This window comes from Erythrolamprus reginae, chromosome 6 (assembly GCF_031021105.1).
Source record: "Erythrolamprus reginae isolate rEryReg1 chromosome 6, rEryReg1.hap1, whole genome shotgun sequence".
NCBI lineage: Eukaryota > Metazoa > Chordata > Lepidosauria > Squamata > Dipsadidae > Erythrolamprus > Erythrolamprus reginae.
The window spans coordinates 48,054,594-48,126,682 of record NC_091955.1 but is presented as its reverse complement, the minus strand read 5'-3'; positions in this window follow the sequence as shown (position 1 = coordinate 48,126,682).

The following is a 72,089-nucleotide window of genomic DNA, read 5'->3' as shown; positions in this document are numbered from 1 at the left end:
TGCTGGAGGGACCGGGAGACACGGTCCCTCATGGCGGCCGCCATTTTGGATCCCGGGCGAAGTCTCGCGATGCGAGACTTCGCTCGGGAGAGCAGGGCCTGATTGGCTAAGGCCCTGATTGGTCCGGGCGGGGCCTGCTTGCCCTATATAAGGGCGAGCAGGCCCGAGGCTCTTCCTTTTCGCCCGGACCGATCTACAGAGCAGACACCCGCCCGCCCTCCACTATTTTGCAGTGTGCTTCGGGGTCGCCCTTAGGGGGCCGAATGGGAATTTTTTGCAGTTCTGCCTCTTAGCTGGGCTGTTTTTTCGCCCATTCCACACTGGGGTGATGGCTGTGCGGTTAGGGGGTGCTTGCATTAATTAGGTTAATTGGCTTACCTTTGGTCATTTGGGTAGGCAGGTTAGGGGCAGAAAATTGGGTGGTTTAGCAACCGCGCGTTCTCCCTTGGGCATCTTTGGGGATGATTGACAGGTTCTCCGCAAGCTCATGGAGGGAGTTTCTGCCTGAGCAGCTGGGGGGAACCTGTCTTTGGGTCCTACACCTTTAATTCCCCGATTCGGGTTAGCCGGTGGGACCCCCCTCATGCACAGCATGGCAGAAAAGGTCACAGGTGACGGCCTGGCCCTCACCTGGACCTTGCATCGAGATACGCCCATGAGTTGCCCAGGAATGTTTGCTGACATACGTCATTTCCGCCCCGGAAGTATTTGTTTGACCCTGCAGGTCCAGTTCCGGGTCATAGTTGTTTATGCTAATTTATGCAATAATATTTGAATAAATTATGCAAATTTATGTTAATAAAAATGACCCAATTTTAAATCCAGCTCTGGTGTCCGTGTCGTTACTCCGTCTCTCCAGCAAGGATCCTGCCTAACTTTTCAGAATGCATAGGCAATGGTGGGAGATTTTCCCTTTCAGACTTGCAAGATTGATGTCAACCTTCCCAGGTAGAACAGACCTGAAACATGGCCAGATGAGCTAATTTTACTCAATTGTAGGGCTACATTGCAAATCTGAAACTAGATATCTTCCACCATCTCCTTTGCAACCTGAGAAGTTAGGGAACTGGAAGCTATGTTTTCTGTTATTTAACTATTTCCTAGGCAGCATTTCTTTTCTTCTATCGCAAGGACTTTCTCACATATTGCTACATGTACTGAGTTAGAATCTAGGAGATCAAAAATCCCAATTCTACCTTAGGCTCTGTTTTCCCACACATACTCTCTTTCAAAGCCAACTTTAATAAATAAATTAAAATTTCCCCTTTTTTTCAGTCTAGTTGTCATTTTCAATTTTCAAGCAATATACGATAGCAATAATTTTGTAATATAAAGTCATCCAGTTAATAATATAAAACTATTGTATATACAAATTCTTCTCAGAAGAATAATCAAATTGTCCGTGCATGATTTGGGCATTTGTTTCTGTAACTTTTACTGCCTGGAAAGCAACCAACAATTAAACAAATGTAAGGCTATTTCCATCAGGCTTCAATTCTTTTTTTTTTCAATATTTTTTTATTAATTTTCTTAAAATAACACACAGACTTACAAACATTTAACATAGAATGTGGGGATGTATCATCCCCGCTTTTCTCAAAAGTATAAATGCAGATACAGAAAAAGGAATACATGATTAAATGCGTAATTCAATACTACTAATACAAAAATATCTAGTAAGGAAAAAGTGATATTGTAAAAAAGAGAAATAGTTATAACTACTATAAAGTCAAACAATCTTGTCAATTCTATGTATATAAACTAAATCTAATATTAATCTCAATAAAAAGAAAAGAAAGATTTAAACCAAAGTATCTATACTTATTATTAATCTTCTATTATTATTATTTTTTCTTATCTATCCATTCATAAACATTGTTCTATGTTTCATAAAATTTCGTTTCTTCTTGATCATTCAAGCGTCTTGTCATCATATCCATCTCCGCGCAGTCTAATATTTTTGTAATAACTCCCTCTTCTTTAGGGATATTTTCCCCTTTCCAATTTTGCGCGTAAATAATCCTTGCCGCTGTAAAAATATGTATGATTAAGTACAAGATTTCTTTTTTGTAATTTTGGTTAGTAATTCCTAGTAAACAGAACTCCGGGGTAATTTCTATTTTTTGCTTTGTAATCTCTTTTGTCATTTTCTCTATCATTTTCCAATACATTTTAGCTTTATTACATGTCCACCATTGATGGTAGTAGGATCCTATTTCTTTCTTACATTTCCAACACAAAGGTGATGTCTTAGGGAACATTTTTGCTATTCTACTTGGTGGGAGATGCCATCTATAGAACATCCAAATTTCTCCCATGTGTCTAAATCTATTTCTTTGCCTATATTTCTGCACCACAGTATCATACTATCTTTTAATGTTAAATCAATATTCTTGTGAGCAATCAGATATTTGTATATTTTCCCAATTACCCTGTTTTGATTTTTAGTAGTTAAATCACTTAACAAATTTTTATTTTTATTGAATATATAAAGTATATTGTCTTTCTGGTATCTAGATCTAATCTGTGCATAGTGCCACCAATCGATTTGTATCCTTTCGTCTTGTAATTTAATTCTAGTTTTTAATTTCATTTGATCATCTAACAAATCTTTATATCTTATTTTTCTTGTATCCTTGATGGAATTTGGATGTATTATTGCGTCTAATGGGGCAACCCAATCCGGAATTGTTAGGAAGTGGTTTTTCTTTATATCTTTCCATACATCAAATAAGTATTTTCTTAATGTATGTCTTTTAAAATAAGAATGATTTTTATCTTTATCGTACCAAACGAAGGCATGCCAGCCAAGCATAAGATCATGTCCTTTTAATTTTAATGTTCTCGTGTCCTCTAGGATTATCCAATTTTTAATCCATGTTAAGGCGGCTGCTTGGTAATATAATTTCCAATTTGGGAGGGCAACCCCCCCCCTCTCTTTTATATCTTCTAACATATTTATCTTAATTCTTGCCTTTTTTCCTTGCCATAAAAATTTTCTAACCACATTTGTTAGATTTTTGAAAAAATTTGCCCCTGGATTTATTGGGATCACTTGAAATAAAAATAATACCTTAGGTAAGATATTCATCTTAATTGTAGCAATTCTTCCCAGAAAGGATATTTTTAAGTTATTCCATATTTCTAAATCCTTTTTAATTTCATTAATTAATTTTATATAGTTATCATTCTTTAATGTTATTGTTTTGGCTGTTAGCCATATTCCCAGATACTTTACTTTTTTAACTATTTGTATTCCAGTAATACATTCTAAATTACTTTCTTGTGATTTATTCATGTTTTTGGTTATAAATTTTGTTTTATTTTTATTTATTTTCAAACCTGCTACCTTACCATATTGTTCTATTGTCTGGATTAATATTGGTGCTGTGACTATCGGATCTTCCATTATAAAGGTCAGATCATCTGCAAAAGCCTGGACTTTATATATCTCTTTTCCAACTGTTAACCCTTTTATCTTTGAATCTGCTCTTATTTTTATTAATAGTGTTTCTAAAGTCATAATGAACAGGAGGGGTGAAATAGGACATCCTTGCCGAACTCCTTTATTTATTTTAAAGACTTCCAATTGCTCGTTATTTAATATAATTTTTGTTGTTTGTTCTGAATAAATAGCGTCTATTAAATTAACAAATTTAGGGCCGAATCTCATTCTATTTAGTTGCATCTTTATAAATGTCCAATTAACGTTATCAAAAGCTTTTTGAGCATCTAAGAACATTAATGATAATGTTTTATCTGAATGTTGCTCATAATATTCTAATACATTAATAATTGTTCTAAGATTATTCTTATTTTGTCTACCTGGCAGGAAACCATTTTGGTCTGAGTGGATTTTACTATTTATTACCGTTTTCAACCTGTCTGCATATATTGCAATAAATATTTTATAATCTACATTTAATAATGATATTGGTCTATAATTTTTAATTTTTTCCTTTGCTGTATCTGATTTGTGAATTAAAGTTATCAAAGATTCAGACCATGATTTGGGAATTTTACCATCTAACCTGCATTCATTAAAGATTTGCAGCATATTATTTCTTAATGTTTCATTTTCTATTTTATACCACTCTGCTGGGATAGCATCTGGCCCTGTGGCTTTGTTGTTTTTTTGTTTCTTAATAGTTATAAGGAGTTCTTCCATTGTTATGGGACTCTCCATCCTCTCCTGTTGTTCTTCTGTTAATTGTGGTAACTCTGAACTTTCTAAGTATTTAAATACTTCATCTTCCTCGATATTATCATCTTTGTACAATTCTTTAAAAAAAAATTGTACTATGTTTGCTTTTCCCTCTGTGTCATATTTTATTGTTCCGTCTTTGTCTTCTAAATATTTAATTAATTTAGATTGTCTCTGTTTTCTCAGTTTATATGCTAACCATCTACCCGGTTTGTTGGCATGTTCAAAATATTGTTGCTTAGCTCTTTTTATTTTTTCCAGTGTCTGATTTTGTTCTTCCAGTCTAATTTTATGTTTGATTAAATTTATTTTTTTTCCAAATCCTTATTTTTCATATTTTGTTGTGATATAAATTCTAATTGTTTTAATTCATTCGTTAGTTGTTCATATTTTCTTTTCTTTTCTTTATTATATTTTGCTGTGTAGGATATTGTTAATCCTCTTATGTATGCTTTAGTTGCGTCCCATAAATTTTGGGGAGTAGTATCTGTATTTTTATTAATTTCGAAAAATATTTTTAATTCCTTTTCAATCCATTCTTTATATTCTTTCTCTTTCAAAATATTTCTATTCATTTGCCAGTTATAATGCTTTTTACTATTTCTCATATAGACTATAACTGGATTACGGTCCGCCCAAGTATTAACATCTATTTCCACCTCTTGTATATACTCTGCTCTTGTTTTAGGAGCCCACACCATATCTATTCTAGTCCAAATTTTGTGGGGGTTTGAGTAGAAAGTATATTGCCTTCTTTGAGGATGTCTTTCCCTCCAGATATCATTCAATAACAGTTCTGCTTTCATTTTTTGAAAAGTGGAGGGTAGTAAATTCTTTTTTTTCTTTTTACTATTTTTCTTCTCCCCCAAGTGGTCTAATTGCCTGTTTGTTATGGCATTAAAATCTCCAATAATTAACATATTTTCCAAATTTAACTCTATAATTTTTTGGTGTAGTTTTTTATAAAATGCAATTTGATCATCATTTGGGGCATATATAGAAACAATAGCAAGAGGTCTAGGTTCAATATTAACTTGGACAATCAAAATTCTACCTTCGTTGTCACTAAATAATTGTTTGGAATTTATAGAACTCTCAACATACATTGCTACTCCTCTTTTCCTTTGATCTGCTAATGCAGCATACATATTTCCAATTTTATTATTTAGCAATAAGTTCCGATTACTTTTTTTTATATGTACTTCTTGAAGTATAACAATTTGAGCCTTTTGGTTCTTAATTTTAGAAAATATTTGTTTTCTTTTTTTTGGTTCATTTAGTCCATTAACATTTACAGAGAAAATTTTTAAGTCTCTCAATGTGGTCATTTATTGTACTTCTTGATTTCCTGCTGGGGTTGCTTTCTTCTGGCCCCGTGGTCCTGCTCCTCCACTTGTGCAGATGCCCCCATGGCTTCTGCCTGCATTGCTTCCAGTTCTCTTGTTAACTGTTCCATTTCGCTTATTCCGCTATTTTCATAAAAGTCTCTTGCTTGGTACAGATTCTCCAACTTATATCTTGTTGATTTCCATGTCAATGACAGTCCTTGTGGAATAAGCCAGCGAAAAGTTATGTTCTCTTTGATCAAGAGTTTGGTCAAAAAGTGGTAGTCTCTTCTAGTCTCTCGAACACGTCTTGGAATTTGTTTTAATATTTTTATTTCTTTACCTTTGTGTTGTAATTGACCAGTTCTTGACCAGTGCAATATGTCATCTCTCAAGGTTTTTCTTACAAATTTGATGTGAATCTCTCGTGGAAGGTTGAAACGGCGTATGTAGCTGTTCGAAGTTCTGAAAGCTTCATTGATTTCTTTTATTATTTCAAGTGGGTCCATCTTGAGGATTTTCCCAATAATGTCAGCCATAATGGCCTTTAAATCTTCATCCTTTTCTTCTATTATATTTTGAAATCGTAGCCCATATGACGCACGTTGCATTTCCAGATGTGTGATTGATTCATCATATCTTCTGTAACGTGAATCCGCTCTGTCCTCAAGGTGATCAATTCTTTTCTCCATTTTCTCCGCCTTTTCTTCAGCTACTTTCATTCGGTCTTCACTGTCTTTCAAGGCTTGTTTGATCTCCTTCATCTGGTCTTTCATCTCTCCTGTGTCTACTTTCATATCAGCCATCTCTGCTTTTATTTCGTCTCTCTGTTGGATTGCATCACGTTGAGATTGAAGCATAAAATCATTTAATGCAGTTAGTGTCTCTTGGATTGAGGCCAGCGAAGGTTGTTGTGGTTTCTCTTTGTCCTTCTCCTTGGTAAACATAGTTGCTGATAAGACCAGCTGTGCGGGGGATGGATGAGGCGATCCTTGGGGGGACGATGCAACAGATGTCTGCTTCTTAATTGTTTTGGTGTAGGTAGAAGTACTTGACATTTTAAAATTTGAAATTAATATTATTTTATGTTAGCAATATGTAGAAAATTACTATAAATTCCAAACCTACACAATTAATTACCCTAGGCAAACCACAACAAAAACTGAAATTTGGAATACAGTTCAAGTACAAATGCGATTAGAATTCAATGTTCAGGATATAACTCATAAATTCTTATTACTCTAAGTCCAAAATTTATATTAAAAAAAAGAAATTGGTTTGGCACAGCAGGGGAAGAAAAAATAGAAGGAAAACCAAAGGAGAAGGAGGAAGAAAGGAAATAAAGAAAAAAAGAAGAAGAGAGTAAAAAGAAGAGGGCAATCTAGAAGAAAAGAAAGAATATTATTCAATTAAGGAGGAGCAGGATACCAAGGGTTTTTAACAGTGCATATACAAAACCAAGATAATTATGATGTAATATGCGTTTAAAATTCAAAACTTAAAATTGTAAGAAGGAAAAAGCAAAAAACCAATTATTAATATTCCAGTCGTAATAGAATAATTTTGTTGATTGAAGATCTAATCTGTTTTAGAAAACACTTTAGCGTAGGTTAAAAGAAGGTCCCGTTGATTTAAAAAATAGAAACAGTAAAGTTTAATCTTCTCAAAATTTATAAAATCTCAGTTTTCCAAACGATTGCAATTTAATTATCCAATGTTAAAATGAAGTCGATCCGTCTCTCGCAGCTTAAGGGAAATTGTAAAGCCTCTCCGCTACAAATCCGACAAAACCGCCGTTAATCCAAATGAGATGATCCAACGAAGTAATCCAAATAGGGTCAATCAGATAATCCAAATACAAAAAATCCCAAATAGGAGGAAAATATTTTTTTATATATTTATTCAAGTTTTGTGACTAGATAGTAAACAGTCTTAATCCTTCCGCTAAAAAAATCCGAGCCCGGACTTCATTTTCTAATATTTTTGTAACCAATTGCTTCAAGAGGGGAAAAAATATTCAGCCAAATAGTGTCATTTTATATCTATTAAACCTTTTAATGTCTCATTTTGAAATCCTTTAAATTCCCCTTGTTTTCAAGCGTTTGACAGTTCAAGTCCAAATTCAAAAAAAATAAGTGAAAGTAGTAAAAATAAGTTCCGGCTGTTGATTTGCACCTGGATACAATGTTTTTCAACAACTTTCTCTTTCGTCTTCTTTTAAAACTTTTTATTCTCCGCTTTCTTTTACTTCAATCTTCTTATTTAACATGAAACATAGAAGAAAAAAATCTTTTTACCTTGATTGTAGCTTCTTTAGTGTATTCCTTTTTCACTGAGGATCGCTTTAATCTCTGCTTTCACTTTTCAGATGTTTCTTGCTTCCCGCTGGTTTGGTGGGATCGCAATGGCCGCGTCCTCTTACGAGAGGACCGGTGCTCCCTGCTCCAGAGCTGCAGGACAGACCCCCTGCCCCCGGAGCCTCGGCGATGGCTCCTTGGACAGAGGGAAATCCCCTGTTCTAGGATCGAGCCATCCGGACTCGATCCGATCGCGTTGGGGCGACCTCTGGGAGGGTGAAAGGAGTCTCAAGGCAGAGCCCTGCCAAGAGACTCCGCTGCGGTCCTCAACGAAACCGGAAGTCCCATCAGGCTTCAATTCTTACACAACTTAATCATTATTTGGCCGTAATGTTTAAAACATATTTTTTCAGCATATAAATAAACTAGTCTTAATTAAGAGCAATAACCCAAACAGAACAATGGAATTACCATATTCCCCAGTCTCACACACATTATCACAGGAACTCTCCTCTCAACATCTGTTTTTGTGGGAAATACGAGGTTAAAACTACCTTTTATCAATTACATATTTAATTTTATTTTTATATTTCTCAAAATAATCTTTTGGCATTAATATTGAAATGGCATGTCCTGCCCACAATACCAGTAATTCTTTAAACAGTCACAGAGCTGGTTACTTTGAATTGTATCTGTATATTTCTTATGACTTGCAGCATAGTTAGATAGTGGTAACTTCCTTACTGTTGTTTAATTTGATATGTCTCTGATGCAAGAAAGATCACACATATTTGCTGGAGGTCAATTTATTGTTGAAACTATTTTTTTATTCACTTCCAATGCATCCCTTTCTAATGAGACAGCCCATCAGAGCAGTCGTGTTGACAGTAAGAGTAATAGCTTTACAAAAGCAGTAACCTGTTGTCACATAATACTATATTGAAAAATGAACACATTGGTTTGGGGCACATCTTTTTATTGAGCGAATAGAGCCCATGATGGAAGATATGGATGAGAGAAATGCTTTCCTAATCGCTAATGCTTGGATAAAAGTGCCCAATTAATCTCTGTCTCTTGGAAACTACACAGCGGAATTAGCCTTCTGGAAACTGGAAAGCTGTCAAAGTTCACACAAAACTTAGTTATTAGTGTTATGCAGCTCTCTAGATCAGCTCAACAATTTTACTTATTTTCAGTTGCTACTGAGAAATTCTAAAGCATGGATTTTTATGCAGGGATGACTGAAACCAAAGCCAAATAAGGCTTGTAGATACATGTTTCTGTTGAGATTTTTAAAAATCAAAAGCAGCTTGCAATGAACAGGGAGGAACAAGAGACAGTAAAGTACTGATTAAAACACACATTTTTCTTTGTGAAAGAAAGGTCTTATGGTAATCGATTTAAAGCCAATATAGCTAAGGAAAAAAAACCCTGCTTCTTATTATTTTATTCTGAACTGCCATTTCCTATGGCTACTGTTTGTTTAAAAATAGACAGAAAAAAGATGCACTGAATTGAATGGAGCTGAGCTCCATCTGGATTGGCTTATCATTGATATGGAAGATGAGGTTAATCAGAATATTTTTAAAAGGAAAAATTGTACAAGTGATGCATCAAGAAAATTTAGCTGAAGCTACAGCTGTCCAGAGCAGACTGCAACTATTATTTCACAATTAGGATGCATGGATTGCTTTTAGCTCCTTTTTGGTAACCAAACCTAAATGACAACTAGCAGAGCTCAATATGTGTCTGTTCAGTTAGGAGTCAGAATTTATATTGTTTTGTCTGTTCAATTGTGTCCAGTTTGCAGAGACTGCCTGGACAATTCTCTGCAATTCTGGCAAGATTTTTGAGAAGTGGTTTAACATTGCCTCCTTCTTAGGGCTGAGAAAAAGTGGCCCACTAAGCTGGCTTTGTGCCTAAGGAACTGCTAGTCTCCCAGTTTCTGGACTGATGCTTTAACTGTTATATCAAAGTGTTTCCATTCTTCTAATGAGTTGTATGTAAAGTTATGAAACATTCATAGTTTACATTTGTTGAACTGATATACAATTAGAATGAAGTTAGCCTTTAATTTGCATATTTCTCCCATATAGCAGCATGCATCTGTTTCCAAATTTATATTAGGGAGAATGTATTTGCAAATTCATATTTTTTTAAAAAAATATGGAAGCTCATAAATTTCAAAAAGGAAAGATTAAACCTGAAATTAAATAGAAGAAGGTTAGAAGAAGGTGCAGGTTAAACCAAAAATTGAATAGAAGAATCACGTGAACCTGGAAAAAAAATCAAAAGAATATAAGAAGATGGGAGAAAAAAAATTACAGCCTTTTCCCCCCCAATCTGATATATGTACATTGCTGTCTGTGGACTTCCACAAACAAGAAAAATGACATGCATTTAATACACTCCCATCTCAATGCTGTTTGGCAAGCAGGGCTACTAATTAAATGCTGTAACTATTCAGTGTAACTAAAAGCAGAAGAGGATTAAAGGAAAGGGGAAAATCTCAGGCTTATGGTATATGCTTCTGCCAATTTGTTTTAATGATCAAGCTCACAAAATACTTATTTGAAAAATTTCTTTAATGAGCATCTTAGTGTTTTGTTTTCTATGTGTCTCTCTTTTATATCTCAAAATAGTATTAAGTTTTAAGTTCCCTTGGTGTTTCATACACAAAACACCAATTTACTGCTCTTGCTTCTTGTTTTGCTTTTGATTTCTTAGATGCAGAAAAGGCCTTTGACAATTTGAACTGGGCGTTCTTGTTCAAGTTTTGGAAAATATGAACTTTGGAGGGAACTTTATAAAATCAGTAAGATTGATTTACACTTCACAGTAAGCACAAATAATTTTTAATGGAGATCTAATAAGGCCTTGTGAGATACTGTGAGAAATAAAGCAAGACAGAATTTCCCACTGCGTCCTCGCTTGCTTATTTTGGATTTTGAAATACTAAATAGTGATGTCAGTCAAGATGACAGGATTGTGGGACTAAAGATTAAAAAAGAAACTTGTAGTTAAGGGCTTCCATTTGACTTGAAGTTGGTTTTGTAAGATCATTTGAAGGGAATAGGAATACTGTATTATGGTGCCAACAGATGGCAGTACTGACATACTAGAAGTTCTGATGCATTTTTCAGCAGCTGTTCTTTCACTTCCATTGGCAGAAAGCAGCTGTGAGAAAAGGTTGTAATGTTATTGTTTATGAAATAGAAGCTTGCAGTAAGTACTTGACAGTGTGTTTAAGCAAAAATGTGGGTCGCAGTATCGATGTCCTTTAATATCAGCAGGTTTGATGGAAGACAGGTTCCTTGCATGTTGATGGCAAGAGATGAAAGCTTCAAAAATTGAAATTTGCCAGCAATTGTCTTCACACTACAAGAATGAAAGTGTGGAATTTCTTCAGAGCATCATGACAGCTGACAAAAAATGGTTTATCATTATGACACAGAAATGAAACATCTAACTTCACCTGCAAAAAAAATAAAATTGAAAATTAGAGCTCATCAGATAAACTTGCAATTATAGGTTCATTTGTTGATTTAGAATGTAGATGATGTTATTCACATGGCTTTCCTTGATATGTATCGTTATTAATTTAAAACAAAATATTGCAATACTGAAAAGATTGAAAAAAATATGATTAAGCAGAGTTCAGAGGCATGAAAAGGAAGTTGTGTTGGTATAGGACAGTGCTACTCAAGAGACCATTGCAAAGTTGGATATTGCCATCTTATCAGACCTGCTGTATAATCCAGACCTGGTATCAGTTTCACTTTCATAAGCATCTGTTTGAGTTAAATGAAGTAGAAAGGACAATCAGAACCTGGCAGAAGGTACAAATTATGGAATTCTTTGCTGATGGCTTTCAGGAGCTTGTCCCTGATAGTAGAAGTGAGCAGTTAATGATGCTGATTCACTACATAAAATATAGGTAACTGAAGAGCTATTTTCAATGTTTATTTTCATATTTCATCCTATTTAAATCTAATTATGGAACTGGTGGCATTACTTTTCATTCAACCCTCATGTGTGCACCCTCTACCCCACCCCCACACCCTATTGCTTATATAAACACACAGCATTGCTGTATCATTGAAATGTAAATTCCTGGAGCAAGGAAGAAAGCAGTCCAATTCATAATATAATTCAATTTGAGAAAATATTTTGGAAAGAAAGCCACTTTCATATATAATAGAGAAGGGAGTATTACAATTTGAGTATATTCATTGCGTGAACCATTGCCTGCCATGTAAATTCAACCCATGTTTTCTTGGAAATAAACTTCATTAAAATTTATGTATCAGTAGGCTTTGAGCCTCAACCTTAAACAGATATTTAAAAGATAGTTTTCCACACTATTAATTAAATTTGCACATCACATGACTCCTATTGGTGGTTCCTAAATATTTCTGTAAAAATTCAGAAAAATAACAGTAAAATGATACAACCATATCATTGGGTGGCTGGGGGGGAGGGGGGGACGACAAAAGATGCTCAAACTGAGTATCAAGAAATCTACATGTAGTCCTCAACATACAACAGTTCATTTAGTAACCATTCAAAATTAGAACAGCACTGAAAAAATGACTTATGACCATTTTCACACTTATGACTATTGCAGCATCCTCATGATCATGTGATCAACATTCAGATGTTTGGCAACTGACTCATATTTATGACAGTTGCAGTGTCACGGGATCATGTGATAACTTTTTGTGACCTTCTGACAAGCAAAGTCAATGGGGAAGCCAGATTCACTTAACAACCTCAGTGAACTAACTGTGATGATTCACTTTACAAATATGGCCAGAAATATCACAAAATGGGACAAAACTCACTTAACATGTCTTACTTAGCAACAAATTATTGGGCTCATTTATGTCATATGTATCCATATAACTCAATAGGTCTTCAATGATCTTTGAAACACCAGTAAGATTGGAAGTTATGTTCATATATGTACTTCGAAGTAACACACTTGTATGGTATAAATCTGATGTGCTTTGCAAACATAAAGGATCAAGCCACATACTTCAATTTTGCTTGTATCTTTAAAAAATATAGAAAAAGAAAATATATAAATCAACCTTCATCAATGAACTGACAATCACTGTGGATTACAATTTTGTTTAAAAAGGGCTTAGCAATTGTCTATTTACAGAAACAAGTTTGGAATAGCAATGACTGACTATTGATTTTTAACTGCTTTATTATGTTTTAAGCACTATGCTCAAATTTACAGCCTTTGCACTCCCTTTCAGAATTATTTAGAATGAAGTTTTAACACAAGAGCTCAAAGGATTTGTTTTTGGCTAATTTTTCTTTAAGAAGAAAAGATGTTCAGTTGTTCTTGATTGAAGACAATAATGATAGCAGTTATTTTAAAACAGGACTTAGAAACTGTTTGTATAGCATTCTATCAATCAAGGCTTTTTTAAAACATACAATGAGAGATGGGAGGAAAGTCTGACGCCTGACTGATTGTTTATTTTTCTCGTTTACTTTGTTGGGGCCTGTTTTTCAGCCAAAACATCTTGATGAATCTAGCATGCATTCTTGTTTTCTTAACAATGTGAACATGTTGTCTAAACAAGTTTTGAAGCCACAGCACAAGAAAAGATTGAGTAGGGCATGGTGGGTAAAATATCACTTAAATTGATATATTGAGTACAAATAATTTGACTAACTCTATTTCTGCCACAATTCATTAATTGCAATGTTTGGGTTTGATGCCATTAATTAATTAATTTACTGAGTTTGTGAGTTATGTCAGTTGCTAATGATAATAAGTAGCATAGTATCCAACTTTTTAAAATTAGGTGGAAATATAAGCAAGCAAAAATAAAAGAAAAAATATCTCTGTATAACCATAGGAAAAAGCATTGCAACATCCCAAGTACCAAGGCCTACAGGAGTTGCAATAGCCTTCCTGAAGAAAAATTGCAATTCAATGGCTTAAGCATACTTAATTGTGATGGCACAGAGGTTGGAAAGCAGTATTGTAGACTCATGTAGATGTTCCCAAGCACTGATACTCTATTATGCAATTATATTGTAGATATATGAGTATTCATTACAATGGTAGCCAAAATTTTAACTGAATTATTAAATATATTCTCTTAATCTGTTAATATCATTAGAGATTTATTGAATCTTAAAAGTCTTATTTAAGAATTTTTGTGCACATATACAGATAGTATATTCTGTATATACAAATTCTACGAGTCATCAGTAATAAAGATCTGTATTTTTTGTTATTGAACAGATGATTTGAAAACATATCTACAGACCTGCATGAGAACCAATAATCAGCATAATTTACATACTTTTTCTGTTTTAGTGAAGGTAGTTAGGAAGCATGTTATCAGCAAATAAGACAATGTTATACTGCTTAATTTCCTGGATATTATCATTTAACAAAATTTTGTTTATCAAGGGTACAATTGTAACCCTAAAGATGATAATAACTTGGGAGTCCTTCTAGATCCACAGCTGAGGCTAGAGCAACATCTCTCAGCTGTAGTTAGGGGGGCTTTCACACAGGTTTGCCTGATGCACCAGTTGCAGCCCTATTTGGACAGGGAATCTTTCCTCATAGTCACTCATGCCCTCATCACCTTGAAGCTTGATTACTGCAATGCGCTCTACTTGGGGCTACCCTTGAAGAACGTTCAGAGAGTGCAACTTGTCTAGCATGCAGCCGTGATGGATTTGTGAACTGCACTGGCTTCTGATTGGTCTCCAAATGCAATTCAAGGCATTGGTTATTATCTACAAAGCCCTACATGGGTTATGACCAGATTATTTATGGGACCGTCTTCTGCCTCACATGTCCCAGTGACTGATTAGGTCATAGAGAATCTGTCTCCTCCAGATCCTGTCAGCCAAACAATGCCAGCTGGAGGGGCCATGGGGGAGAGCCTTCTCTGTTGCAGCCAGTCCTCGGGAATCAACTTCCCCATAGAGATTTGTACTGCCCTGCTCTCCTAGCCTTTTGAAAAGAGCTTAAAACATAGCTATGTCAGCAGGCCTGGGGGCATTAAGTGATAGTTCTCTACCCCAGCCATTAGTATCTACAAGTATTGGTTATCTGTTGTTTTATTGGGATAAACATTTTAGTGTGGTTATTATGTATTGGGGTAATTTTTAAAAATTTTGTATTACGCTTTTATTGCTGTAAGCCACCCTGAGTCTGCGAGTAGAAGGGTGGCCTATAAAGTTAATAAATAAAAATTATTCTTTTTTAAAAAATGAGATATCCAGCTTAATGGCTCTGTTTGCATTGGACCGCCTTTTTATATAGCCAAACATTTTAATTATGAATATATAATTAATGCAATATATAGATAAATGTTTTCCACATTTGCTGAGCTGTCACTAATTCTTTCAATACCTCCAGCACATCAAAGGATTTAGTATCATCTTTACCTTTCTGGCAAAATATATGCAACTAAATGCTTTCCCAATAAGATTTGCCATTTGCCAAGATTAATCTGAAGGTATGCAATATGAAGATATACATCTTATTTTCCTTGCAAGAATGCTAGTAAGATTCTTAATTACTATAAATAGCTTAAGGGGGAATATAGACAAAAGAAGAACTATTCAAGATTAGTAATTGGGGATAGTATTTTCTTTCAAGACATTTTAAAATAATGTTAGCATGTAAGGATAAGGAGGTATCCATAAAATAGTTATAAAATTTCACAGTGATTTCAATTCTTTTCCCAGAGATTTGTATTTATATGTTTTATTATATCTTCAATTGATGCCTCAGTAATAGGCTTGTTGAGCTATTCACTATGCCCTAAAGCGTGGATTTTAATACTGACATTTTATCATTGCTCTCCTATCTCTTCTATTTATTATTTAAAACCCTATTTGTTTATCACATAATATATGATTTGCCTCTGTGTGACACAACTTCTTCTGTCTTCATTCCTAGTTTATTCATTCCTTTTTATTTCTCTCCCCTATAATTCTTTGCATTCCAATCCTCCAACAAATTTAAAAAAAACATTGTTCTGTTTTCTGCTATTTGTCCATCTACAGGAAAGAAAAGCTTTCCATTGGGAAGATCATATCAATGATAAAGGAGAAGAGGATAATATAATGAAGTGATATCATAGCAAATTCTCTCCTGAGATTTGGCTGGATCCAACTCTATTAGTCATTTATAGGCCTGTCCTTTCTCCTGTGTATTGGCTCTGGTAGTATCCCATTCTCTCGTAATGTAGCCCATTCTGCTGTAGTTCATTATTATTATTTATTATTATTATTATTATTTATTCGATTTGTATGCCGCCCCTCTCCGAAGACTCGGGGCGGCTCACAACATGTAACAACAAATCATAAATAATCCAACAGTTTTTAAAATGTTTAAATATTTAAAAGACCCCATATACTAACAGACATACACACACGCATACCATATATAAATTAAACATGCCCAGGGGGAGATGTTTCAATTCCCCCATGCCTGACGACAAAGGTGGGTTTTAAGGAGTTTACGGAAGGCAGGAAGAGTAGGGGCAATCCTAATCTCCGGGGGGAGTTGGTTCCATAGGGCCGGGGCCGCCACAGAGAAGGCTCTTCCCCTGGGGCCCGCCAACCGACATTGTTTAGTTGACGGGACCCGGAGAAGGCCCACTCTGTGGGACTAATCGGTCGCTGGGATTCGTGCGGCAGTAGGCGGTCTCGGAGATATTCTGGTCCAGTGCCATGAAGGGCTTTAAAGGTCATAACCAACACTTTGAATTGTGACCGGAAATTGATCGGCAGCCAATGCAGACTGCGGAGTGATGGAGAAACATGGGCATACCTAGGTAAGCCCATGACTGCTCTCGCAGCTGCATTCTGCACGATCTGAAGTTTCCGAACACTTTTCAAAGGTAGCCCCATGTAGAGAGCATTACAGTAGTCGAACCTCGAGGTGATGAGGGCATGAGTGACTGTGAGCAGTGAGTCCCGGTCCAGATAGGGCCGCAACTGGTGCACCAGGCGAACCTGGGCAAACGCCCCCCTCGCCACAGCTGAGAGATGTTTTTCTAATGTGAGCTGTGGATCAAGGAGGACGCCCAAGTTGCGGACCCTCTCTGAGGGGGTCAATAATTCCCCCCCCAGGGTAATGGACGGACAGATGGAATTGTCCTTGGGAGGCAAAACCCACAACCACTCCGTCTTATCCGGGTTGAGCTTGAGTCTGTTGACACCCATCCAGGCCCCAACAGCCTCCAGGCACCGGCACATCACTTCCACCGCTTTGTTGACTGGGCATGGGGTGGAGATGTAGAGCTGGGTATCATCCGCATATTGATGATACCTCACCCCATGTCCTTGGATGATCTCGCCCAGCGGTTTCATGTAGATGTTGAATAGCAGGGGGGAGAGGACCGACCCCTGAGGCACCCCACAAGGGAGAAACCTAGGAGTCGACCTCTGGCCCCCCACTAACACCGACTGCGACCGGCCAGAGAGGTAGGAGGAGAACCACTGAAGCACAGTGCCTCCCACCCCCAACCCCTCCAACCGGTGCAGAAGGATATCATGGTCGATGGTATCGAAAGCCGCTGAGAGGTCAAGGAGCACCAGGACAGAGGATAAACCCCTGTCCCGGGCCCGCCAGAGATCATCCATCAACGCGACCAAAGCGGTTTCCGTGCTGTAACCGGGCCTGAAACCCGACTGCCGGGGACCTAGATAATCGGCTTCTTCCAAGGACCGCTGGAGCTGGAGCGCCGCCACCTTCTCGACAACCTTCCCCATAAAGGGAAGGTTGGAGACTGGACGATAGTTGTTAAGCACAGCTGGGTCCAGGGAGGGCTTCTTGAGGAGGGGGCGCACGAGCGCTTCTTTATAGAGAGATGGAAAAACTCCCCTCCCCAAGGAGGCGTTGGTAATCTCCTGGGCCCAGCTCCGTGTCACCTCCCTGCTGGCCGAAACCAACCAGGAGGGACACGGATCCAGTAAACAGGTGGCGGAACTCACAGCTCCAATGGCCTTGTCCACTTCATCAGGTGTCACCAGATCAAACTCTTCCCAGACAGGTGGACAAGTACGTGCCCCAGTCACCTCGACTGACTCATTGTCAGTCGACTCTGTTATACAATTGGAGTCGAGATCGGCCCGGATCCGAGCGACTTTATCAGCGAAAAACGTGTTAAAATCCTCGGCACTACTCTGTAAGGGCTCCCCAACTCCCCCCTGATTGAGAAGGGAGTGGGTCACCCTAAACAGAGCGGACGGGCGGGATTCCGCTGATGCAATCAAGGTGGCATGGTACGCGCATCTTGCCGCCTTGAGCGCCACTTTGTAAGTCTTAATAAAAGCTCTTACAAGTGTTCGATCGGATTCAGACCTACTCTTCCTCCATCGCTTCTCTAGACGTCTGTTTTGGCGTTTCAACTCCCGGAGCTCCTCGTTGAACCATGGGGCTCTACGGGGTCTAGCGCCACGGAGAGGTTGCAAAGGCGCAATCCGGTCAAGAGCCCCCGCTGCAGCCCTGTTCCAGGCCTCCGCGAGAGACTCCGCCGAACTGTGGACGAGTGCCTCTGGAATAACCCCAAGCGCCGTCTGAAAGCCCTCTGGGTCCATCAGGCGCCTGGGGCGGAACATCTTCATTGGTTCCGCCTCCCTGCGGGGGAGGATTGGAGCCAGGAAGTCAAGCCGTAGTAGAAAATGGTCTGACCATGACAAAGGCAACACTTCTAAGCCCCTTAGTCTCAGACCATTACTCAATTGCTCGGAAAGGAATACCATGTCAGGTGCGTGCCCTCCCTCGTGAGTCGGACCCTGAACTACTTGAGTCAGGTCCACGGCTGTCATGGTGGCCATGAACTCCTGTGCCAACCCAGAGGTTTCGCCGAGTGACGGCAGATTGAAGTCCCCCAAGACAATGAGTCTGGGGAACTCTACCGCCAACCCGGCTACCTCCTCGAGTAGCACAGGCAGGGCTTTTGACACGCAGCTGGGAGGCAGGTACGTGAGAAATAAGCCCACCTGAACTCCTAAGTCCAACTTCATCAAGAGAGACTCGCAACCCGCTATTTCCGGAGCAATGAGTCTACGCAGGCAAAGGCTCTCCCTGGCTACAATAGCCACTCCTCCCCCCCTCCCCTGGGGTCGCGGTTGATGCCATATCTGAAACCCAGCTGGGCAAATTTCAGAGAGAGGAACACCTCCCTCCGGGCCCAGCCATGTTTCAGTAATACATGCCAGGTCGGCCTCCTCATCCAGGATCAAATCCCGGATGAGGAGAGCTTTATTAACCACCGACCTGGCATTCAGCAGCAGCAACCTGAGCTCAGGGCCAGAGTTACACTCATCACCAGTACCCAAGATTGGGCTCACAGAGCCAGAACAGGGGACCGTTATTAAGCAACGGTCCCTCGTTCCCCTGGAATGGCTAACTCTGTGGCCCCCGCCATATCTGCCTCTCCCCAGCAACACAGGGATATTCCGACCCCCTGCCACCCCAGAGATCGGTGCCCCTTCCTCTCCTGTCTCCCGGGCGTCAGGTGGGCAAGACATATCATTCACACTACTATCGATACACTCATCCATACCATACCCCCCCACCCCCACCCATCCAATCGTACCAGTCATTCCATTCGTAACCACAAGTATGTTTATCCCAGTCATCCATTACTTAAAGCCCCAATTACGTTAAAAAATCAATTAAATTAATAATTGTATAAAAAGACAGTTAACAGCAATTTAAACACTAAAAACATTAAAATATAAATATATAAAATATACGCTAAAATTATAAATTAATATAAAATTGATATCGATGGTGGTATAAACAGATCTTTAAAAACTCTTCAATCAGCAGAAGTTAGTCAGTCCAGGCATGATGTTCTTCTGGTCTTCAACGGTCTTAGGTCTTAATCTAGTTTAAGAAAGTCTTGGTCTTAATTTTCTCTCTTCCTGATGTCTTTTTTAAAACAGTCCACAAGGGGGCGAAGTTCTTCAATTTATCCACAGTCCGGAAGGGGTATAGTCTTTTAGTAATAATATACATAGATCACAAAATTAAGGATTAAGAGAGGGGGGAAAGGGGGGGGGAAAGGGGGGAGGGGAAGAGAGTTCATGGAATAATTCCCAGTTTTTAACTCCCCTTGGCCCCCAGTAGCTCTCACCCACTGGTGCCAACGGGAGGGGGCTAAGTTGATTGCTCTTAAGTGTCCTCGTTCATCTCTTGGCGTTACGGCTGACTTCCGCCACTGGGCTCCATTTCTTCCCCGCTGACTCTCTTCCCCATATTGCCTCTGCCGTTTCCACTCCCCACAGCCCCCCATAGCTCCTCTCAACACCTCTCCGCCGGCGCTGCGAGCCTCCGACCTCTGTCCGGTCCCGCCGCCATTTTCCGCACTGGTAAGATGTTCCTCCGATGCCGCGCTCTCTATCAGCTCTCCCTCGGCATCCTCGACACCCCCTCGGCAGTGACTTGGCGTTCCTTCGTCCTCTCCTCTCTCCAGCAAAGCTGCAACTCACAGATGCTGTATTCTCTGTGAGGCTCCGCCAAACGCCGAACGCCGCCGCCATCTCCGCCAAACGCCAAACGCCGCCGCCATCTCCGCGTCTCAGCTGGCCGCCATCTCCGCATCTCAGCTGGCCACCTTTCATTGCCGCGGTCTTTCTCGGCGGCCCCCCCAGCAGGCGGGAAACCTTTCCAGCCCTCAGGATCATAAAAGTAGGGGGACAAAGTGGCCAGCGGACTCTGACCCATCTCCAACCGACTTGAGCCCGGATTGACCCATTTTTCCTGATGATTCCGTTGTTTCAGAGGAGCAGCGGACCCACCATGCTCCTCACTGCTCACCCGGAACCGGCGAAAATTGAAAATCATGTTTGATTTGGGTTGGGTTGGGTACTTTATACATTCCATAGTAAACAAAAAACAAATGAACCATTCCCTTCTGAATTCTGCATCAAGGAAGACCAATGTCCATTCTAAGCCTTGTAGTATATATAGATATAGATATAGATACATAGATACAGAGAGAGCGGGGGAGGCATAATGTGATAAATCCTCTTAACAAAGGTTAGGAGAGATGCTGGCATAAGCTGATAAAAAGTGTTTCTCATCTAATGGAGATAATTGCTCCTGAGTGTACTATGTTCTCTTATACTATCTTTAGTCAAACAACATTGGTCTCCTTGTTCACTGTAAGCAGGGAGTGATTAAGCAAGATATTGCTGTTAGCAAAGCTATGCACATCCTTGTATTTTATGCTTAAGATTTGGAGCAGCAGAAATGGAGGTCATGTAAATATTTCCCTCAGGATTTTGGTGAGCAAAATATTGGGATGCAGAAGACAAGCCATCAATGGGCACTTCTAAATGCCAAAATGATAGATGGGTCCCATACCACATGTGAGCTGAAGCATGCTGTAAACCATATTATAGAGAAGTAGCTTCCATGATTCCATGGTAACAAACAATAACATTAATATTTGTTACAACTGGTTTTCTAACTCACATGATCTGATTGTTTTGAGATGCCTTTGGGGGATAAGTATACTTGAAAACTGTAGTATCTAGAACTATTTGTTTTTTATGCATTGGAGTCAATGTTGATTCCTGATGACATTCTGGACCAGTTTCTGCAGTTTTTTGGCAATGTTTGGGGGCATTGTTTTCCATAGTTTGTCTTTCCTAGGGCTGGGACAGAGTGACAGGTGCAAAGTAACCAGTTATCTTTATGCCCATCTAATATTTTAGACCACTTATTTTTAAACTATGGATGAACATTACAGCAAGATTGATCAGCTTGTAGCTGTAGAGAAAGCAGGGAGTGGTAGGACATTTACTACATTGACTTTTCAAGGATTTGAGGATTTAGTAAAACTCCATATATCTGAGCTCGAGTGGCTAGATTAGAAATCCATGAGTGGCTTTGATTGAAGTGATTGGTATGAGTGAGCCACTCCACAGTGAAGACTGTTTTGTGAGGCCATCAACTTGCAGTGTCTTCCTCAGCCACATATTTTTTTTGTGAAGCCTTCCAGTGGTTTATAGAGAGCTACCTTATGAAAAAGACACTAACCTTTGGTGACTGAAAGATGGAATTGGGAGACAACTGCAGCCAATGTTTCAAGGAACATTTTATATATATTAACATTAATGATCTCATTTGAAATGGAATTTGTGTAAGTGCAGCTCTGAGGTTCTGAAGGTCTCTGAAGCCATAGGAAGATGAAATAGTCAGGATTACATGAAAAGTACAGGATTGGTGATAGGCAAAAGAGAAGAAAACTAGCACCACTTTTATAAGGCCACAGATGCTGCAGAGACTATTCAAACCAAATTTTCAGAAGTTGTCAAGGGCAAGTAAGGTTATTTTGCAGCAGCAATTTACAAACACTATCAATCCCACATTGAAGGAGAGTTGAGGCAAACTAGAATTTGGAATCCAAACAAAGAAGGCAGATAATAATAATGATAATAATAATAATAATAATAATAATAATAATAATAATAACAACAACAACAACAACAACAACAACAACAATTTATTAGATTTGTATGCTGCCCCTCTCTGTAAGCCTCTGTTGCACCTGTCTATCACAAGAAATGGATATTGCATCCACTGGGGTGTTCTTTAGAACTGATAGCGGAAATTCAGGCCTGCTCCCTGAACCGGCAGCTATGAGCAGCAGTTTAGACTCCCAAATCAGTACTCTGGTTGCCACGGAGTGCAAATAAAAATCCCTCTGCACATGCGCAAAGGCTTCTGCATATGTATAGAGGGTCATCTCTGGGAAATGGATTTTTCCACCAGGGACCAGTTTCAGCAAGACAATTTTTCTATGGCCCGGTGTGGGTGGAAAAATATAGTGTCTGAGCGGCAGTCCCTTCGGGACTGGGTGGCAAAGAAGTCAAAAATAAATAAATAAATAAATGAATGAATGAATGAATGAATGAATGAATGAACGAACGAAGGAATGATTCTCATTTCTTTTTTTTCTACCCTTTTTGCTTTCATTTCTTTCTCTCTCTCCCTTCCTCTCCTTTTCTTTCTCTCTCTCTCTTGTTTTTTTCTCTCTCACTCACTCACTCTCTTTCTCTCTCTTTCTTTCTCTCTCTCTTTCTCTCTCTCTTTCTCACTCTTTCTCTCTTTTTCTCACTCTTTCTCTCTCCCTCTCTTTTTCTCTCTCCCTCTGTCTCTTTCTCTCTGTCTCTCTTGCTTTCTCTCTCTCTCTCTTGTTCTCTCCTTTCTTCTCTCTCTCTCTTCCTCTCCTTTTCTCTCTCTCTCTCTTGCTTTCTTTCTCTCTCTTTCTCTCTCCTTTCTTCTCTCTCTCTCTCTCACTCTCTCACACATCGCACCGGCAACAGAGAGAGAAAGAGAGAGAGAGAGGAGAGAGAGCGGATGGTGGCTTACTGGTCCACGCCCCCTGGATGAGCGGCCCCGTATGGCCCCAGCGCCGGACTCCGCTGTTGCCTCAGCCCCCGTCTGGCTCTCCAGCTAAGAGGCAGCAGCCACATCCACCCCTTCGCCCTCCCCGGCATCAACGATGCCCAGTGCCTGGCCCCGTGCCGCCTGCGCCTCCCAGTAGCGCGCTCGACCTCTACCTGCAAGAACGGGTGATGGGGTGCTGGGAAGGGCTGTGCTTGAAGGCCGCCATGGTGCCATTGTTGTTGTCACAGCGCAAAGCCACACAGTCCCGGATCGCTAGCTTCTCCGGCCGCTGGCTTCCCAGGAAAGTGGCACACTTTTTAAATACATGCTTTTCAAATGCACCGCTTTCCTGGGCAGCTGGCTTTGCTGGCCAGCACAGGGCACTGCTCACCTTAGCGACCTTAGGCAAGAAGAAGCGAGCGATCTGGGACTGTGTGGCTTTGCACCACTTCAAATGTTTCTGTGCAGGGGGTTCCTTGGGTGAGGGGGAAAAAAGGGAAGGGGCAGATGTGGAAGTGCTGACTCTGCGGACCAGTGCTACATGCCCTGCGGCCCGGTACTGGTCCGTGGCCCGGCGGTTGGGGACCCCTGGATTAGAGGAATGGTTCTCATATCTACAAATCTTCTAAAGTTAGGAGAAGGTTTTGTCAAGAATGTTGCTTTTGAAGCAAGAACATTTGCTTGGGAATGGCTTGACTAAAGTTACTTTACTGAGTCATGGTGCTGCAGTGGTTAGAATGCAGCACAGCAGGCTACTTCTGTTGACTGCCATCTGCCAGCAATTTGCCAGTTTGAGTCTCAATGCTTAAGGTTGACTCAATCTTCCATCCTTCCAAGGTCAGTAAAATGAGATTATTGGGGGCTAATTGATGACTCTGTAAACTGCTTAGAGAGGGATGTAAAGCACTGTGATATGGCATATAAGCTGCCCTGAGTCTTCGGAGAAGGGTGGCATATAAATCTAAATAATAATAATAATAATAATAATAATAATAATAATAATAATAATTGCTTAGAACACAAAGTCATAGTTACCTTCATCTGCTAGTCCCTTCTATCAGCTTCCTCTAGTATGCCTTTCTTTGCGTATGCAGTGCCATTGTTTATTTATTTTTATTTATTTATTTAGTTTGTCAAACATGTACAAGATAATATGTTTGTTATCTTGATACAACAAGATAACAATAAACATGGACCTGAGCACATGAAATGAATGCAAATAAATGGGGACAGTAGGAAAGGTATGTAAGCATGTTGGTGCACTTATGCACGTCCCCTTACAGACCTCTTAGGAATAGTGTGCAGCCCACAGTAGACTTCACATCATAATAGTTTAAGGTTAAAGCAAAAAAACAAAACCCAACCCTACAACAACCTGTGACTCAGAAGGATGTTGACTGCAGTTTTCCAGTAAGTGAGTATATATTGTAATTATAATTTCTGCTCTTCAGATGTGAGTCTCCCCAAACCTTCCCCATTTGAGTCATATTATTTCAACTCTGATACACTGGTGCAATTTTCTTCTGTTCCAGCTTCTCTCTGCCAGCTTCTCCTGACTGCCCTTCTCTGTGCCTAAGTGCCACCTGCTCTTCAAATGCCACCTTGCCAATGTTGCTGCTTGCCAAGTGTTCTCCACCTGGGCATCTTATTTCAACTCTGATAAACTGCTTCTCCCTATGTCATTGTGGCCGAGAGCCAAAGTCTGCCAGCCTGTTAGAACAGCTGGCATTTATCTGCATTTTGCCAATATTGTTACTGGGGGATACGTTTTCTCAGGGCAACCCTTCAAATCACTATTGCTGAATCCTGCCAGCAAGGCACAATCACTGACTTGAATTTTAAATTACACTACTAATATTGTAGTGTAATTTAAAATTCATAAAGAACTATACTGGTTGAGCTTGAAGCAAGCATGTCCATTGGTGCATCCCAAAAAATAAATTCACAAATAATGATAAAGAATACTAATTTTGTCTTTAAAATCTTGATTTGGGGAACTCTTCCCAATGAGCCATTTAAAGTATTGCCAACCTGTTCATCCAAGCCATTAATTTTAGAATGACAGTCAGAATTAGCTTGGGTTGCTTTTAAATCTCAACCAACAAGAACTAAATGGGAAAAGACACAGTCATATCTGTGAATGGATAGGCGTTTGCTAACCCACTAGCAATTTGCTAATTGTTTTATTGGTTAGTGGCCAACTTGTTAGTTGTTTCTCCAAAAGTGCATTGATAAACAAGGCTAGAAATTATGTTAGCAAAGGCAACATTGATTTGGGTTTCATTCACTTTCATAGACTCTCAAATACTTTTCATGTCTACTGTATATTGGTCCTGACAACACCAGTGGACATTTAGGCCTTCTCTTGAGACTCTAAGCAGATCAAGTCATGTGAGCTGGGGTGAGTGGGAATGTTCCTGTTACTTTTCATATGACATGATTATGACAGTCTTTTCCAATTAAATTAGGACAAGTCTTTCTCTATTACAATGATTAAAAGTATACCATGCTATCACTATCAAGCTGCTTTTACATTAGCTAATTTTCAAACCTGTAGGTTTGGAGGGGGAAAGGAAGCAAATTATAAATGTTCTTTTATCTTGTTTTTTTTAATTACCTTATTTTGTATCGTACTTTGAAAAAAACTGCTTCTACTGTTTTGGCTAATTCACATAATTCATTAAAGCAAAAATACTGATGGCATTGAACGGTTCCACTGAAGGGTCTAAGATTTATCAGAAGCTATACTCTCCACCTAGCACCCCAGAAATTAGGTAGTAGGTTCCTACAGAAAACAAAGTCCTGACCCAGTAGGACAAATCAAATTTTATTTTCTACAATCTTTCCCTGAAGAGATCACACGTGATCAATGTTCCCTATCTAACCTGGTATCTTATTGAGAAGAGTGATAAGGGGGTCATTCTTGGGAACGTCAATCTGTCATGCAGCTATGCCAGCTGTCATGGCATATCAGAAAACCAGCAAGGAAGGGCAGCAAAGCACAATCTTGTGGCACCCAAGAAAAATAATTATAGTAGAAAGTAAGAATTTATTTTTTGAAATACAGTGGTCCCTCGAGTTTCGCGATCTCGATCTTCGCGAAACGCTATATCGCGAGTTTTCAACCCGGAAGTAAACTCCACCATCTGCGCATGCGTGCCCTTCCACGCATGCGTAGATGGTGGAGTTTCCCCGCTGGGCAGAGGCTTCCCTGGGTCTTCCCCCTCTTGCCCCGGTAAGGCGCGAGCAACGGCGTGGGCGGGTGGGCGGCACACGCGCAGGGAAACCCCAGGGCCGCTTCTCAGCTGAGAAGCGGCCCCAGCAACAGCGTGGGGGGCGGGCGGCACGCGCGCGCGGGGGGAAACCCCAGGGCTGCTTCTCAGCTGAGAAGCAGCCCCAGCAACAGCGTGGGGGGGGCGGGCGGCACGCGAGCGCGCGGGGAAACCCCAGGGCCGCTTCTCAGCTGAGAAGCGGCCCCAGCAACAGCGTGGGGGGGCGGGCGGCACGCGCGCGCGCGGGGAAACCCCAGGGTTGCTTCTCAGCTGAGAAGCGGCCCCAGCAACAGCGCGGGGGGGGCGGGCGGCACGCGCGCACGCGGGGAAACCCCAGGGCCGCTTCTCAGCTGAGAAGCGGCCCCAGCAACAGCGCGGGGGCGGGCGGCACGCGCGCGCGTGGGGAAACCCCAGGGCCGCTTCTCAGCTGAGAAGCGGCCCCAGCAACAGCGCGGGGGGGCGGGCGGCACGCGCTGCGCGCGGGGAAACCCCAGGGCCGCTTCTCAGCTGAGAAGCGGCCCCAGCAACAGCGCGGGGGGGGGCGGGCGGCACGCGCGCGGACAAGCAGCAGCAGCGAGGCGGCGGGGAAACCCAATCTTCGGCTCCTCGCTGCTGCGGTGGAAATAAAAACACCATCTGCGCATGCGCAGATGGTGTTTTTACTTCCGCACCGCTACTTCGCGACAAATCGATCATCGCGAGGGGTCCTGGAACGGAACCCTCGCGATGATCGAGGGACCACTGTACAGCTAAAAGTTTGGATTTGAAAGCCATGCAGAACATTTCAATTTTTAAGGTGCAATATTTGCTTAGTCGCTTTCTTGATACACTGTATTTGTATTGTATCTATATTTTCTCTAAAAGAGTTTCAGGATAATATTTTTGTAACATGTATTATGACCCTTGAATCTATCTGGCTAAAATTTGGGCAGGGTTAAATTCTTTCCAAGAATTATCACTTCTGGTATTATTGAATTTAATTATGACATCTTTGATTCTTCAGTCTTCAATATGAATCAGGATATATCTTATTAGCATACTTCAAAACTCTGAGTCTGATAAAACATGACAAAATACTTGCTCAATTACATAAAAAAGAAGTTAATTTCTGAGGTCAATGACAGGAAATTAGTGCCTTTCCAAACTTGATTTTCTTTGTTTTCTTCAGTGATCATAGAAATTTTTTTTTAATTTATTGATTGATTTTGTCCATTACACAATGAGGGTTATGGTAGGTATACATATAGTAAATATATAATGAAGGTTATAGAAGATATACTCATAGAAAGATATATCTAAGAAAGAATAGAAGAGAAAATATAAGGATAAAATATATCAATGAAATAATGGAAGAAATATAGGAATAGAAGAAAGGTATAGGAGATATAGGAGAGCAATAGGACTGGGGACGGAAGGCACTCTAGTGCACTTGTACTCGCCCCTTACTGATTTCTTAGGAATCTGGAAAGGCCATTCGTGGATAATCTAAGGGTAAAGTGTTGGGGGTTTGGGGATGACACTATGGAGTCTAGTAAGGAGTTCCACGCTTCAACAACTTGGTGACTGAAGTCGTAAATATGGAGTAGTTACTTTCATTACTACTTTTTATTTCTTAATAGTACAAAATAAGTGCAAAAATGCAACTGTGTGAAAAAATAGTTTTCAAGGACAAAATTAATATGGGAAATAATGTCCATCTGAACTAATAAAGCAGGTGGCAAACATCCGTTGAGCCTATATTTTCTTTTGCGACTCATTTCTCTTTCAACAAGTTGTGAAAGTTCTGTTGTGAAAGCACTGCTGCCTATTTTGCTAGCCACCATCTTGCTAAGTCATTATTACTCTGTTGATAATATATGGTAGGAGAGGAATCCCTTGCTTATCAAGGTAATAACTAATGTGGGTAACCAATTTGCAGAGAACTAAGCATGCTGATTGAAGCTGTTCCATGAGAAGAAATTTCCAGTGTTAACTAGGAGTAGGTTTATATAATAAACCAACTGTTCACTTACATTATTAAAAGCATGGTTAATTTTATTATTAATTCCTAAAAGTTACATTTATTTATTTATTTGGTTTATGAGCAACTCCAATAAGCAAATTAGTTGCACCAAACAATATACAACATCCCAATATATAACTGAGATTAAAAGCAAAGAGTGTAAATTAAATAAGAAACAAGATTCTCACTGAACAGAAGTTGAACTGTTTCCCCTTATAAAGTCCCATGTAAGTATACTTCTTCAGCAGTAATTGGAAGAAATAGTCTTGGGATGGAGATGGAGTTTCTTTATTAGAAATTTATCTTTAGATTGCTGTCCTAATGGTTCCCTTAGGATCACTGGAATAATTATCTCTTCATTATCACCCAATTGATAATATGTGGAGAAAATTTGTTGGATCCCCAAGGCTCCACTGGATCATATATTGTCATTTTGCTTGCTCCATTGGTTAAAATGATAGCTTGTTATTCCTAACTAATAGATTTGAATATATTCCCTAGAAATAGATACATTTTAGCATATATTGAAAAAAATTGCAGCAAAGGAGAAATTCCGGGTACATTTTTCACATACAAAAGAGTAGGATCTTTTTTATATTTCAGTTCGTTGCACAGTCAGATGTTCAGACTGGTTTTGGCATTTTTGTTTGCCTGTTTTGTTTGACAAATTCACCATCAATGAATTGCAAAAGGCAGCTTTACTTGGAAAAAACTTTCATCCTGCGACAATATCTATAATGCCATCAAACATCCACATCTGCCTATCCTTGGCCCAGGGGAAGGCTTCAATGGGTGGATTAAAATGCTAAATACAATGTAAGCATATGGCTGACAATGCAACCTCACAGCAAAATTTATCTACTTGTGGCATAAACCTACAGGTTGTCCTCAACTTAACAACAGTTCATTTAGTGAATGTTCAAAGTTACAACAGCAATGAGAAAGTGATTTATGATTCATTTTTACACTTACGACCATTGCATTATCCCCATGGTGACATGTTCAAAATTCAGCCATTTGGCAACTGACTCATATTTATAATGGTTGCAGTATCCTGAGGACATTATGATCACAGTTTGCAACCTTCTGATGCAACCATCAATGGAGAAGCCAGATTCACTTAACAATTGGGCTACTAACTTGACAATTGTAGGAATTCACTTAATAACCATGGCAAGAAAGTCACAGAATGGGGCAAAACTGACTTAACAAATGTTTACTTACTTACTTACTTACTTACTTACTTACTTACTTACTTACTTACTTACTTACTTACTTACTTACTTACTTATTGGACTTACATGCTGCCCTTCTCCGAAGATTCAAAACAGCTTACAACATGTAAAAAACAATATAAAAAGACACTTTTGAAGGCCAGTTATAAAACCAGACTAAAACCCAAGTTATTACATCCTGCAATCACATTCATTCACCTCACAATCATACTAATCTCCGGAGCCAAATTTTAGAGAGTGGGGTCAGTACAAATCTCTGGGGGGGGGAATTGATTCCAGAGGGTCTGAGCTACCACAGAGAAGACCCCTCCCCCTAGGGCCCATCAGATGGCATTGCTAAGTTGACAGGAACTGGAGAAGGCCAACTCTGTGGGCTCTGACCAGTCGCTGGGATACTTAAGACTGGAGATGGTCCTGTAAGTCAGTGTTTCCCAACCTTGGCAACTGGGGAATTCTGGGAGTTGAAGTCCAGATATCTTCAAGTTGCCAAGGTTGGGAAACACTGCTGTAAGTAACCTGGTCCTAAGTCATGTAAGGCTTTATAGATAATAACCAACACGTTGAATTAGGTTCGGAGACCCATTAATCAAAATTCACAAATCTGTTCTTGCTATTTCAGCATAGCATGCAAAGACTGCATTGTTTGCAATGACAAAAATGACATTTGACATAAATGGAGCTTACCCTGTGGCATTATTTCCATATTCTGAAATGAAATGCATAATCATTTAGAGTTGTTCTGACATGAGTAGATTAGTCAATGCTGTGGTAGTTTAAACATTATTCTTATTTTTCTTATTCTTACTCTTATTATTCAGGAATATTGAATAACATATTTTAATTGTTATTTTTTTCACACAACAATTATTTATTCTCTGATGAAACAAGTGTAGCACTATACATGGACTTTTGGAATGGTAGAATTACGGTAGAAGAAACCTTTCAGTTAAAAAAGAGAAATGAGTAAGAATGGCTTTTCTAGACTAACATTCTACAAAAATAACTAATATGAGCAAATAAACCAAATGAACCTCAAATTAAAATAATATAGGTAGTCTTACCCACATAAAACAGTCTTACTTAATAAATCCTGAGTAATATTTACTAGTTTATGTGACATTTTTAAATCACTAAAGTGTCTACTAAGGGCTAAATTGCATAGATTATTACTTACTGTATAATATTTGAAAATGTTCCATCACAGTCACAACTTTCTATTAATTTATACTTATAAATTATAGATATATTATAAATTACTTGAGAAACAACATTAAATTTAACTACTAATGACCTCTCCAAATTCATGGATCCTTTCTTTTCATAGAAGAGAAAATCAGGAAAGATTAGGCTTAGTTGAGAGAGAAGGGGGAGGGAGGGAGGGGAGGGGGGAGAGAGAAGGTGGGGAAGAGAGAGACTTATCTTTGGAGAAAGCAAGAAAATCTTGCACAGGGTAAGAAGATCTCATACCCATGCCATCAATCTCCTTGGTCCAAGTTTTAGATATAATTATTAACTTTTTAATTGTGCGTGTGTGTATATGGGTGTGTGTTTGTGTGTGTATGTATATGTATACAGTATATGTATGTATGTATGTATGTATGTATATATATATACATGTATATATATATATACATGTATATATATACATGTATGTATGTATGTATGTATGCATATATATATATATGTATGTATGTATGTATGTATGTATATATATATACAAAATTAGTAAAATTCTGCACAAACATAACATCAAAACTTCATTTTGCACCAACCAAAAAATATCTAATATCCTAAGGAGCCCCAAAGATAAAATCCAATTGGAATACCAAGGAATCTATGAAATCCCTTGCAAAACATGTGCAGCCACATACATTGGACAAACCAACCGAAGAGTAAGTGCACGCCTTGCAGAACATGTGAATGCAGTTAAAAAAGAAGAAAAGACTTCCTCCCTTGTCCAGCACATTAAAAAAACAGGGCACGAAATTGACTTTGAAAAAACTAAATTACTTCACAAAACAGAGAATTTATATAGAAGAATTGCTCTAGAAGCCATAGAAATTGAGAGGAGTCCCCTTTGCATAAATAAAAGAGATGACACGTCCCGCCTACCAGAAATTTGGAAACCAGCCTTAAACAAAAAAAACACCTCATAAAAATCACCATATCAATCCTTCTAATAATTATGAATTTGGAATTTTGAAATCTGGAAACCAGCCTTAAACAAAAACACTTCATAAAAATCACCATGTCAATCCTTCTAATAATTATGATTACACCAACCAATCAGATCACTGAAACATAATCACCCAATCTATTTGCTACATTCAAACCAAATCTCCACCCCCACATTATATACTAGGAAGAAATGACAGTTGCAAACATTCCATTTTACAACAGCACGAAGCTTGGAAACTTCAGCCTGATGATGGTGAATGTGATTTCGCCGAAACGTCGCATAAACATGCAAAATATTACACAGGGCAAAACCCGAACTCAGAACAATCTACATATATATATATATATACACACACATATAGATATACAGTATCCATCCATCCATCCATCTATCCATACATACATACATACATACATACATACATACATACATACATACATACATGTAGTATATTGCTTTTTGTAAGGCAATCAGAGTCACCTTATTGGTGAGAGTGGTATAAATTTGCTAGGAAAGTTATGTCATTCTTATTCCTGGAGATTTTAATGTCTGCCCACAATGTTTCATAATTCGGATTAAATTTGATATCTCTGAGATTGTGGTACTATGAAATTAGCATCTATTGCTATGATTAAATTCTGTTATTTCATCTCATGGCTAAACTCTAATGACCTCCATATGTTTATAATATATGCCTTTAGAGGAGTTAGGAGGAAAGCTTATATTTATTTTAGACTTTGAAGCAATGGTGGAGAATCTGTGTGCTCATCTAGTTATTCCCAATGGTAAGGAATGCTATGAACTTTAGCTCTGGAGTGTCTGAATAGCTACTTTGATACCTAAATGTTACTGAAGTGTTTGGAGGCCATAACACCAAAACCTTAGAAAACAATCCTTTGCCATTGACTGAATTCCTATATGCAATGGTGGAGGTCAGAAGTGCATAGGTAACATGTCAATGCTTTGTGTGACATCTTTCCCCAAATATTGTGTAGCTGTCAGTTTCTAACAGTTGCAATTACTTGTGATAGAAAGGGAACATTTTTTTACATAAGTGGGAAAAAATAATCTTAAATGTATTTAACTTATCAAATATTATTCAAACAGTAATCAAGTTCTATCAGCTGTATTTTTTTCCAGCCCTCTTTACTTTTTTGTTGGATCTCTGCTTACTTTTTGCAATATGGCTCTTTACATTCTATTCAAAGGGCAAATATGGTGCTCCAATGAAAATACAAGAATTTGAAGCTGGGGTGGAAAGGGAGAAAGGTTATGTTACTTCAAAGAGAATTCTATTTCAATGAAATTTAGTTAGGTGAAAAAGCAGGAAATATTGCATAGCATAATCAGCAAGTCTCATTAAAAATAACTCTATATAAAACAATGACTCTATAATGTTTTCGTTTTAATCCTATAGAAGAAAGATTGAAAGACATGAAATCTTACTGATTTAAAAGCTATTACTATGGTAGATCTGGATTAATTACATCAATTATTTCTATACTTTGGGTGCTAAAGCCATATCTTCAATTTCCTCAGTATCATTAGTCAGTGATCAGAGTTTCAATGAACCAAATTAACATGATAAATTTGCACAAAGCTGCAGAATGAATATAGGAAACTAAGTATTCCTTCTAAAACAAGTAATTTGGTGAAAACATCAACAAGTTGGACAATCATTATTAATAATTACTTCATTTGATTATTGCTGCTATTTGAACATAGTAATTGGAGGAGAGTAATCAGGATATTAGACTAAGAAGCTTCAATTTTATAACAACAATAGTGTTATTAGTGTGATGATATCCTTTAAAAAATAATAATTTTAATAGTGTGATATTCTTTATAATGTCTCAAACTTAAATTGATACCAGCATTTTTAGAGACCAGGAACATTTTTCAATCTAAAGAAACCCAGGGCAAAATTTTGCATTTGAATGCAAGTTTTATTCTTCCCAACCAAAACCTAATGTTCAGAAGAAATTATGTAACTATGATTGGAAATCTGTCTTCCTGCTTGTCTGTTCATCAACAAGATAACATTCTAAAACCAGTGGTGAGCGAAGAAGGCAAAATAAAATGTAGTTCAAAACTGGGCATGTCCACCTGGAATCTGTAGGGGGTTAACACCCATCCCTCTCCTAGAAAATAAAATATTTTAGGAAATATTAAAAAGGCAGAATATTATATTTCTCTGGATGAGAAAATGGAGAAACATGTTTTTAGGTAGGAAACAGATTCACTCTTCATAGCCCCCACCTTTGTCAATGATCTATCAAGGCCTAAGCCCAGTTCACTCACTTCCCCCACCTTTGTCAACGGGCAGTCTATTCTGCTTAACAAAGATGTACCCCCTTCAGGCAGACCCTAGCAAACAGAAACTCAGCCATGGCACCCGGGAAGATTCCATCAGCTAGGCCTGGGACACAGAATTAGCTAAGACTCCGCCCCCCGGGAGTCTGAACACCAATCAAAGTGTATTTCTTATATAGGAATAGAAAACAGAAATAGGTGGAGCCCAGTAGAGGGTATAAAAACTCAGGGACTCTCAGCAACTCGTTTCTTCTTCTACATCTTCAAGGCATGTGATCCAGTAGTGGGTTGCACCTGGTATGGCTGGGATTGGGGGTGCAGTAGCGGAAATTGAGGTGTGCATGCATCTCCACACCACCGACACGTGCACCCATGTGCCTGTGTGCCCACGTGAGATTTGGCTTCTGCGAATGCACAACAAACAAAATTTTGCACGAGGATGCTCTCATGTATGCGACTTTCCTTCTTTTGGCATTGTTTTGCTTCTATGCATTGGCGGAAGCAAAGAAATCGCCAAAAATTGGTAAAATGTCATATGCAAGAGCATCTACATGTGAGATTTCACTTGCTGTGTATGCACAGAAGCCAAATCTCATGCCAATGAGGTCCTTCTGTCCACTATTAAACCATCTTTCCATATAGTCTCCATGCTTCCAGAACGTGAACCCAGAAGCATATTTCTTCCAACAGATCAATGCAGGAAAAAGCCCCTTTGAATCAGATTCCTTCAGTGCATCCTTATGGCAGTGGCTGCTGGGCAGTAGCTTGAAATGCTATCAACTGCTCTACTCTCGCCTTCTTTCCGGTCATGTGAATCAATAAAGTCAACATGTGGTGGGCAGAAGCAAACATGCAGAAGGCAACCCAGTTATATAAGTTCTAGTAAGACCCTAACAAAAACAGACATTCAGCCAGATGCACACATAGATGCATTGCCTGATTAATTCCTGGAGAGGAGATTCACATGGACAGAAACAATATGTTACTTTATGACAGAGATGAAAGTCCAGACAATCCTATAGCCATTGCTCATAAAAGAATTGAAAGTTTCAGAAGTCATGCTGTGCATGTTTTTTCCACATTATCTTCTACACAGTCTCAAGATACAGTTAAAGCCAAGAGAATTTTATTGTTGGACATCGACTTTTTATATGAGATGCCAGTAGTAGAATGAGATAGATTAAGATTGGATGCAAAATAGTATGAAGTTCTATTAAATTATGTTCTAAATCTTTCACTGATCAAAGACATGATCATAATGATATTCCTGTGATAAAATGTTAACTCACCAGTAAATAGAGTTCTTTATGCAATTATATACGTGTTTAAAAATTGCTTCGGCATTTATTTAACTTTTATATCAGCTGATTTTATTTTCCTTTGCCTCTAGCCAAAGCTCCTGACTTCTGGGACAGGAAGACCAATGGGCAAATGTCAAGCAAACCCTTGACCAATACAGATTTAGCAGTGGGTGCTAGTGAGAGTAGATTTGCAGGACTATATTCCATAAAAGCTGCCTGCTCAGCCCTTCTGGCATCATTGGCCAAAGCTCCATGTAATTTGCCTCAAAGGCAAAAGCCGGTAAAAATCCATTGGTCAGGCAAGTATGTTCATGGCCAGGGTGTCTTGTTTGCTCATTTTTATCCAGCTCTATCACATAAAGTCTTCCGGCAAGCGTATCCTATCTTTCCTTCTCATTGATGAAGACCTTTGGCCAGCCACTTCTTGAGAAATGAAAAAAGGCAGAGCAGAACACCTTTACTGGGAGTTACTTCATTGCCTTCCCCTCCCCAAACAAAATATACTTTAAAAAATAGTTTTCTTTGCTTATCATTTTTGTTGCAGCCCTGCTGAGCAAAATAAGAGAGAGAAAATTATTTAAGGCATTGAATACACATGTCAACTTGCAAGAAAATTGTTGCTTCAGGCTTTTCGGTTATTAACTCCTTGCATCTAGATAGCAAGCAATAGGGCTGTGTGTTTTATATCCTCTTTGATGATCTCATACACTGTATATCTCTATAGATATGTCACTGTGTGCAAACTGTGGATAAGATTAATATGTTTGAACAAAGAGTCACAAAGTACTTATTTTTCTTAATGATATAAAACAACTAAAAAAACTGGAAGATCTTTTGGACAATTTCATTGCAAAAAAATAATTGGGAATTTTGTTTGCAGAACAAATCTGGTTACTGAAGCATTATTCTGGGCTTTATGACAAATATCCCAAAGATTGCTTTATGCACAAATGAGTTTATCCTCTAATTCATTCTTTTTTTTTCAACAAAATGTACTTGAAATTTAAAATAGATTTTTTACATTGCTTTTGGATGGAAGGATATATTTAATAAGAAGTTCTCTGTGACCCTAGTGTGGATTAAGATACGGCTAGTTTGAACTGCTCAATGTTCATTTATTTAATGTTCAACCATCTTGTGTAGGAATGACAATAGACAAAAATTCCTATTAAAATAAAACTGACGTTCTTTATTCTAAAAGAAAATCTGGTTGCTGCTTTTTATATATTATAGCACCTATTGAATGTAACTATTTTAAATTTGTTTGGCTTATTTTTAGAAAAGCTACAAAATTTGCATTTTAAAAGAATAAAATGATTTTTTTAAATCCAGATATTGAAATGATTAAAATTTGTGAATCAGTGAAATATATGTGTCTAGCTCTGCCTCAATGATTTAGAGGAATTATCCCACTCAAGTATTTGCTGTGTATCTTTTGGTTCCTTTCATAGTTTGTTCATATATACCTTGATTGTATAGCCTGAACAGAAATTACTTGATACAGTTTTGTTATTGAAACTATGTATTTGGTTTTTTTAAATACTGTACCGGCAGCTGCAGAATAAGGTGTGGGTTTTTTTAAAAGCAAGATAGTGACCACAATCAAAACACGGCTATTTTTCTTGCACCTTGTAGATACTTTTGATACCAATGGCAACTGTCCCTTCAACAGAGAAATGGCCAGCAGTCAGTCCATTGCAGACACAGGTGGGAAACAAGACACACACAGAGAGAGAGAGAGAGATTGAGGTTGAGAGAGACACACACACAGATACACAGACACACACACAAAGAGAGGGGGGAGGGAGGGAGATGGAGAGAGGAAGGGAGATTCAGATTGGAGTTTGTGTTGTAAAATTAGAGCTCTCCTAGTATTTGTAACAGGGGTGTCAAACTCTATTTCATTGAGGGTCGCACCATCCTGAGCTCCATTTTCAGCTGGCATGGCCTCTTGCAACTCTCTGCCAGCATAAACAGAGCCCGTAAGGTCCTCCCAAGCTCCATTTCATTGCAGAGGCACCATGGACGAATGCTTCACTATTTCCAGGGTGGCCCTGCAGGCCAGATCTAAGCACCCACGGGACAGATTTGACACTCCTGATTTATAATAAAATTAACTTATCATATTGCTACAACTTTGAATCTCTGTCTGTTAGCGTCATGGATAAATAATGGTTTGGTTGAAGTATTAAGGAGTGTCTTCTTTCTTGGGAAGAAATTCCATAAATGGAACTGTTTAAAACAAAAAATAATGGTTTTTAATCTTTAACAAGATATTTAATAAACATTTTCTCTTAACTTGACTTTCAAACTCTTTCATCTAATTGCAGTCTGTTTCATTTGAAACATTGCTATATTCCTACTAACAGCTTAAACATTCAGACAGATTTATAAATTCATGCAGTCCATATTTTCTTTGAAACAATTGGAAGAGAAGTCTTGTCTTCTGAGATGATATAGGAAAATGGTATATTTTCTATGGAGCGTAATTGACATGGTTTTCACAATAAGCAACAATGAAATAAGAATAGAGATAAATAGGCAGTAATAAACTTGATATAATACCCACAAGAAAGATTTGTTGTTCTGAAAGGGCTATTATCATTTTTTATCTTGTAGAAAATAGATAGCTTACATAAGCTGAAAAATCTCATCTCATCTTGTAAATATTAATGGGCCACAACCAAGCTAAACCAATGATCATAAGAACCCAATTAAACAGCAAGTGGTTGAAGAAATAAACTGTATACAAATGGAAAGAACAAAAATGGATAGAAGCAATTTTTATTACTTAAATCACACTCCTCCCCTCTTTGCTTTGTATATTAACTGCTTGCATTTGTATCCATTTATAAAACCCAATATCTCATTGCTGAATCAGGATAAACTCTCAACTTAAGGCTAGGTGAAATAGCCTAATTTAGTTTTAAAATAAATTAGTATATAAACATAAAATTAATTTATCTGCAAAAGCTGAAAAAAGTTTGGGAAAAAGCAGTGCATCATTAATGTTCTCTATAATCTTTCCATGCACATGTTCTCTACATATGGTCAAGGCTGGAAAGCAGCTGGGCCCGAAGTAGTTCAAGTTCAACAATGCCTATATAGAGTCAGTCCAGACAAAGCAAATTACTGTAGCTTTTTCTTCAGTTTTCACGCTGGTGCAGAAATCTTTCATTCATTTTATATGGATAGTCGATTTCATAAATGTATCATTTATGAATAACCCTGTTATTGGTTAGCTGATGAACTGAAAAATATGCTCAGAAATAATAAAAAAATGAAAAAAGGGAAACATTCAAATGCTTTAAAAATTGCCTGAAGAAGAAATCATATCCAGATGGTGGCTGTGACCACAGAAGTGTGTTATAATTGCTTCTTGAGGTATATATTTGTGGATGACTGTTCTAATCAAAGCTATTGGAGCATATACACGATCTAAACCTCAGTGGTCTTGTTCTCCCAGCTTCCAGAAAACACAACTGTACATTTTATACAAATCTAGCTCTATATTTATACAGAAAATTACATAAAGCTTATTAAAACAAGTAAGTAGACCTCCGAGCTCCTCTTACTGAAGAGAGCTGAATAAACTTAATAGGGCTGCCAGACAGCTTTCTGAAGATGCAATATGAGTGGGAAAATATTGATATGGGTGGGTGGGTGGGTGCTACTGCGTGGATGGGGGAAACACAGTGGGGTAGTGAAAATGGAACTTCACCCCAGAGCACCCAATTTGCACTGAAATTGGCCCAAGATTAGTATAAACACCTTCAGCCTGAACTGTTAACACTGTTGGCAACTACCAAGCCCACTCCCATCCATCTAATTTATTTAATTTTACAAAGTATTCTACATTGAGCTGCCTTTAAAAAGTTGAAAACTATGCTTGTTACAAAATGTAGCTAGCCAGCTAGTTAACTGCTACTAGCCATTATGATCCCATACATCTATTTATTCTGCAACGCTGCACTTTTACCAATAAGTGTTGTGATTATTGTACTTAATACTTTGTCACTAGGTACATGATGTATACCACATATTGAAAATAGATTCACCCAGTTGAAAGTGGTCCTTTTAGGGCTTTTCTTTACATAACCCAGTTCTATGAAGTGCAAGGGGATGATAATTTTTTTAAACAATTCTCCTTTAAAAGTTGGATTACCATCTCTAAGGGGTGGGAGGTGGAGAAGGAAGAGGAGGAGGAGAGGAAGAAGAAGAGGAAGAAGAAGCAAGGAGGAAGGGTATGAAGAAGAGGAAGAAAAAACAAGACAAGAAAATACTTCAAAAGCTAAAGGAAAAGTACATTTTCCATAGCTGCCTATGTTCCCACAGGCAATTGTTGCTTTTTTACCAGAATCATTTTACACAACTCTTGTAGATCACACACATTTCAGAAAACAAGTCCTTAAACAACTTCCCAGTAACATGAAAAGAATTGTTTAGATAAATTGGATAGTGACCCCATGTCAGTCAATCCATGGGAAGCACACTACTTTGTGATTTGCTCAATCCTGAATTTGTTTTTGTATAGGGGAAAGAACAATAATGAAACCAGGGATATTCTGAAATTTATAATGATGCTCAGCATTCTTTCTTTTAAGTTCATGTGGAACATTTCAGACTTTATAGCCATAGAAGGGGAGAGAGATTTTATTCTAGAGTACAATTCATTAACTCATTTTGGTAAAAGGTTGAATAATTTAAATTCTACACTTCAACTATCCATTTAGTACATTAAATGTGAAACAATTTGCTTTATATAAATTGTATGAGATCAAATTATACCTCTTGGATATATCCTCCAGTCCCCACCCTCAAATCAAAAACCTGTACATAGAGAAATGTAAGAGTTCCATCTCTCACTGAGCACCAAATTATAATCCCACAAGAATAGTTTCATGGACATAAAAATAGGGACAGTGTTGTCAAGACATTTAAGAATATGGTATACAAGTGATAATTTATTATCACTTATACATATTAATTATAACAATGATATGATCTAAATGAGTATAGGAATAAAAAAGTAAAACACTAAAGCTGGCCAAATCAAAGGACAGAATATACTTCAAGCATCATTCTACCCAGAAATAATAATAATAATAATAATAATAATAATAATAATAATAATAATAATAATAATAATTATTATTATTATTATTATTATTATTATTATTATTATTATTATTGAGTTGGAAGGGTCCTGGAGGTCTTCTAATTCAACCCCCTGCTTAGGCAGGAAATCCTACACTTCTTCAGACAGATGGTTATCCAACATCTGCTTAAAAACTTCCAGTGTTGGGGCATTCATAACTTCTGGAGGCAAGCTGTTCCACTGATCAACTGTTCTGACTGTCAGGAAATTTCTCCTTAGTTCTAAGCAGTGGTGGTCTCCTATAGGTACTGTCAGGTACACAGTACCGGTAGCAAATTTTTTTGAGGGGGCATAATTTTTTTTATTATTTTTCATACCTTACAGAAATTCCAATTTACATACCTCAAATTAAAATATACTGTAATACAATACAATATCAAATGCCAAATTCTTGGTCAAATTAATCAATTTTTTCTAATTATTTATCCAATTATTTCTGGTATATATCATTCATCCTGTGCTACCTCCTTTCCAAATGCTATCATCCGGATTTTAGATAATGTTCTTTGCTTTCATTTATATTTAAAGTGCTATAGCTATCTAACTTTCTTTTGGCTATTTGTAATTTTTCCTATCTGTGCCATCATGCTTCAGTCTCTTTCTAGTGTTCTTAGAAAACACATTCCTACTTTCTACTACGGAGAGGGGCGGCATACAAATCTAATAAATAAATAAATAAATTTGGAAAAAAAAACTCATTTTATTGTAGCTGCCCTTAACAATAGAAAATATCCAAATTTACGTCTCTTTCAAAGCCCAGGAAGGAAAGAAAAAAAATTTAAAAGAAAAAAAGGAAAAAAAGGGGGGGGAAAGAAGAGCAGAAAAGAAAAAGAAAAGAAGAAACACTATTCATATTGTATCTTAATCTATACATAAGAGGAAGGGTTGTTGTTGAAAATTTTTAAATACATTTCCGACTCAATTTATTTATTTCACTTCTTTTGTTATATCAGTATATTGTTTCTACTTTAACAGATCAAAATAAATAAAAATCATTATTATTCCATTATTTTGTGCAAGAAGTATCTTCCATTAGAAAAGACCAAAGTATTAATATTCTTCCCTAATCTAGATATTTTCCACTGCTGTTCTTATCGACTTATCTTCTAATCTTCCCTAATATATAAGCCCCGCTGCCAATCCCAGCATAATAATCTTCCCTAATATGTGTGTCACTGTCCTATCAGTGCAATAATCTTCCCTATTCTAATTATTTTCACTACTAAATGCAGAGCCATAATATTCCCTAATCCAGTGTTTCCCAACCTTTTTTGAGCCGCAGCACATTATTCACATTTACAAAATCCTGGGGAACATTGAGCGGGGGGGGGGGGGTGTAAAAAAAGTTTGGACAAAAAATATCTCTCTTCCTCCCTTTCGCTCTATTTTCTCTCTCCCTCTTTCTCTCTCTCTCTCCCTTCCCTCCTCTTTCTTTCCCCTCTCTCTCCATCTCTCTTTGTTTCTCCCTTCCTTCCTCTCTTTTTTGCCCTCCTTCTCTCTCCCTCCTTCCCTCTCTCTGTCTTTCCCTCACCCTCCTTCCCCCCTCTTTCTCTCTCTCTCTTGCTTTCTCTCTCTTGCTGTCTTTCTCTCTTTCTCTCTTCCCCCTCTCTCTCCCTCTCTCTTTCTCTCTCTTTCTCTCTCTCTTTCTCTCTCTCTTTTGCTTTATCTCTTTCTCTCCCCCTCTCTCTCCCTCTCTCTTGCTATCTCTCTTTCTCTCTCTCTCTCTTGCTTTCTCTCTTTCTCTCCCCCCTCTCTCCCTCTCTCTTTCTCTCTCTCCCTCTCTTGCTATCTCTTTCTCTCCCCCCTCTCTCCTTCTCTCTCTCCATCTCTTGCTATCTCTTTCTCTCTCTTTCTATCCCCCCTCCCTTCCTCTCTCTTTCTCTCTCTACCTCTCTTGCTATCTCTTTCTCTCTCTTTCTCTCCCCCCTCTCCCTCTCTTTCTCTCTCTCCCTCTCTTGCTATATCTTTCTCTCTCTTTCTCTCCCCCCTCTCTTCCTCTCTTTCTCTCTCTACCTCTCTTGCTATCTCTTTCTCTCTCTTTCTCTCCCCCCTCTCTCCCTCTCTTTCTCTCCCTCTCTTGCTATATCTTTCTCTCTCTTTCTCTCCCCCCTCTTCCTCTCTCTTTCTCTCTCTCCCTCTCTTGCTTTCTCTTTCTCTCCCCCCTCTCTCCCTCTCTCTTTCTCCCAGTAGCCGTGGGGCGACGGCAGGGTGATCAGCTGTGAGGCGGACTTCCAGAACTGAGGCACATATGGCGGTGGCTAGACGCCATACATTTCTGGCGTTGCGCTGGGCATGGAGGTGGGGCTTGAGCCTCCGTCCTGGTCCAGCCAGCAGGCAAGTGCCAGCCACGCAATTCCAGCATTTCCAGCCGCCGCCGTCGGTGCCTCTGTTCCTCTGTTCCGGAGCTCCGCCTCACAGCTGATCACCCTGACGTCGCCCCACGGCTACTGGGAGAAAGAGAGAGGGAGAGAGGGGGGAGAGAAAGAGAAAGCAAGAGAGGGGGAGAGAGAGAGGGACCACCCTGCCACCGCCCCACGGCATGGCTCCTGCCCGCTGCCGCTGCCGCCACCATCACCCTCCCGCTGCGCGCCGCCCTCCCGCTGCTGCTGCCCTCCCACCAAGCCCCAAAGCTCACCTGCTGACAGGGAAGCTCCAGCCGGGCGGGGCGCCGCAGCTGCTGGAAAACTTGGAAGGCACAAAGAAGCAAGCTCAGCTTCCGGTCTCACAACTTTTTTCTCTTCGTAAAAAGTTGCGAGACCAGAAGCTGAGCTTATTTCTTCACGGCACACCTGACCATGTCTCACGGCACACCAGTGTGCCGCGGCACACCGGTTGGGAAACACTGCCCTAATCTATATACAGTGATACCTCATCTTACAAATGTCTCATCATATGAACTTTTCGAGATACGAACCTGGGGTTTAAGATTTTTTTGCCTCTTCTTCCGAACTATTTTCACATTACAAACCCACCGCCGCCGCTGGGATACCCTGCCTCCGGACTTCCGTTGCCAGCTGAAGTGCCCGTTTTCATGCTGGTGGTATTCCCCTAAGGCTCCCCTCCATGGGAAACTCCACCTCCAGATTTTGCGATGCTGCAGGGGAATCCCATCAGGGGAATCTCACCAGTGTGAAAATGGGTGCTTTGGCTAGCAGCAGAAGTCCGGAGCAATTTTGCTGAGGCTTCCCTCACTGGAAAACCCCATCTCCGGACTTCCATTGCCAGCGAAGCGCCCGTTTTTGCGATGCTGGGATTCCCCTGCTGGGATTCCCCTGCAGCATTGCAAAAACACGGAAGTCTGTTGGTGGGGTTTCCCATGGAGGGGAGCCTCAGGAGAATCCCACCAGCATGAAAATGGGCACTTCAGCTGGCAAAAGGGGTGAATTTTGGGCTTGCACACATTAATCGCTTTCCCATTGATTCCTATGGGAAACATTGTTTGTCTTACAAATTTTTCACCTTACGAACCTCGTCCTGGAACCAATTAAGTTCGTAAGACAAGGTATCACTGTATTTCCCTAATCTATATATTATCCCTAATTCTAAATATCTTCCACTATCGAACTCAGTGTGATAATCTTTCCTAATCTATTCATTTTAACTCTTCATTGTTTCATTTGTCTTTCCTTATGATGCCTAACATAATTAGTGCTAGTTATTATCCCATATTAATCCTACTCCTGTTATTATAGCTCTCGTCCCTTTACTTTTCCCACTTCCTCCCACTTTATTTATCACCATAAATCAAATATGCAATTTATAATTAAATCTCAGAATAATATAAAAAAAGAAAGAAGAGAGCAAAGAAAGGAGAAAAAAACAGTCATCCAAAAATGATCATAATCATTATCAAATATCTCACCTATATTATGTGCAATGATCAAAGCTATTTTCAATTTTTTTCCTTTATAAGACATTAAATTTTCTCCTCTTATATAATTCTTCCATTTTACACTTTATATCACTTCCCAGTCTTATGTTGCTCTTTGTTTATAGAAGAAAAGAAAGATAAGGATCCACAACAGAAGTTTTAAATTCCAAATTCCAAAAGGCGAATTTTAAAGAAAACCAATTAGATAGATAGAAAAAATCAAATGATGGGCAATTTGCTACTTTTTAAAGCTTCCGCTGAAATGCCACACCGCACAGATAGCTGCCTTCTTCAATCTCAGGCCATTTTAACTCCGTCCAGCAACCAAGCAAGAAACAAAAGTCTAAAATCCCATTTAGGCACTCTCCGCTTACCACCCATAGACAGGAAATCCCTTATTCACTTCTGTAGGTAACTCCTTCAATTCTCTTTCCAGATGGAATCATTCGGCTACCATCACGGCATTGCGTAGTCTCCACAGCTATGTTGGAACAGGCATGGCTGCCTGTGCGGCTTCACCACAGTTGGTGCAAGACAAGACAATTTGCCCAGTGGGGCATGCCGGCCCCTGGCAGCATCCCATGTGTCACTCTCCCTGCAGGAGAGATCTGGTCTGGTCCAAAAGGATCAGAACCCCCAGGCAATGGGACTTGGAGACATTCCCACGAGAGAGGGAAATATCCCCATGCTGTGGCCATGAGACACCTCCACAATCCACTGGTAGCAAAATTTTGGTCAGGTATGCAGTCCTGATAGCAAAATTGTGGCAAGGTACTCAGTACCAGTAGGAAAATTTTGATTTTTTTTTTCTTTTTCTCCCTTCTGGGCTATGGGTATGTTTTTCCTATCGCAGTAAATGAGGTTGAATATGTATAATTTTAGAAGAGCTATGTGTTCATGTGTGTACATTCACTTTATATAGTAGATAATCAGGGGTGGGCTACTGCCTAGATGGGGGGGGGACGCAGTGGGGTAGCGAAAATGGAGCTCCACTCCAGAACACTCAATTTGCACTGAAAGATGTTGAAACAAAATGCATAAGCCATGCCCACAGTGTGGTAGTAAAACTTTTAGTAGCCCATCACTGGTTCTAAGTTACTTCTCTCCTTGTTTAGTTTCCACTCATTGCTTCTTGTTCTATCCTCAGGTGTTTTGGAGAATAGATTGACTCCTTCTTAAATAAGTGTAAATAAGTAAGTATAAGTCTGAGTACATGGACAAGAAACAAGTAAGTAATAAGTTCAGCAAAGACTTCAGTAGAACAAAAAGAGCTACTAGGTAAATGTCAGTAAGATGCAGTACCACACTATTGTGAGAAATATATGGTATATATGCAGTGTCAATAAGGAAGATCTTGATATGTTGTGAGATAAACGTGTCAAAAGACAACATTCTTCTACAAATTAAAAAGGTTTCTTATAATAGAGACTTGTGAGATTTATAAAAAGTTTTTTTATATAAAAGGGGATAATAGTAGCTATGTATAGCAAAAGTTCTCATCTTCTTTATCCAAAACAGCTATCTTAGCCATATATATGTGCCTTTGGATCATATCAATAATGCATTAGTAGTTTCTTCTGTATCTTATAATAATAAAATAGTGTCATACTATATCTGGATGCTGATCTATTTAGGCTCAAAATATATTTTTTGTCAATCTTGCAAGTAGAATTGTGCTCTCTTTGGGGAATAACTTTAGTTAAAGTTGTGCCTCAACAGTATGTTGTTCAGAGTCATTCAGATGGGTAGCCGTAGAAATCATTAGAAACAAATACTATATACATAGATGCCAGCAAGAATAGACATGAATTCAATATTATCCATGCAGCTGTTTTGAGAAGACATAATCTGACTACTTAGACAAAAATTGTTTTTAATGTTTATTTATTTTATTTATTAATTAGACATTTATTTATTTGTTTGTTTATTCATGATTTGATTTGATTTGATTTAATTTGATTCGATTCGATTTGTATGCCACCCTTCACCGAAGATTCAGGGTGGCTTACAACAAAACAAATACAAAATATACAAGAACATTTAAAATTCTAAAAAATATAAATACATTGCAGAATTTGCTGAACTGAGATATAATGTATATAACGTCTATAGAAAATCTCCTGAATTCCTCTTTAAGACTTACAAACATTTTTAGTAGATCTTTATTTTTATGCCAGAATTTACTCTGTCTGTCTGTCTGTCTGTCTGTCTGTCTGTCTGTCTGTCTGTCTCAAACACTATCTCTCTTCTCTTACTAACTTTATTTGCTTGCTTAACATCTAGCCCGAAAAATATTTGTGCAAGCAGTAAAGAATTGTTCATGTTTTGACATTTGGGATGGTTTTAACAAAAGTACTATGTATTGGCTTTGTTTGGTCACTTTTCTTCCTGATACTTCAATATAACTGATAGCCATTTTTAAATGAAAGATGATGTGAAGGTTTTTTTGACAGCCTTAGAATTCAAAACCCACCTCTGGCAATGTAGTTATTACAAATGGTCCAACATATACATAGACAGCTTATCACTTTTGAAGTAGAATTCTTTCATTCTCCCTTGGCAGACTCAAGGGTTCAAATATTCATATATATTTCCCTCCCCATTGTAAATCACTTGATCTGTAGCTCTTTTATCAAGCATAAATTAACTATTTTGAGGCAAATATCACCATTTTATCAAATAACATAGAAATGATTCTGTAGACTTTGATACTTATTTACCATTTTGTTAAAGGTGTCTTATATTTATGCTGAAGATTTTTGATGTTTTTAGAATAGAATGATAGAGTTAGAAGGGACATTGGAAATCTTCTAGTCTAACCCCCTGCTTAGTCCAATCTCCTGCTACATCATTTCAGACAAACGGTTATCTAATCTCTTCCTTAAAACATCCAGTGCTGGAGCATTTACAAATCCTAGAGGCAAATTGTTCCTTTTCTCCTTAGTTCTAAGTTGCTTCTCTCCTTGATAAGTTTCCATCCATTAGTTTCCACAAATTTTGTCATTTCATTTTCTTTATGACCTCTTTCCCTTTATTCTGTATAAATGTTTGTTCAGATTTTGTTAAATTAAAGTTTTTATATAAATGAATTGACTATAAGATTCTGATCAGTATCCTCTAAAGGTCCATTGAGAGCCTGGCTTGTTCCATGCTTCATTGTAGAAAAGCCTTTAACCTATCAGATCATGAGATTGACCTTTCCAGTATATAGAATATTAAGGAATGGCCAATTCTTCTTAGCCGCTTTGGCAATTCTGACAAAACTGTCGTAGATGCTTCCATTTATATTGTGAAAAACAAATGTGTACCCCAGTTTTACTAGGGGATGCAAATATAGGATGCTAGTTAGAATGCTGATGACTGTTAAATTCTCCAGTGGTTTTTCTTTTGACTTCTGCTCTGTGGTGAAGGGAAAAACTTGAGTCTACTTGTGAGAAAGCCCCATCAGCAAGGAATGTGTGCAGATTCATTGTTTTATGAGCAAAAGAGGTAATTTAGTGAAGAAGCAGGTGTGAAGATAGTATAAAATCAGGACTGCTGCTCTGTTTATATCAGAGTTGTATAAATAAGCGCCATCTTTCTATGCTTTCTGTTTCTGAGACACGTTCATTTTCTTAAATTTAGGTATTACCCACCTCACTCAGGCAGAAAAGAGAAGTAATGGTAGTTTTTTCAGTCTGGAAAGTCAGAATGGAAAAAAGAGAGATAAATACTACACAACAAAGAGCTGCCCCACAACTGAGACTTATCCAGGTTGCTGGAGAAAGAGCAGGAGAACCAATCTAGAATTGCTGCTACCAGATCAGCATTCAACCAACCAGTTAAGCATTTAGTTTGAGTGCTACTGTGACTGCTTTGGACTGCTTATGCTCAAAAATGTCTGGTTTTTGTTGTTGTTTTGTTTTTAAAACCTTACTCAGGGGACTGAGAAAATAACTTCACCTGATTCTCTACATCTTTGGAGAGTCCAGTATTTGCTTTCTGTTCCATGGTAATTTGCTCCCTGCCACAGTTTCATATGTATCTTATGTCTTGAAAGGGTTTGGAAGATTAATCTGATTGCCAAGAAGCAATGCTTCAATAAAGTTTGTGAACTTTTAAATCATAGCTCCTTATATATTGTTCCCAAGCAGCAAGATATATGTCTGTTCCTGGCTTTCATTTCACAGCCTCATCCAAAGCTTCAGCCTGGAGGATTCTGCTTCTTTATTCACAGTCCCAACTGAGCAATGAGAATGGTATACCCTGAAGTGGAAATACTGGCAGCTTTTTCTTCTCAGTGACAGAAGTTACACACCCTGGAGTCATCTCAACCCCGAGAGTATCCTTTTGCTTTCTTATAAAACCAAAGTTTCTTAATGAAATATCGCCACCACTATCATTCCCCCTGCCCTCATATTGGCAGTCCAGACTCTTCTGATGAACAAAAGCAGACATGATGATAGAGAGTCCAGAAAGAAGGACACATACTCTTTCTTCCCAGTGTTCCCAGCTGGTGTGGCTGTTCACACTTATTTCAAAGAGGCAACAGCACTTAAATTTTGCACTAATGTTTTCTAACCTAAACTGAGATACCAGGTTAGGTATCTCACCTAACACGAAGTATTTTGTATGCAGAGTTTGTGTGTTATTGCTGAACCCAGTTCTTCATGTACATTTATGCTACAATATTTAGAAAATAGTAGTTTGTATCTGTAATATGTAAAAATATCATTATTGCAAGAATTACTAGTTTGAATTTCCAAACACAGGAGTCCATCAAGGAATTTTTTGAATCTTACTTAAGTTCAGTGTGAAATTCCATTTGCATCCACTCTGTGTGGTACAAGGACAATTTACTTTCTATTTTCTTAGCATCAGTCCCATGACAAATTACATTTCAGTTCACTACACTCTGCTTCTAGACCCACCCACCCCCAAACCACAAGAATATTTTAATGAAAGTCAAATGTGATAGAAAAAGTGCAGTGTCTTTAAAAATGGCTTAGAGGAAGCTTTGGAAAACCTAAAGAAGTTTCCTTCATCATTTTTAGGTACCGATAGGTAAATGGGGATATGGATAAACATATTCAAAAGTATTGGCTTTGGGTCTCTACGGTAAAAGTGAACAGACTTGCAATTACATGCAGCTCTTAGTTTAATTCCAAAACTCCTTTCCAAAACTCAGATAAGTGAATTTTTTTTTCTGTTCAAAAATGGATGATGCAAAAAGAAAATCAGTAAGAGTACTGCACATTAAATGAATACAACAGGGTATCAAAAAGAAAAAAATAGAACTCCATTCCCAATTAGAATACAGTGGGATTGATAACAAATTATATTTATAGGGATATTGTCTCAATGAAGCATGCATAGAAAATAGTTTATAGTTGGAATATGATTATTTAAAAACTCATTGTGGTATGATAATACCATTTTTATTTGCAATGGAACGTATACGGCTGTTAGCAGGACTTCATTTAACTTCTGGTTTGCAGAATCTCTTTAATAAATGTTTAACTTTCCTTGAAATCTCAGGAAAAACAAAATCTTTTTTTGAATACAAAATTAATTTTGAGATTACTTTATATAAGGATGTACTTTTTAGTTCTGGGGATTTATCTTCCTTTTCTATATTTCTATGTCACATTTATAGCAGGTTGTCTTGGGGTATTTTAAAGAGACCTTGCTGTGAGATTGGGTTTTAAGGATCAGTTGGAACTGATGCCACTGTACCAATCTCCTTGTCTATGCTGCTCATTGTTGCATTTGGTAGGTAGTGGAATTCCAGGCTTGCTGTCTTGGGAGGTCTTCAGCTTGCCTTTCTTGGCCAATACTTGGATTAAAAATTATGAAATGCCATACAAAGAAGAATTAATTTATTGATCCAAATGACAGAAGTGCTTCCAGTTTTTTATTACCACAGTAAAATCTGATTCCAAAGTATGTGTATTGATTTTATGTATATTTATATAACTCTTTGCAAATATATATATAATTACTATACCAATATGATAACAAGGATGTGCTTTACCTCTACAAAATATGATGGCAAATGTGACCAACTCATCTAATTTTCCTGAAATTTCAAGGATTCTTTATTTATTTATTTATTAGATTTGTATGTCGCCCCTCTCCGTAGACTCGGGGCGGCACACAACAATAACAAAGACAATGTAAGAACAAATCTAATAATTTAAAAAACACTAAAAAAGCAAGCATACATACAAACATACCATGTATAAACTGTATAGGCCCGGGGGAGATGTCTCAGTTCCCCCATGCCTGATGGCAGAGATGGGTCTTAAGAACTTTACGAAAGGCAAGGAGGGTGGGGGCAGTTCTAATCTCCGGGAGGAGCTGGTTCCAGAGAGTCGGGGCTGCCACAGAGAAGGCTCTTCTCCTGGGTCCCGCCACACGACATTGTTTAGTCAACAGGACCCGGAGAAGGCCAACTCTGTGGGACCTAATTGGTCGCTGGGATTCGTACAGCAGAAGGTGGTCCCGGAGATATTCTGGTCCAATGCCATGAAGGGCTTTATAGGTCATAACCAACACTTTGAATTGTGATTGGAAATTGATCGGCAACCAATGCAGACTGCAGAGTGTTGGTGTAACATGGGCATACCTTGGGAAGCCCATGATTGCTCTCGCAGCTGCATTCTGCACGATCTGAAGTTTCCGAACACTTTTCAAAGGTAGCCCCATGTAGATAGCATTACAATAGTCGAACCTCGAGGGCATGAGTGACTGTGAGCAGTGAGTCCCGGTCCAGATAGGGCCGCAACTGGTGCACCAGGCAAACCTGGGCAAACGCCCCCCTCGCCACAGCTGAAAGATGGTTCTCTAATGTGAGCTGTGGATCAAGGAGGACGCCCAAGTTGTGGACCCTCTCTGAGGGGGTCACTAATCTGCCCCCCAGGGTTATGGACGGACAGATGGAATTGTCCCTGGGAGACAGAACCCACAGCCACTCCGTCTTATCCGGGTTGAGTTTGAGTCTGTTGACACCCATCCAGACCCCAACAGCCTCCAGGCACTGCACATCACTTCCACTGCTTCATTGACTGGACATGGGGTGGAGATGTATAACTGGGTATCATCCGCATACTGATGATACCTCACCCCATGCCCCTGGATGATCTCACCCACCAGTTTCATGTAGATATTGAATAGCAGGGGGGAGAGGACCGACCCCTGAGGCACCCCACAAGGGAGTAACCTCGAGGTCGACCTCTGACCCCCCACTAACACCGACTGTGACTGACCGGAGAGGTAGGAGGAGAACCACTGAAGAACAGTGCCTCCCACTCACAACCCCTCCAGCCAGCGCAGAAGATGACCATGGTCAATGGTATCGAAAGCTGCTGAGAGGTCAAGAAGCACCAGGAGAGAGGACAAGCCCCTGTCCCGGGCCCGCCAGAGATCATCCATCAATGCGACCAAAGCAGCTCCCATGCTGTAGCCGGGCTTGAATCCAGACTGCTGGGGACCTAGATAATTGGCTTCTTCCAAGGACCGCTGGAGTTGGAGTGCCACCACCTTCTTGACAACCTTCCCCATAAAGGGAAGGTTGGAGACTTGACGGTAGTTATTAAGCATGGCTGGGTCCAGGGAAGGCTTCTTGAGGAGGGGGCGCACAAGTGCCTCCTTATAAGGAGCCAGAAAGGACCCCCTCCCCAAGGAGGCGTTGACAATCTCCTGTACCCAGCTCCGTGACACCTCCCTGCTGGCCGAAACCAGCCAGGATGGACACAGATCCAGTAAGCAGGTGGCAGAACTCACAGCTCCAATGGCCTTGTCCACTTCATCAGGTATCACCAGATCAAACTCTTCCCAGACAGTTGGACAAGTACATGCCCCAGTCACCTCGACTGACTTGTTGTCAGTCGACTCTGTTATCCAATTGGAGTCAAGGTCCGCCCGGAACCGAGCGATTTTATCAGTGAAAAACATGTTAAAATCCTCGGCACTTCTCTGCAAGGGCTCCCCAACTCCTCCCTGGTTAAGAAAAGAGCGGGTCACCCTAAACAGAGCGGCCGGGCGGGATTCCACTGATGCAATCAAGGCAGCATGATACGCGCATCTTGCTGCCTTGAGCACCACTTTGTAAGTCTTAATATGAGCTCTTACAAGTGTTCAATTGGATTCGGACTTACTCTTCCTCCATTGCTTCTCTAGACGTCTCTTACCCTTCTTTAGGGTAATTTCTACTCAGGTTCATGATCAGAAGCTACTTTTAAAAGTTCAAAATGCAGGTGGTTAGAACACTCCTTAAATTTATTAAAATTGCTTAGATACAATACTCAATGAAGCTGCAATCTAAGCAAAATGCCCCTATGAAAATTTTCAAGCCATAAAAATTATCACATCTATAATTCTCTGAAAGTATATTGCCCTGTTTGAAAGAGCCAGAGAATCTTCTTTAATGGAGCAGAATAGCTGTTTTGCTATCATTTCCTCCTTTCTTTAATCTTTCTTTTACTTCCTGTACTATCACTGTATTTAGAAGCACTTTTCCTTTAGTAAACCTGTCTAACTGGCTTGTACTGTGAAATAAGGCACCGTAGCCACTAGAGTGGCATATCATGATAATCTGAATTATCCCAGTCAATCAAACACTGCTTTAGGGAATACGCGGCCACTAAAGACACTACTAGAACAATGAAAGCATAAAACTTCCTAGTACAATAGCTTGTGGCAGCAACTACCGTATGAATGGACTAATACACTGTATTTTTAAATTTTTCTTAAAGTAGAAAGTAGTAGGAAAGTGTATTTTTCTACACTTATAAGCACTCAAGACAACATTGTTTCATTATAATCGGTGTTCATTGCTTAATTGGATATGTTTTAAAATTCATCCATGTCATGTCATAAAAAAACAGATTTTTGTCCTGCAACATGGAAAAAATATGACTTCAGGTTACAAAACACAAAACTAAACTAAATTCTACTGATCATAAAGAAATTATTTGCAGATTGGCAAAAGTAAAGGATGATGATGATGAAGAAGAGGAAGATGAGATGAAGATAATGATATTTCTGTAAGCAGAAATAAGTGAATATGGGATACAGTAGCTAAGTGGGAAGCTAAAGGAATTAAGTAAAATATTTGAAGAGAAAGGTAATTTTAAAAGGGAGTGAAAAAGCAGAGGATCTGACCCAAAAAGGGGATCATTGTTCCTTTCAATATTGCCATCCCTTATTTCACATTTTAAGCAAAACTGATTTGGAAAATTAAACTGGTGTGAGTAGCATGAAAATAAGAATTTTTTAAAAATAAAAAGAGATGGAGTTTACAAAATATTGATGACAAAATATTGTTGCAAGACTATCCAATGGTATATAAAAATGAATCAAGAAATAATTGAGTTGCTGACAAATAAATTTCTACCTTTAGAAGAACATGCTCTCTAAAAGGGTAAGGAAGCTATAACTATTATATGTTAATAGTTAGATTTTATTCTTCAATGTCTTTATTTATTTATTAGTTTAATTTATATTGAAGAATATAAGAAAGGACTCTTCAATATTATATGCTACTAAAACTCTCATTCTCATAGCTTTTAACCTGCTGAAACGAAGTATCATAGAGCAATAATTTTTGAATCAAATGGGCTAATTTACAGAATGCATCCAAATTTGGGACCCACCACTCCCATGGGCTTGAAATTTGGGGAAATTGTGGCTGCTTTAGCACTAGCCCAGTCCTGCTGTTTCCCAATGGAGATAGACCAGTCACACCCTAGACCTCAGGAAGTCATAAGAAGCCAACAGTGATTCTAAATTATTCTGAGGTGAGAATGACAACCTATAGTACTAAATTAATTAAATTATCTTCAGTATAATTATGGCATGTGGAAAGGGGGTGAACATAATGGTCAAAAGACGACACCAAACATTGTTATGTGCAGTGAAAGGCTACCAAAAATTTTACTACTACACTGAGGGCATGGCTTAGGCAGGATGCCTTGCATTTTCTTTCAACATCTTTCAGTGCAAACTGGGTGCTGTGGGGTCACTGGGGTGGAGCGCCATTTTTACTACCCCACTGCGTTCCCCCAATCTGGGCAGTAGCCCACCCCTGGTTATGTGGCAAGAAGGAAGGAATATAAAAGAAACAGAAGATGAAAGGGCTGCAGTTGAAAATAGGATTTCCCATCATTTTAATGAGAAATTTGGATCTTCCAAGAGCTTTGCAATAAAATGCAGATGATCATGGAAGAACCCCACAAGAATCTCATTATAGCAAAGATAAACATTGATGAATTCAAAAATAACATTGTCGTGATTCCAAGAATCATGCTCAATTTATTAGAAATGAAGATGGACACTGTTCCCATGTTTTCAGGGGTCCTTGGTAAGATTGATTGTTTTTCTGTAGACCTTTCATTAGCCAAACTAGGTAACATCAGCAATGCTAGTAAGGAATGGAGTTTCAATTTATATTCTAGTGGCTTGCCCTGTCACTGTTGGTGGGGATGGTCTTTGAGATTCTTTTATTGGACTGTTTATATTAGCTTGTTTTACAGTTCCTTGACTGAGGTATTGTTTTCTTCTTGATTGTTGGTCTGGTGTTAATCTTCTTGTTACTTGCTGGTAGGAAGGAGTTCTGATCTTTTTGTGTTCCCTTTTGGTTTGTATATTATAAACAATAAAAAGACCTTTTGACACATTGCAACAGACAGTTTTAAGTAACCTGTATAAAATGCAGCATAAAATGCAAATTAAATGCCTTGTGAGACAATGATAGAATGAAGGCAGCAATTACAAAATGATTTGCAGTAATGCAGTATTTTTTTTTTTTAAGAATAAGGTTCAGTGCTATCTTTGCTGCTTTAAAATGTTCAGGGAAACATTTGTATAGCCTTAGAGCAGTACACAATTTTGAAACATAAAATAAATCATTTCGTTACCCTTAAAAATAGTCTTTAGAAGTTGCACATTTCAATCACAGTGAAGCTGGCCCATTCTAGACTTCCCACTGATTGCTGTTGACCTTCAGTCAGGGAAGGTAATTCTAGGAATCTAAACCACAGAATAGCAGAAGGCACTCCTCATACTGATTTTTTTTAACTTCTCTTTTATTTTTCTCCTGCTCCTTATTGTATTCTATACTATTCCGACACATTCAGTCAATGACATCTCAAGGGAGAAGTTGGAGGAAACTTCCAACACTTAAAATATTCAAGAGCCACCTCTGGCTAACAGACAGCATAAAGCTACATTGGATCCCATTTTGACATTTATAAAGGAGCTATTTGTCTACTGTTGAAAATGAAAAACACAAATTTACTTTGATGAGATGGTTTAACTTTCATAGAATCATAGAATATAAGTGTTAGAAGGCATCTTCTGTCCAATACATTACTCTATCTCACCTTACACTGAAAAAATGGATGGAGAGATAAACAAACTAATCCTTAGTAAGTGCAGAAACAAACAATAACGTTGATTGCGTCATATTTAAACACTTGGCTATTGAATATTGATCACCTTTTTTGATAATTATTTACTGAGTCCAAAGCAAGGATTATAGAAACTTTAAATATAACTTTGGAAGGAGAGGGGGAAAGAGAAGAAGAAAGGCACTAAACAGATCCTGGAAGGCATTATTGGAATTTTTTTTCAGAGAAGCATAGATATATTTCGGTAATTCCAAAGTAATCTAGAGTCCTGAAAGCATATGATACAGATAAATCCAAAATTTTGGCCAAATATGAAATTATGAGAAGAAAATCACATTCACATGGCTTATTGTAGTCAGAAACTACATAATTACACATAATATGAAAAATAAGAAGTAAAATAGTTTGTATATGCTGAGCAACATAGAATTTTTGTAAATCAACTGTTAATCAAGTTAATATCCAGTAGGCTGAGGTCAACTTGAAGATAATGATAACAGGGAGTTATAGCCAATTGAAGTAATTCTAAAGTAATCAAAGAAAGAGATCTGTTCACTATCAAGATAGAACTAGGTAAAATGAGGAGACAAGAGGGTTAGTTAAAGAAATACAATATTTTAGATTTTTAAATTTAATAGTTTTCAAGTCTACTATACCTGAACTGCAAAGTTCTGGATTTAGCTTTATCAGTATCTGTTTTTTTAACTTTTGCAGGTGTTTGCATTTTTTCAACAAATATTATATGTAATAATTACGAATGTGGCATTATTCACTATGATTCAAGGAATAAATAAGCATTTCTAAATGCTTTAGAAATTTGGAAATACTATTGTTTAAAGCTATTTTTGTTCCAACAAAATTATATGGTTACACTTACATAATAAAGAATCTTTTAGGAAGGAAGAAACTTCAAGCAGTAAAAGGAAAGGGGAAAGCATAGCAGAGTAGCTATGATGTACTAATATGTTAGGGATGAATTAATCTGAATCAAAGTCACACATGTGCATCTCCAAGGCAAAGTAAGCCTGCATGAATACACTAAAAACTGAGATGGGGCATTGTACTTACCTAATAGGCCCTTTATCATAGGGTGGAGCTAGCTTCAAAGGATGGGAAAACACTGCCCTTAGCCAATTAGGACTGAGTCTGAAAAAGATATAAATAGCACCCCTGTTCCTCAGTTTCCCCTCTTTAAGAAGAGGGACGAAAGTCAGACTCTGCGTGCTACTCCTAGACAAGGAAAACCTTTAGTAATCTGTAACATACTTAGAAATATGCATTTTTTAGACACTATACACCAGCCATGTCCTCTGAAGGCAGATATTTGAAGGCTCACTCCACCCTACGAGAAAAGGAATATCAAGTAAGTACAATGCCCATTCTCCTAGTAGGTGGACCTAGCCTCAAAGGATGGGACATACCAAAGTATTCTGTCCCTTGGGTGGGCTACCTAACACTGGTTGGTGTTCCTACTGTCCTGCAGCATTACTTGCAACATTCTTTATCCAAATGCGCCTCCTCAGAGGCAAAAGCATCCAATTTGTAGTGACAGACAAACAGTGTTGGGGATGTCTAAGTAACTGCTTTACAAGTCTCCTCAGTGGATGCCCAGGTGGGATAGTGGCACTACATGTCAAATGGGCAGTTGTTCCGCTAGGTCATGGCAATGATATTTGGTCATTGCCTCGAAATAACCACACAGATCCAACAACCCACCATGGAGGAAGATACCTTTTGGCTCATGTAAGCAGGCTGGAAGGACACAAACAGCACCTCGGATCTACAGAAAGTCGCTGTGCATTGCAGATAAATGTCCAAGGTATACCTCACATCTAGGAGATGCCACTGTCATTCCATGTCATTAATGGGGTGCCCAACTTGTAGTTGTACAAGTTGGGGCATTCAACTTGTGGTTGAATGCCCCAAGGTACTTGTAATGGGGCAAGATACAAGTTGGGGTGTCCAACTTGTAATGAGGCAAGGATAAAAACTAGATAAGATTATCTCTTGTGCCCTATGGAAAAGAAAGTTGACCTTTGGGACAAAGGTAGGATCCAATCTCAGAACCACCTTATCATGATGGAAGATACAAAGGGAGTTTGAGAGAGGACCATGTAGCAGTGTGTTCCCCCAGCCAATTTAGCAGGTCAGAATTTGTCAAATGTGTATGAGTGGAAGGACGGGGTGAGACTGGATGACCTCCAAGGTCCCTTCCAACTCTTGTTAAATGTGTATGGGTGGAGGGCGGGGTGGCCCCCTACCCCCACTTCTGAGGTCTCAGAGGTTTTGCCTCTCTTGACACTTTCTTATGTCATAAGTGCTCCACGCATCTTAAAAATTCCAAAGATTACCATGAGGAGCAGGTCATAAAGGGGCCCCAGACAGTCACCAGTAAGTTCACATCTGTCTTTTGCTAAGAGAATGCTACCTAGCTCTCTCTCCCACCCTCTTCTGAGAGGACTGCCCTGATTGGGTTCCCAAATTAGCTTTTTAAGGATTAGCTTGTTGTGAGGCAGGGAGTTCCACCAGCCAATTTAGTAGCCCATGAATTTGACCCGAAGACCAATTCTCCTGCTTGCGAAGAGGGTTGGATTAGATGGTCTCTGAGGTCTCCTCCATCTCTATCATTCTGTTTCATTCTCCTGCTTGAGCTGGGGGCTGGGGTGAAGAGCTAGGGGCCTTTGGCAGGGGAGATAATGCAGCGGCCTATCAGCTACTGTGGAAGAAAGAGCTTCATCCAGCTGGCAGAGGCAAAAAGTCCTATCCCCTCCCCTTAAGGCCTCCACAGGTCATTTTCATTTAAATGTAGGTCAGCATTTAAATGAAATTGTTCAGGGAAATTGAGCCTGATGATAATCTGTGGCTCTGTGTGCCAGACCTGTATTATCTCCTAGGTTCCTGCTGGTGGAGGCTGGTGAGGACTGGGAGCCATGCAACCTTGTCTACTGACCCTTAGACCCATCTCTGGTCTTTTTAGTAATCACTCCCTTTTTTTTTAATATGGCCTGGGGGTTCATAAAACTACTATCAGAAGAAGTGGTTTGATCCCTTATGGGAAATCATTTTTATTATGGTGAGAAGGTGAAAGATCCCCTCTATCCACTCCAGGGTAAGGTTTGCTAGACTTAATTCAAGTTTTGCCTTGTTTTTGGTTCTTTTCTGGCATTAAATTCATCTTTTTGTTACAAATCTAGGTTGGGGGTGTGGATATGCAAATGAAGCCAATTGCCTTCCATCCTTGTAATTCAGTTTCAATGGTCACTTCAACGATCTGTGACTTCCTGCAACAGTGCAGAGCTCAACAGGAAGTCAAAGGGAATGATTTGATTGCTAGAAGCCTCCTGCAGTGAATTTGAATGCTTTATGCTGTAGCTGCAATTACACCAAGGATGCTTTCCCCAGGCAAGCATGCCGCCCAGCAATCTTTGCCCTCAGTTAACCCTTTGTTTTGTTAAAATTCTCAGTTGGGAAGATCAATTCCCTCCAGTGCTCTTAATTATCTTAAGACTGCAGATTAATGCTGCTAGGGCCACTCCGCCTTGTGTTTAGAACAATAACTTTAAAGTTACAATTGGCTTCTAGATGCAATTTCCAGCTGGACAAGCGGTGGTGGTCACCTCAGGAGTAATCCTTCGCACAAAGGCCAAGTAATGGGAATGTTTCCCCATTTCCCATGCAGCCAAATTATAGTAATTTGAAGTGAAACTACAGCTGGGATATCAAGTAGCAGTTGGTTTGGCACTGGAGTCTGTCTTTGAGCAGCAGTTGGGCTGACACCTGAGACTGCCTTCAACCCAGGTGAGATGGTAGAGATGACTGATTTGTTTAACAAATCCCTGTTAACAGGAGATGTTCCTGAGGATTGGAGAATGGCCAGTGTTGTGCCTATCCACAAGAAGGGCAGTAGAGATGAAGCTGGTAACTACAGGCCAGTTAGCTTGACATCAGTTGTAGTTAAAATGATGGAGACTCTACTCAAAAAGAGGATAAATCAGCATCTAAAAAACAATAACTTATTAGACCCAAATCAGCATGGCTTTACTGAAGGCAAATCGTGTCAGACTAATCTCATTGAGTTCTTTGACTATGTCACAAAGGTGTTGGATCAAGGTGGTGCCGTGGATATTGCCTATCTGGACTTCAGCAAAGCCTTTGATACGGTTCCACATAAAGAGCTGATAGATAAATTAGTGAAGATTGGACTTAATCCCTGGATAGTTCAGTGGATTTCAAGCTGGCTGAAGCATAGACATCAGAGAGTTATTGTTAATGGCGAGTATTCTGAGCAGAGTCAGGTTACAAGCGGTGTGCCACAAGGGTCTGTTCTGGGTCCTATTCTTTTTAATATGTTTGTGAGTGACATAGGGGAAGGTTTGGTAGGGAAGGTTTGCCTATTTGCCGATGACTCTAAAGTGTGCAATAGCGTTGATATTCCTGGAGGGGTCTGTAATATGGTAAATGATTTAGCGTTACTAGATAAATGGTCAAAGCAATGGAAACTGCAGTTTAATGTTTCCAAATGTAAAATAATGCACTTGGGGAAAAGGAATCCTAAATCTGAGTATTTCATTGGCAGTTCTGTGTTAGCAAAAACTTCAGAAGAGAAGGATTTAGGGGTAGTGATTTCTGACAGTCTCAAAATGGGTGAACAGTGTGGTTGGGCGGTAGGAAAGGCAAGTAGGATGCTTGGCTGCATAGCTAGGGGTATAACAAGCAGGAAGAGGGAGATTGTGATCCCCTTATATAGAGCGCTGGTGAGACCACATTTGGAGTACTGTGTTCAGTTCTGGAGACCTCACCTACAAAAAGATATTGACAAAATTGAACGGTCCAAAGACGGGCTACAAGAATGGTGGAAGGTCTTAAGTATAAAACGTATCAGGAAAGACTGAATGAACTCAATCTGTATAGTCTGGAAGACAGAAGGAAAAGGGGGGACATGATCGAAACATTTAAATATGTTAAAGGGTTAAATAGGGTTCAGGAGGGAAGTGTTTTTAACAGGAAAGTGAACACAAGAACAAGGGGACACAATCTGAAGTTAGTTGGGGGAAAGATCAAAGGCAACATGAGAAAATATTATTTTACTGAAAGAGTAGTAGATCCTTGGAACAAACTTCCAGCAGACGTGGTTGGGAAATCCACAGTAACTGAATTTAAACATGCCTGGGATAAACATATATCCATCCTAAGATAAAATACAGGAAATAGTAAAAGGGCAGACTAGATGGACCAAGAGGTCTTTTTCTGCCGTCAGTCTTCTATGTTTCTATGTTTCTATCTTCTGGGGAGCTCGGTAAGGACAGGAAAAAGCACTCACTGATGGAGAATTCCTCAAGGAGAAAAGCATGCAACCCTGGTTCAAGAATGAGTCTTAAAGAGGGGGAACTGAGGCACAGGAGTGCTATTTATATTCTTTTCAGACTCAATCCTGATTGACTAAGGGTGGTGTTTTCCCATAGTTCTACCTACAAGCCTAGAAGCTTGGGTAACTAGAATACAATTTACTTAAAGGAAGATACAATTTGTTTAATGATCAGGTACTGCATATCATGTATATCTCCCTAAAACAAGATATTCTGGAAAAGAGAGTATAATTGTTTTGGCGTCTTCCAACTGATATTGTATTAAGGCTCTTTTCATTCAAGTTGCAATTCAGTTTATTTACAGCACTTATATGGCTGTATATATCATATAATGTTTCTAGCTTTGGCTGCAATTTTGGCTTCTAATCTATTCCACTAGCATCCTCCTCAAATTCAAAATCCTCAAGTGTTGTCAACTAATCTTTGGGAACAACAATGTTCAGGAAAATTATTTTTTTCATATATAGAAGACAATCCCTCTCTGTGAATGCACTAAAAATGCATTGGCTTCAACTTTGGCATGGACCAAATGAATAAAAAGGCTTCTGTCAAAAAGAAATCAAACCTATCTACACCCAGTTGTAATTTACCTAAGATCAGAAAACCTTGGATGAACCATATTGTGTTTGTTCCATTTAGCTCTCCAGTCTCCATGAAAGGTACTGGCAGAAAAACTGGTTAATTACTAGAGTTGGCAGAACTGTCTACTGATATGTACTTGCCTTTATCTAGATTGGGCTCTTGTGTTGGTGATCTGTGAAAAACAATCCTGTATTGAAGAATTAAGAGGCCGGGCGATTTTCACCCGGCTGGTAGCTGCGATGGTGGGGAGGAGCGAGAACACCACCTCCCAGCTGGGCGTGCCTGCGCAGAGCGCAGGCTCGCCCACACGCTGCCTTTTGCAGCGAAGCCATGCCTGTCAGGCCGGGGGAAAAACGCCCTGGCCGGACGTCTGTTCCAGCTAGGAGGGGTGGGGCGCCGCCTCCCAGCCGATTGGCAAGGCGCCAAGTGTCAGAGCTCCCCACGAGCGGTAGTTGGCTCGCAGGGGCTGCTGGGAGCTAAGGGAGGGGTTGCAGGCCTATTTCAGGGCCTGCACCCCTCGCCCCTTTGCTCCCTGCTCGCCTCCCAGAACGGTCACCCACCCGCCCTCCACTCTATCCAGGGTGTCTGGCAGAGGTCGCCCTTTGGGGCCGAGAAGGAATTTTTGGCAGTCTGGAAGCTTTATTTCAGATTGTTTTTTCGCCTTCTCCATCCTGGTCAAGTGTGAGGTTTTAATGGGTTAGGGGGTGGGCTCCTTTGTCTCACAACTCATGCCTCCTCCACGGACAGAGCGGTGGGAGGGAGGAGCGCTTGGGGCTCATCTACGTCACTTCCGGTTCTGGGTCATGGAGGTGAGCCCTCCCACATGCTGGGCGTGGCTTTCAGTTTGGGTGAAGGCGTGGCTCGCTTCACCCTTACCAAGCAAGGATTTCGCCCATTGGTTGCCCAGGTATGTTTTGTTCAGGTTTTTCGCCCCATTTAGCACCCTCTGCAGGTCTATTACTATAATCAATAAAGTGACCCATTTTCATCCAGCTCTTGTGTTCGAGTTTTCATTCCCTGTCCAGTGCAATTTTACATTGAAAGTAACTTAGGGTTTGGCTCTTGGTCCATCAGATTAGCATTAGAATTAAATTGTAGCACTTTGAAATGTTCTTTATGCTTCCTATTGAATGCAGTGAGTAAACAAGTTTAGGATTGTTTTGCACCCCTTTCATTTTATTTTTGAAGCAGAGCAAGGAAGGGTCAGATTTTGCTACCTTTTAATGAGGGTGTCCTATTTAATAATTTGCACATAACACTATGAATCTATTAGTAATTGTGTGTGTTTGTATATTTGAACTCCTGCTGCTAATTACCTACATCTGAGGCTGTCCATCTCAATTTGGTTAAAAGAAAAAGTGCAAAAAGTCAACATATGACATTAAGCAGATTTCACATTTATTCCTTCAGATAAGTTGTTTCATTATTCAGGGAAATAGATAGCTCTACATTATCAGCTCTCCTGATTAATAGAACAGTTTGATTCAAGGAAATAAATATGAAATTCTCATTAATAACTTCTGAGCTTGTATAAAATGTGTGCTGTGTCTAGAGACAGACAGTGCTGTAAAGTATCAACTGGGAAGATAGTGATAATATTCTATTGATTTAATTAAATCCTAACAGCCCTTTTTAACCATTGCTCATAAGCAAAACTGAAGATAACTACTAAAGTGATTTGAATTATACTGCTTCAATCTAATGAGAGTAAAATTATTACTGACTTTCAAGACCCTCTAGAACTTTGTACCAGAGAGAAATCAATATAGCATAATCAAACTCTCCTGGCAATTCCAATTTAAGAACCAATAATTTTGTGGTTTTTTAAAAGCAAAATATTTGCTTTAGCATCAGATCATAAAATAAGAAAGTTGGAGGAGTCTTCTCTGTTTAATTTATCATAAATCTTTGCAACTTCTCTTGCAGCCAGTCAAGAAATTTAAACTAATATTTAACATGGAAAAAGGAATGCATGAGGAAAATCCAATGTGAACATTTATTTATTTTTATTTATTTATTAGATTTGTATGCCGCCCCTCTCCGAAGACTCGGGGCGGCTAACAACAATAAAGAAGACAATGTAAACAAATCTAATATTAAAAATAATCTAAAAAACCCCAATTTAAGAGACCAATCATACAAACAAGCATACCATGTATAAATTCTATAACCCTCGGGGGAAGGGAAGAATTTCAATTCCCCCAAGCCTGACGACAGAGGTGGGTTTTAAGGAGCTTGCGAAAGGCAAGGAGGGTGGGGGCAACTCTGATATCTGGGGGGAGCTGGTTCCAGAGGGCCAGGGCCGCCACAGAGAAGGCTCTTCTCCTGGGTCCCGCCAAACGACATTGCTTAGTCGACGGGACCCGGAGAAGGCCATATTCTGGTCCAATGCCATGAAGGGCTTTATAGGTCATAACCAACACTTTGAATTGTGACCGGAAATTGATCAGCAACCAATGCAGACTGCGGAGTGTTGGTGTAACATGGGCATGCCTTGGGAAGCCCATGATTGCTCTCGCAGCTACATTCTGCACGATCTGAAGTTTCCGAACATACAAAAAGCTTGGCAAATTTACCAATAAGAAACTCCATTTTATAATAGCATAATGAAAAATCAATTAATGCCTGAGCAGGATTAAATACAGTATATTTCACAATTTATGGTAGTTTGGTTTACTGAATTAACCCCCTTGCCAGAGTTTTCAGAGTTTTCATACTTCACTAAACTATATAAAACCACATGGCTATTTTATGGAGCCATACACTCACCAGTTACCATTTTAACCTAACATGGTGTGCAAATTAACTACAATTTCCCACCACATCGATAATCTACACTAGAAAGATTGTTTTGACTGCAACTATAGAAGGCATGTAATACTTAAATTAGCACCCTGTTGACAAAAATTGGCATATGCACTTACTTAAGTAGAATCAAGCTAAGTTGATTGGTTAATAAGTCTCATGAAAACTTAAAAAATAAAAAGCTGTGACCTACTTATATGCATTGTCACTCATTTTCCCTCTGGGTATGGGGACAAATATCTCCTTAATGAGCTCAGTGTGAATTTCTTCGTCAGTTGTTGCCCCTTTAATTTCTTGGACTAAATTTATATTTTCTATGAATGTGGAGATGTGAACATTCTTCTCCTAAAATGCTAGTGAATTTTACCTTACAATTAAGAAAATAATTAAAAAGAAAATTGGAAAGCACAGCAAGGGAGAACCACATGAAATAAGGAAACTGAGCATAGCCTCTGAAAAATGTGTATCTGTTGAAATTCTTTGAAAAGAGACTTAAAATGGAAAGTGGGCAATTTATTACTAAGCCTTTATGTTTTTCACCAAAGTCTTTTGAATAAGCACTCATGAAGGATGGTAAAGAAAAACTGATTCTCAGAAAGCTGTAGAAGATACAGAAATATGACTCCCCACCCCCGCGCAGTACTCAGTTAAAGAAAGTGTTTGGGTAAATGACAGTTGCTAGAGAAAAAAAAAGATTTATGAAGTATCTTCAGGATTTGGACAATATAAGTTAAACCATATTGTTCAATCAATTTAGAAACCTTCAGGCAAACTGTGTTAAGCTTGATCAAGTAGTAGAATTTCCTGAAGTACAATTTACACCAAATTGCTTTCCTAGACTTTCACTGTTACGACAAAAACCCTGTATTGCTTGCTAATTTTACAGATATTACTTAGGGTGTAGTTTAAACCACCTCCAAGGCCCCACTGATGAAATATAAGCTTTGAAATAAATGAATACAAAAAAAGTATTTATCATAGAGTGAAATACTTTCCTTAAATAATTAACACCCTGGCTGCAAGAATTATCTAGATAGAAGTAGGTGTGAGTGTAGGTGTTTCTGAGAATAAAATGCTAACTAAAGAATGAACAATAAATCATTGCAGCTGTTCAGTTGTGGGAATAATGACAGGAGACAGACTTCAAAAGGGACTCCTTTACTTGGCAATTTCTCTGTTCAACCAACAACTTGCAATCTGACAGCTAGCCCTTTCATAGGGAGCTGTCAGATGCATTAACCAATGGAGTTTGAGTATTCTCCTGTTAATGCAGGTCCTGGGTGAAACCATGTAGACAGTGGATACATAACACTCCTCCCTACCTCGATGGAGCAATCCATGCAGTAGACATAGTTATGCAGATAGGTGAGGCTTTTGAGAACCCTCCCTGACCTGTGTCATGTGCATGGTTAGGAAGTGTGGGGTAGGAGCCCTTATGGGGAAATGCAACATTAAGTCTGCATTCCGGCAGACTTCAGTCATTGGTGAGGCAGCAGCCTGGGTGGACAGGTCTGCTGCTGTTTTGAGGTCTGAACTTGGAAGCTACTGGAAGCTTTCAGGTGTGGCCTCTTTGGATTTTAGAGCTGCTTTGTCATCCGATCGCCACTGGATTCTAGATGGCTCAGGTAGGTATTCAAACACCATCAGACTTGAGTCAGCTAGGGAAGGAGTCTAATTACTTACATTTTGAGGATTTTACATTTCACCCTTAATACACTTTCTAAGTTGAATAGGACATGGGACCTAGGATTTTCTCGACCTCTCCAGGTATCCATAGGGAACCCTAATTGTAATTGTGGGATTTGTTTCCAAGAAGCATTCAAATCTTGTCATGTATGACTCCTATATTTCTTTGGCTGTGTTGAAAGGCTGGATGGAAGGCAGACATCCTTGGTGACATGTGCCTAGCTGGTTGCTCATGCCTAAATAGATTGTCTTTGTTTTCCTACTCCCAAGCCCTTATCGCCACTGTTGAGTTGTAGGAATAATGACAGGAGACAGACTTCAAAAGGAACTCCTTTACTTGACAACTTCTCTGTGCAACCAGCAACTTGCAATCTGGGAACTAGCCCTTTTATAGGGAGCTGTCAGATGCATCAACCAATGGTGTTTGAGTATTCTCCCACTCAAACACTGGACCTGGTGAACCTATGTAGGCAGTGGATACATGAAAGCAGCCTTTTCCCTAAGAGAACCAACCCAGATGTACAATTGGTGCCTGGGGAATATAACCTATTTGCTCCTACGGTCAAATAAGTAGTAGTTAATTTTCTTGTTTAATATCTTATTAAAATATGAAGTGGCAGTTATGGCACACTTATGCAGCAAAGAAATATATATATTTGCTATGAAGTAAATGCACATTCAGTGAAACTTACATCTGAAGAAGACTTTATAAGCTTTTATTGGCTTTCTTTGGACATTTTCTTTTGAATATTCAACAGAGGGAAGTGATAAAAATTTACGTTTTTTTCCAATACATAAATTTACGGTCATTTGCAGTCCTCTTCTTTCATAAATTTACACCTAAATGGAGTTTGCAGCAGATATTTTCTCTTTGCACCTTGATACAGAAACATCTGTCGCTGCCTTGGATTGAACTCTCAACCTTCTCAGTGGGAAGCAAGCATCTTTACCTCCAGGCCACCACACCGCTCATTCTAACTGTAACTATTACCCACATGTAATCATCATCATCACCTGGAGCACCACTTGAATATCATTGGCATTAACAAATTAAACATCAGTCAATTGCAAAAGGTGGAGTTGACTCTGAACAGCTTATATCCTGCAATTATGTCTGTAACACAATCAGACATACACATTTGCCTATCCCAGGTCCTTAGAAAGGACTCAATAGATAGACAAAAATACCAAACTCAGTCTGAACATTTGGCTGACTATGGGACAAACAACTACAACAATAACAATAACAAAACAATAATTATAATACAAAGCCAGAATTGAGATGACACCAACAGATAACAAGTGCTGCCTCTACAAAGAAATTGCAGAAAGTGTGGACCAACTAGTTACTTGTTGCAAAAAGGTTTCTCAGACAGACTACAAACAATTTGCAAAGTAACACAACAATGATTCATTGGAAGATCTTCCAAAAATACCATTTGCCTGCAAGCAAGAACTAGTGCAACCATAAAATAGAGAAAGTAATAGGAAATGAAAAACCTCCCAAGCATTCAGCAGTCTTGGGGTACCATTGGTCATAATTCAGGAACTTGAGGGGCTCACCTCTGGGAAGTATACTAATTGTGACATGTAGCTTAGACATAACCAAATCTAAGGAAAAAGATAGACTACCTAGTTTAGTGCAACCATCCAATCTAATGATATACCATTTTAGTGACATACCGTGTTTCCCCGATAGTAAGGCAGTGTCTTACTTTCTTTTTACCCCCAAAAGCCCCACTATGTCTTACTTTCGGGGTATGTCTTACATTGGAAAGGAGGCGGGCGAAGGAGGGCGCAGCTCCGGAAACCCCCCCCTTTCCACCCCTTGTCGCCTGAGACAAGGGGCAGCGAGGCAGGGGAAGAGGCGGTGGCTTCCGAGAACATGTTGCTGTTATTTCATTGACAGAAAGCCTGCAGCGAGGCACATCGGAGCAGTAAATGGAATTACTACTCGGGATACAATCTTGCGCCCGGAGCGCCTCTTTAGCCCCAAAGCTGTTTCCCTGCAAGTGAGCGGATGTGCACCATCCCCGGAAGTGAGCCAGTTTATGCCCTGGAAACCAGCTACGCTTCCAGCCAAGGCACCTTTTGAACTGGGGGAGACCCCCACCACCTGGCAATGCACAATGGCCCTCCTTGCTCTCCCTTCTCCCCCACCCCACCCCAAGGTTGGGCTTCTCCACGCGCTTCTGTTCAGCCCCAACTCCGAGCGAACCACCTTCCCTCTTTCCCCAATGGAGTGGTGTTGCAAAAAAACCCAAACACATCTTACCTCTCCCCTTCCCCCAACCCGGGCCTCTTTCACACAACTCGACCCGGAGAGAGCGCTGGAGATGGCGCACGATTTGCAGAAGTTTCGCCTTTGTCGGGCAACAAGGGGTGGAAAGGGGGGGGTCCTTTCAAGGTGCGCTGGGCGAAAGAGGGCGGGCGGCCAGCAGCAGAAGGCGAGAGGTGCCTTCTTCTCCGGCTCTCCGGCAGATCGAGCGCGCGAAGAGGCACCTCTCACCTTCCGCCGCTGCTGGCCACCCTCTTTCGCCCAGCATCGCTTCGGAAGCCACCGAACGCCATCAGGGGGGCGCTTGGTGACCGCCACTTGGCGAGCGGAGAGGCGGTTGCCAAGCGCCCCCCTGACGGCGTTCGGTGGCTTCCGAAGCGATGCTGGGCGAAAGAGGGCGGCCAGCAGCGGCGGAAGGTGAGAGGTGCCTCTTCGCGCGCTCGATCTGCCGGAGAGCCGGAGAAGGAGGCACCTCTCGCCTTCTGCTGCTGGCCGCCTGCCCTCTTTCGCCCAGCGCCGCTTGAAAGGACCCCCCCTTGGCTTCTGCTGGGGGTGGGGTGGGTCCGGACGCCCCCTTCTCCGGCTCTCCGGCATATCGAAGAGCGGAGCGGGGAGAGCCGCCTGGCAGAGCGCTTGCAGGCGGCGGTGGGGGGGGACGGCGGCGGCGGGGGGGACGTATGTCAAGGTTTTACTGTCTCTTCATACCGTGTTTCCCCGAAAGTAAGACATATGTCTTACTTTCGGGGTATGGCTTATATTAGCCGACCCCCCTGAAACCCCCCATATGTCTTACAATCGGGGGGGTCTTACTATCGGGGAAACACGGTAGGACATTGTAGCCTACTACTGAATGAGGTAGTATGGAAAGGTGTGCTACCACTGTCATGTTCATTGATAATCTTTTATCTTCTATTTTCCATGCCTTTTGCACTGGTAGCCAGCCCAAATATGTTCACTTTGACTCATAGTATCCTTAGCTCTGCGGAAACTATATGACTCTGTGTATTATAACGGTCAGAAAACTGGTGTTCTTGAGAAAGCAAGGTTTAAGTAAATTTTTAATAGCACAATGTGTGCTTACTATATGTGTAGCAGTAACAATGTAGCACATTATTTAATGAACGTTTGTATTTTAATGGGAAAAGATTGTTTGTAGAAATATTAGTTTGCTGAATTAATCAATTTTTCAGCTATAGGGTTGCTATAAATTTATACTAAAATAGGGTAATTGAACATAGAAACATAGAAGATTGATGGCAAAAAAAGACCTCATGGTCCATCTAGTCTGCCTTTATACTATCTCTCGTATTTTATCTTAGAATGGATATATGTTTATCCCAGGCATGTTTAAATTCAGTTACTGTGGATTTACCAACCACATCTGCTGGAAGTTTGTTCCAAACATCTACTACTCTTTCAGTAAAATAATATTTTCTCACGTTACTTTTAATCTTTCCCCCAACTAACCTCAGATTGTGTTCCCTTGTTCTTGTGTTCACTTTCCTGTTAAAAGCACTTCTCTCCTGAGCCTTATTTAACCCTTTAACATATTTAAATGTTCCCCTCAGGTCCTTTTAGACCCGAAACAATTTTTGAGATCCTGTAAAAAGTTTCCCCTGCATATCTTAAACTTAAAATTCCATGACTTTGTCTCATTTGAGGGGTTCTTTCTAAGGGTGGTGGTTTTTTGGGTGTGCGTATGGTGTTTAGCTTTTTCTGGGCAAAAAAAGTTACACTTGTTACCCTCCGGGTCCTTTTAGACCTGAAGTATAAAAAGGTTGGTTCTAGCTACTGGAATGGTCTTTTTGAATACTTTTTTAACTAGTATACTAATTTGAACATTTCTGAACTCAATGATATGAAAATTGAAATGAAAAAAATTAATGCTTATTTATTTATTTTGCTCATAAAAGCCCCCCCCCCATTTTTGTGCAATTTTGTTCATTTTCATCTAGATTAGACTACAAAATCTGACTTTTTTGACCATCTTTGGCCTTTGCATACTAATTGGAACATTTCTGAACATAGTGAAATGAAAATTGAAATGAAAAAAATGATGCTTGTTTATTTTGCTCAGAAAATCTCCCCCCCCCCCCCCCCCCACAGCTGTGTGCAATTATTTCCATGTAAGGTTTCCATTTTTAAATTTTTTGAATATCTTTGCCCCTTGCACACTAATTTGAGTATAAGCCTACTTGAGTATAAGCCTAGTTTTGCTACCGGAGCTGCGGTTCCAGTAGCAAAATTTTGCTCAGCTTATACTCAAGTATAAGCCTAATCTATATAGAAAGTGAAATAATTGCCAAAGGTGGTCAAAAAAATTTGGAAATGGCAGGCCAATCTATATATAAAGTGAAATAATCGCACACAGCCAGTGGGGGGGGGAGGGCCCTTTTCTGAGCAAAATAAACAAATAAGCATCATTTTTTTCATTTCAATTTTCATTTCATTATGTTCAGGAATGTTCAAATTAGTATGCAAAGGCAAAAGAGGGTAAAAAAAAGTCAGATTTTGCAGCCTAATCTAGATGAAAATGAACAAAATTGCACAAAAATGGGGGGGGGGCTTTTATGAGCAAAATAAACAAATAAGCATTATTTTTTTCATTTCAGTTTTCATATCATTGTGTTCAGAAATGTTCAAATTAGTATACTAGTGACAAAGTATTCAAAAAGACAATTCCAGTAGCTAGAACCAACCTTTATATACTCCGGGTCTAAAAGGACACGGAGGGTAACAAGTGTATAGTAAATGCGAGGAGAACATAGGGGTTAAATTTTCAATCATGTCCCCTCTTTCCCTTCTGTCCTCCAGACTATACAGATTGAGTTCATTAAGTCTTTCCTGATAAGATTTATGCTTAAGACCTTCCACCATTTTTGTAGCCCATCTTTGGACCCGTTCAATTTTATCAATATCATTTTGTAGGTGAGGTCTCAGAACTGAACACAGTATTCCAAATGTGGTCTCGCCAGCGCTCTATTATTATTGTTATTATTATTATTATGTAACGTTTACATTTACGTTATTTAAATTTATGTTAATTTAAATAAAGTAACCCAATTTAAATTCCAGCTCTTGTCTCCACGTTGTTATTCTGCTTCCAGCACAAAATATTTTTGTGCTTTTTTTGAATTCTGAAATATATTTTCCCACCTAAAATATATGAAGAGAGCACTACATAGTAAAACATACATAATAGAATAACTTGCTTTAAAAAGCTGGAAATACATATAAGCAGAGATGCTCCTAATGTCGAGGTTGGTCTAGATCTTGTAATCTAGAAATGTCCTTCAGGCAGCATTCTCCAACCTTTCTGGCTCCAGAGACAGCGGTGACAGCAACGATGACAGGGAAAATGGCTTCACACATGCATACTAGATCCTGCACATGCACAAATGAAGCTTCACATGTTT